Below are 72,089 nucleotides of genomic sequence, written 5' to 3'. Positions count from 1 at the left end.
GAAAAAGAGCTCGTTGTGCGCTAGTGCTTTTCCATCCACATGCAACTCCCTCCGTTCCTAAATATAAGTTTTTTTAAATATTCCAATAAAGGACTACATACAGAACAAAATGAATGAATCTATACTTTGAAATATGTCTATATACATCTGTTTGTGGTTTTCTATTAGATATCTAGACAGATTTATATTAAAAAACAGGAGGGAGTATTATATATTGGTGAGCGGCAGCGTCCTCCTTCTAAGGCAGAGGTGGGACTAAATGAGCTATATCGGGCAGTCGCTCGTTGCTTCACCAGAAAACCCATGAAGTACCAAACCGTATTTAGCGCCACGGCCGCCGGTTAAAGGCAAAATATGCAAACCGACGCCTGTAGCACTCCGCAATAGACCGGCCCACCTAGAAATTTTTCATGAACTTTTTTAGCCCGTGAACTGGTTTTTAGATCGGTGAACTTTTTTAAATATTGTTGAACCTTTTTTAAATTAATAAATATTTTTGAAAAATTATGAACGTAATTTAAAATTTATGAACCTTTTCAAAATCAATGAATTATTTTTAAAAATTGATGAATGTTTTTTCAAAAGCGATGATATTTTTTTCGAATTCTGTGAACTTTTTGAAAATTCATGATCATATTTTCAAAAATAGGTGAAATTTTTCATATCATTGAATTTCTTTCGCAAATCTGAACTTTTTAAAAATCCTGTAAACTTTTTTCGATTTTTTAATAACCAACAAATTTAATATGGATCGGCCCACGAAGAGGGCCGCTGCAGGCGTCCGTTCCCCTAGCGGCGCCTGAAGCGCCACATAGGAGGTCTCCATGAAGTCATCTGAAAAAGACCATAAAGAGTCACGTCCATTGTGAGGGCCATAGGTGGCTCAGCTTTTGTTTTGGGCCTTGCATGCACGTGATGTTTTATATTGGTTGGAGCGTTGTAGGCCTTCCACGCACGTAGCCGCGCACGCGGGCGACGCCTTCTTAACGACACATGCCAGGCTGGAAGGCATACACACAGCAAAGTTCGATTTTCATTCCGGTTAAAGGTAACTAGCAGACGGAAGGTGCTCATGTTTACTTTATGTTGTTCAGTTTTACTAGCAGAAATGTCCGTAATTTGCAACGGAAGAAAAACTATCAGGTTATGCAGGTGTGATAGATATAAAAAAGTATGAATCCAATCAATAATGACATCAGGATTTTTGAAATGTTATTTCACAAAGTATATCTGAGTGATGTCATGATGAGATAAGGCACTTTTAAAATGTAATTTCAAAAACTAAAAATATGATGCTCATCGCGGCTTCATTTGTTAAGGCGTCACAAAAATATATTTTGTGACTGAGCAAACTGCAAAACATGGAAACCTTTTTTTATCCGAAACGAGGGACTAAATAAAATCATAAAACGACCTCTAGAGGTTTCCTAATAAAACCTTTATGTAAGCAACAGTTAGTTGTGTTCATTATTAACAGATGAGCTTTAATTTTTTCAAACATTTTCTAAAAGTTGATAGACATGTTTTCCAAATTCCTGAATATTCTTTGAATATCAGATCATTTTAAAAAATCATGAACATTTTTTATTTCATGACAATTTATTTGAAATCATGATTTGTTCTATAATTTGTGAGCAATTTTTGAACTCATGAACATTTTATGACTTGCCGAATATTTTTTAAATACACAAACAGTTTATCATTTTCCTACTTTTTTCAAATTGGCAACTTTTAAATTTTTTGTTCTTTTGAAATCTGTAATTAATTTAGAGAAGAAAAAACCAAAACAGGAATAAGAAAGTAAAGAAAAAATACTAAACATGTGCCCTGAGCTACACATGGGCCGGCCCATGCATAAAAGTGGTTGAGAAAATGTTGTGAGAACAAGGGTTCGAACCCTGTTCTCTGGCGTGGGGATTGTAGCTCATACCAACGCATTGGTCTTCTGGTACTTCTCTTTTAATATATCAGTACTTTAAGAACATAACACAGGGTCGTGATTTTTGAAATCCGAAAAATAAATCGTTTTTATACTTATGGGTGGCATTGATGGGTAATTTTTATCAACTTTAAGGGTAACTCTAATGACGGACGACAGAAGCAATAAGTGTTTTATTATTAAGAAGAGATTACGTAACGTAAGAAGATTACGAATTATCAAAATAATTATATATTGTTGGTTCGATTATATACTTTGGTGGCATACATAAAAAAGATGAATGGAAGAGTACGACACAAGTGAATATTGGACTAAAAGGTTATACACTTTATAGAGTGAAAATAGTTAGATTTTCTAGCTTGATACTGTTGTGAGTGTATATTATGCTGATGCGATTGCTCCCTTCCACTTGGCCACTTCGCTTATGATATCAAACATCAAAAAGTACCATAGAAGCCAATAAATTGAATGCTATCAATTATGCATTCCCTTTCATAATGCACCTTCAATAACACAATGAACACGTGAATTATGTTGGCTTAATTAGCGCAGTATAGATATATTTAATTTTTGGTTTATTTCACAGAAGCAAATAGAATAACTCAATGTAGTAAAACATGGAAAATGAAGGCTTTCAATATACAAAAGATAATGCAAAACAATTAACTAACCTCAACTAAAGCGACATACCAAATATTTATCATATTTTTACATTCAATAGATGTAGCGATCAGGTAATATTGTAACAATCAGTAGAGCATTATCTGGTCCCCTAGACCATGCATAACAAAGTTACCAAGCATCAAATATGAACTCTTTGTATAGATGAGGACACTATGTTCAAAACATCAGGTCATGTACCTTCCTTTCATTTTAATTTTTTGCATTCAGAAGATGGGATCATGAGCTTTTCATGCATTTGAACTATAACATATGGTCAAGTAGATAGTACATTTACTACACGGTGTATAGCCTCAAATAGTCAAAACTTCTCTGGTTATATAAGGTTTGCTTTGTTTTATGCGGGAACGAAGTGGATCTCGCATACTCATCCTAATCTCACATATTAATCTCAATCCCTATTCAATCTTTATGTCTTACAATAAATCCTGCTATTACGAAAGAAACATATAGATGCAAAGCCCTTGAATAGGGAGAAAAATTAATCAAATATAATCATCACACAATTTGCCAATACCACAAGTAGTATTACCAAGGTTTGCTCATGAACATTCATTGATGCAATATTTGACAACCTTTTTAAGATGATATAACTATTATGTTAGCCAATCAACCTTTTTATGCTAACACTAAATTATTACTACTCATTCCACAAGGGATAAGCATCAAATTCAACATGTCTGCACACCTTCTTTCTTAGGAAAACAGCGTATTGGAATGCATATCCTACAAAATATAAAAAATGCAGCCTATGAAACTGACAAAAAATGATTGCACCAAAACACATAGGACATAGGATTGCTGGTCGCAGCGAGAAAGAGGGTATAATTGAAGATGGGGACGCATCCATCATGATGTAACGGAGGCGGTCGACAAGGTAGAAGCGGTCGAGGCAAGGTGCTAGAATAGGGAAGTCGGGGAGACGGTCGAGGTAAGGTTGGCGAGGTAGCCGAAGTCGGTGGGGATCGATGGAGGGGTGCCAGGTACTGGAGGATTGGGAGGCTACTGAGTTCGTGGTGTTGATATCAGCAGCCAGCGGGGAGAATCATTGACAGAGATTGTGTCATGGTGAGGTCGGTTGTGAGCAACCCATCCTAAGGAAGACATGCGGACGGCCGCACTGGTTCCTATAGCTAGCCAGGGTAGGCGCGGTTGAATGGACGAGGTTGAGGGCATGTAGTGTTCTTCTGCCATGGCGAAAGGCAGGGCGTTGTTCAACTACTACGCGGGGGGGGGGGGGGTGTCAACGCTTCTGATGCATATGCAATGGTGGATTTGAACAGAGAGAAAAAACAAGAGAAGAAGACGTGGTTGCGTTAGACCAGTATGAGAGGATAAAGTGATAGGATGGGACATGCGCAGTTTGCGCCTTTTTTGAAGTTGGTGAGAAACATCTAGTCTAGACTAAATCAATGAACAAATTAGTATGCTATAGCGCTATCTTTAAAATACACTATTAGCAAGAGATTATACACTAATTTATTTAGCAAGGAATTGCTCAGAATGCTATAGCGTGCTAATTTTTCCATTATCAGAATAATGGGGCTGTCGAGTTCGTGGTGTTGATTCCTGCGGCCAGTGGGGAGAATCATTGAGAGAGAGTGTGTTATGGTGAGGTCGGGTGTGAGCAACCCATCCTAAGAAGTCCATGCGGATGTCCGCGGTGGTTCCTATAGCTAGCGTGGGTAGGCGCGGATGAATGGGCGAGGTTAAGGGCATGGAGTGCTCTTCTGCCATGGGGAAAGACGGGGCGTAGCTCAACTAATACGGGGGAGTCGACACTTCTCATGCATATGCAATGGTGAATTTGAACTAGGAGGGAAAAGAAGAGAAGAATACGCGGTTGCATTAGACCGGTATGAGAGGATAAAGTGATAGGGTGGGACATACTAGTTTGCGCAATTTTTGAAGTGCATCTAGTCTAGACTAAATTAGTGGAAAAGTTAGTGTGCTATGGCGCTATCTTCAACATACGCTATTAGCGAGAGATTGGACTAACTTATTTAGCGAGGAATCGCTCAGAACGCTATAGCGTGCTATTGTTTCCTTGGTCTATGCATACTACAAAATCGAGAATAAAAAGTGTTAAAAAAATTAAGAGTAAACCAGAGAAAAATCAGACACACGTGTTGCTCATAAAATACCTCACAACTATGCGTTTTGTGTTTACTAAAATACGATTAAAATATCAACTACATATGCGTGTATATAGATGTATTTTAAAGTGTGAATTAATTTATTTTACTTTATATGTACGCTGTATTAAAATCTCTAAAAATATTTATCTTTAAGAACGTAGGGAGTAGAACGAATGAGGGGAATTGGTGCGGATAGCAATACCCACGTCTATATTTTGATAGCCTCTACTAAAAATTAGCAGATAAAGTTAAAGAAAAAGGAAAATCATCCCAACACGTACCAACCAAGCTTGCAATGGCAAACGCATCGGAGAGCTCCTTGGTTAGCAGCTTTAATATAGTAATAATATATAAAACCGAACCGACATAACCTAATTCGGTTAGTGGGTGTAAAAACCGAATTTTCCTATAGCTTTGATAAAAATTCGGGTTTTTTCGGTTACAGTTTCGGTTCGGTATTTGGTTCATTGGTTTTTATGCCCACCCGTAGTATTAGGTCAGCTATGGATACTGAAAACAACAACTTAGATTGACAAGTGTGGTGCTATTTCTTGGAGAAAGTTTAAGTTACATGAGGGGCAGTTGGTTCCTTTTGAAGCATACATTTCCGACCAATATTTGGTACATCATCGAAAGTGAGATATTGCTAAAGCGCCAGTTGAATCCAGAAAAAGAAAGAACATATACTTGTTGAAAACAAGAACAACAATTTTGTTGCTGAAATTAATGAACAAAAAAATGATTTCTTGATTTCTAATTTTGTTGGGAAGAGTACGGTTGAAAGGGAGGCCATGCTGAGTTGTGAAGTTGTTGGATCATATACATTCTTAATGGTGCAGTGAATCGTATTGGGGATAAGGGATATTGTTGAAATAGTTTTTAGACTCAATGCAAGATCAACAACACCAATTGAAAGATAGTCATCGATGGTGAAAGCTACACTAATGCGATCAGCAAGGACATGGTGGATGCTTTGACGCTACCTACGTGGAAGCACCCACAACCACACTGCATTGAGTGGTTATATCAGTCTGGCAAATTGAAAGTTACTCACAAGGTGTGTGTGTGCATTTCTTAGGGCATCTTCAATAATCGTATGGTCATCATTGATAAAATCGTCACATAAAAGATTTTAATGACATGACACATAATAATAAAAAAAGAATGAAATCGTATGAACTTGAAGCAACGGTTCACACACAAGCTTCGAGGCAAACATGGTCGTTTCTTCAACATTTAGTGGACCCGCTTAGTTATTTTACATACGGTTAACATACACTCCATTAAAGAGTTTGTATGATGTGATGTTGGCTGCTAACGTGGACACTTATACCGACGGTTAAACATACAAACACAATGATTTGTGATGTTTTACCATAAATGCATGCAATTTGTTGTTGGGGAAACCATGGCAAAATGATCACCACGCCACCCATAACGGGGGGTCTAAGAGCAAGTCTAGTAGAGCCCTCAAACCCTCAGGCCCTTAAAAATAACCGCTTTTTTACAAACCCTCAAACCCTTAAATGTTCTTAGAGCATCTCTAGTAGAACCCTCAAACCCTTAAATGTAAAATCAGTTTTAAGGGTTGAGAATTGCCAATTTTTGACACTTTTAAGGGTTGAAAAACAGGGGCAAAGACTAGAACCCTCAAACCCAACCCTTATAACGGAATATTCCGTTATAAGGGTTGGGTTTGAGGGTTCTAGTCTTTGCCCCAACCCCAAACCTTAAAACTGTCATTTCATATATCACACATTTCATCACATTTCATCATATGACATATCACAAATTCAATCACATTTGACATAAAACGAGAATCATTCTAGTTATTATTATAGCACCGAATAAAACAATAATCATTCAAATTATTACAACAATGTTTGAGCAAATTACAACATAAAACAATGTTTGAGCAAATTACAACAATTGTTCGAATCAAATAGGACATAGAAAAGTAAAACAAAGATACATCATGGGCCAATACGCCGCCCATCCAACTGCCAGTGGTGCTCTACTAGATCATCCCGGAGACGACCATGAGTGGTTGCATCCTCAATCTCACGATGTGCTTGAAGAAAGGCGTGTATGCGAGAAGGGTTTCTTTCCGGTTGCACACGGGTACCAACATTGTCATAGAAACAAGGGAGGTTTAACCCTCTCTCATCCTCTAGGATCATGTTGTGTAGAATCACACAACATTTCATGATGTTCACCAAGGTTTTTTTGTCCTAAAACCGAGCTGGACCCCGAACTATGGCAAACCTTGCTTGTAAAACACCAAAAGCTCTCTCAATATCTTTGCGGGCTGCCTCTTGTGCCTTGGTGAAATGAGCTTCTTTTCTTGTTAAGGGCACCCCATTTTTCTCCTTGATGGACTTCACAAGAGTTGCCCATTCGGGATAGATGCCATCGGTGAGATAGTATCCCATTGAATACTCATTGTTCATGATTTTGTAGTTGCAAGCTGGAGCATCCCCAGAAATTAATCTTTTGAACAATGGAGATCTATTGAGGACATTGATATCATTGAGTGTTCCTGGCAACCCAAAGAATGCATGCCAAATCCATGTGTCCTCCGATGCTACGGCCTCAAGCACAATGGTAGCATCACGGCTTTTACCGCAATACATTATGTGCCATGCCTTTGGGCAATTTTTCCACCTCCAATGCATGCAATCAAGACTACCAAGCATCCCCGACCATCCCCTTTTTTTTATTCATTTCCATTAATCTCTTTGCATCTTCCTCGTTTGGTGCCCGAAGATACTTCTCACCATACAACCGGATGACCAACTTGGCAAACCTACGGATGGACTCCGTGGTTGTATCTTCCCCAATGCGAAGACACTCATCGGTATAATCCGCGGGTATGCCATAAGCGAGTAACCGCATTGCCGCCGATATCTTTTGATATGCACTAAACCCCATGATACCGACGGCGGATCTACGACGTTTAAAGTAATAGGAGGCAGCCTCACAATCGTTGAAAATCTTCACAAACAAACTACGACGCATTCCGTACCTTCTGCGAAAGAGACGAGGAGGGTATGTAGGTACCTCCGCGAAGTAGTCTTGCATCAAATGCTCGTGTCCGAGAGCACGGTTCCGGTAGATGGTGAGTCGCCCCATCGTCGACCCTCTCCTCTGATCCATAAGCTTCACGCGGTCTTCAAACGCTTGCACGTCGATGAGGAGGCTCATCATCTCAACGTCGTCGTCTTGCAACAACTCGTCAATGTCCGAATCGTCGGATGACGACCAATCCGACGCATCGGACAACGAGTCCATGTCGTCGTTGTTCACCTCCATCTACAATGTGAGTGGCAACAATTGTGAGTGCCAATGAAGCAAAAAAGCAAAAATGTAAACCCCAATCATCGGTGCTGCGGAGGGCCGGCCGGGGCGGCGGCGCTGGGAGGGGCGGCCGGGACGAGGCGGCGCTGCGGAGGGCCGGCCGGCGGCGGCGGAGGGGAGGCCGGGGCTGCGGAGGGCCGGCCGGGGCGGCGACGCTGCGGAGGGCCGGCAGGGACGGGGTGGCGCTGCGGAGGGCGGCCGGGGCTGCGGCGGGGCGGCGCTGCGGAGGGGCGGCGGGGGCGGGGCGGCGTTGCGGACGGGACGACGCTGTGGACGGGGCGGCAGGGGCGGCGCTGCGGACAGGGCAGCCGGGACGGGGCGGCGGAGGGATGGCCGGGGCGGGACGGCGGCGACGGAGGGCGGTCGGGGCGGGGCGGCGGATGGGCGGCCGGGGCGGCGGCGGATCGAGGGGAGGGAGTTGAAACTTCCCTCCCGCGCTGGAGAGGAAGAGGAGTGCAGGTTGGGGGGAGTTTCTCCCCCCAACCCTCACTTCTACAGGCTGCGATGGCGTTTGAGGGTTGGACCTCTAAATTTTTTTACGGGTTTAAGGGTTCTAGTCTACGCCGTTTTTTCGACGAAAACTGTAAAAAAAAAGGTTATTTTTAAGGGTTTGAGGGTTTGAGGGCTCTACTAAACTTGCTCTAACACATGTTTTTTGGGGGGACGTGGGAAGGTGTCATGTGCTAAAACCGATGCTTGCCGATGCTATCAAACATGATAATATCGGCTCAGTTAAAAGAAAGGTCCACGAAGCTATGACGAAACCGAGGACGACTTCATTTTAAAAGAAAGGGGATGATGTGGCTGCTAGTGCAAAAGAAAATCTAGATAATGTGTTACTACAAAATGATTCTTTTAGCTTTAAGGTTCACCAAGTAAAGCGAAAAAAGATGGGGTGAAACCCAAATTTAGAACGCCTCCTATGTAATGGGGTGAGAGCATATTCTTTTGTTTCGTATATCTATTAATACTAGTCATGTAGTTGTTTGGGTTGTTTCATAGATGATCAAAAAGGCCAAATATTTAAGCGAAATGATTTCCTTCAACCGGCCGACTCTGTGTAATTTTTAATCAATGGTTGGGAGTTAATCCCTCTGTGCCCATGTTCTGCAACTCGTACCAGGGACTAGATCCCGCAGCGTCCGGAAAAAGGGAGGGCAATATTTTTCTCTGCAACATGACTCATGTTACAAAAAAGAAAATCCTGCTATACAACCTATATTGCAAAAGAAAGATCGGCAATACAACCTATGTTATAAAAAAAGTCCCGCAACATGAGCCCTGTTGTAGATGTTTTTGTAACATGACCTTTGTTGCAAAGTAAAAAAGGATGTTTGGTTGATTAAATGTATCAAATCTGACAGCTCACGGTTTAATTAGTGATTATCTTGTTTAGTTGAGATAGAAGGGAGAGAGTCCTTGTTAGTTTGGTTTTCTACCGTAGGTAGTTTGGACGAGTGCCTTGCTCGTACAAAGGGCACAGGCTTCGGCTTTGTACGAGGAGGTGTTTTTCTGTTCTAGATTTGTTTTGATGGAAAGTTGAATAGAAAGTCTGAAAACGTCTCATGTCGAGGGCACCAAATATTGTGTTTATTTTTGGCCATTGCTACAGATCAATCGGTTGATAACAAAGAAAGTTAAGCTGTCGGATTACCCGCTCCGTAGCCGTTAGATGGGGTCAACGCATCGTTGCTTTCTCCTGCTGAATGTAAAAGTCGCACATAGCAGCCCGACGTGCCCCTAGGCCGTTTGTTTGTAGCGGGCATCTCCGTCCCCGCCATGCTTCACCAAGCTGTGTACACCGCCGTCTAACAGCCGTCGTGCTGCAAAGCAATCCTGGGAACCACTTTGTTGTGCCTTCGCCGTCGTCCGAAAACCACCGTTGCAGTACATGTCGCCATGTCGCTACCACCACCGCAACAGCCATTGGGTAGCAGCAGCCCCGACACCAGCAGTAGCAACACCGACCAGTTGCATGCATCACAACATCCGTCGACCGATGACAAGGGCTATAGAGCAGCACCAGCGGGCATCGTCCGTGATGCAGTGCCACCGATAAGGGTTGTGTCGCAACACGGGTGACCTGACGGCGTAGCGCTTCATCCGGGATGCACCACCGGCGAGTGTTGCATTGTAGCTCCGACGGTCGCTGCCGAGTGGTGGTGGAATGGAGCTGCTGCGAAACGGCAACGATGTTGCCTTGTAGCACGCCAGATGGTGCAATGCAGCACGCTCCGCTCCACTGCGTAGACGATGCTCTACAACACTGGTCGGCAACGCCCTCGCTGCATTGAAGCGCCTGGTCCTTTGAGGCACCATGACGGCTCTGCCATGAAGCATCGATGGTTCACCTCTTTGCAACATCGAGCGTCGTCGTTAGCTTGCCACCACCACCAGCAGGCTTGCCGCTGATTGGCTCCGCTTGAAACAGCGGCGAGGTCATTCGACTTGCCGAGTTGCAGCGGTTCCCCGCAAAAAAATGCAGCGGTGGGTCACCTCCTTTTCAACACTTCGTGTAGTCCCATGCTACGTCAAGCACCAGCGAAGAGCGATGGCCAGCCGGGCCGGTGGAGCACCAGCTTGCCGAAGGATTGGCACTTGTGTGGGTGATATAAGAGAGGGAGAGGACCTACCGAAGGGGATTTGTCGCGGGGAGAAGATGCGATGGATTCAGCCGAGAGGATAAGAAATGAAAGGCTAAGCGGTGTGGTCCCACAGGGACACGTGGTGCTAGAGGGAGGCGACTTAAGCGGACAGAAAATCAACCGGTTTAAAAACAACATTTCCCTTTATTTTTTGGGAAACTCTTACCTTTCATCAGATGATCTGATCAAACTATCCACCGCTTCCTCGTCCGTCGGATCTCGCTCCATCTAACCTATCGTGCCTACGCCAAACGATTTTTGAAACAGGGGCACAATTTCTAAAATTGGGCAGTTGTTTCATAAAACTGCCCAGTCCGTGCCTCCGCCTCAGCCTCGGCCCCAACGACCTCGCGCCGTCGGCCTGCTGCGGCTCGCCTCCCCTCCGTCACCGCCCTGCTGCGGCCCTGCCACCCCCTCCGTCGCCGGCCTGCTGCGGCCCCGTTGCCCCTCCGCGCGCCGGCCTGCTCGCCGCCCCTCCGCGCATCGACCTGCTCGCGGCCCACCGCCCCTGCTCGCCCTCCGGCGCCACCTCGCCCACAGCCCCGCCGCCCCTGCTCACGGCCCCGCCGGCCTGCACGCGGCCCTCCGCCGCGGGGCTGCTCCGCAACTCAGCCTTTAACATTTCTGCAACAGGGTTGTTGTTTCTGCAACGCAGCCATTATTTCAGGAGTTGCCTAAATTATTTTCTACAACGCGACCGTTGCTTCAGGATTTTTTTTGCAACATGACTGTTGTTTTCGCAACGCGGCTATTGTTTCTGCAACTTAACCTCTGTTTCAGGAACTACTGGCTGCGGGGGCGTAGATCGGACGTGTGCAGTGATACATCCAACAGCCGTTTAGGTGGCATCCGCCGGTGGACGCATAGCAGCCCCCTTATTTTTGCTGATCTGTGATGAATTTTGTCGCTGGTACGGGTGGAGTTGATTCCGTCTACTCGAGTTATTTCTTTTATATCTTACTAGCAAAAATGCCCGTGCATTGTAACGGAAGAATTTTTTATGTATATAAATATACATTTGTAAGTGATCAACTTTTTTTTGTACAATAGGCTAATACGTTACTCCGACCTGCTATGATCTTTCTTCAGTTCCCGACTGTTGCTTGATTCTTATTTCTTATTTGCAAATGCAGCCATCAATCTTCTATTAATTCTTCTAGCCTCATCCTCCTTTTGTTGTGACCCGAATCAAAGAACCTTAGGTCTGTGTATTTCTTATTTGTAAATGCAGTCACCAATCTTCTAGCCTCAACCTTGTAGATTCTCTGGACAACTTGCAGCATATAGCTACCAATGTGGCTTTCTATAATGAAGCGGGGCGAGCTCCACGGCACCGGCCACGGCCTGCCTCCCGAAACCAGCCGCCATCGTAGTTTCTGTTCATGCATAGTCACATATCAGAGTTCAAAGATGTCCTGAAACAAACATAAGGGCCTGACTGTTAGTCTTGAATTCTATCACTAGGTTACATTACGTAGATAATACAGAATTGGATGTTCAGTCAGATACGAATCATTCATTATTCTTTGCTTAAGAGAGAGAAAAAAGCAAATGAAAATGAAAAGGGGACAGAACGCTTTGATTGCTCCAACCATAATCATCATCAATCAAATGTGTCCCTACTTGCATAGAAAATTGAAATATAAGCATGATCAGGGTTCAGAACACATTGCTACCATTAGAATGAAGGGTGGATTACTGGATTGTTCATAATCTGGGCCTTGTTCCTCACCTTCAGTATGAAGAATTATTCTACAGAATTATAAAATATGTATTGATATGAGAGGCTTTGTGACAGATATTCCGGTGAAATCTTGATCATTGCCACGACAATGTGAAAATAATTCTTGCTCACAGATACAAACGGAAGTAATTAATGAACACACACAAAAAAGAGAGGGGAACCAGCAGCTACCGAAAGAACAATAACAGCAGACACACGAACAACCTATGGCAACTCATCCCAAGCAGAGGTAATGACCCACAAGTATAGGGGATCAATCGTAGTTCTTTCGATAAGTAAGAGTGCCGAACCCAACGAGGAGCAGAAGGCTCTGATAGATGGATTTCAGCAAGGTAATAACTGCAAGCACTGAAAGTAGCGGTAACAAGTGATTGTGTAGCGAGGTGAAACGTAGCAAGCAAAGAGTAACAAGTAATAGCAACGATGCAGCAAGTGGCCCAATCCCTTTTGTAGCAAGGGACAAGCCTGAACAAAGTCTTATAGGAGGAACAACGCTCCCGAGGACACACGGGAATTTCTGTCATGCTAGTTTCATCATGTTCATATGATTCACGTTCGTTACTTTGATAGTTTGATATGTGGGTGGACCGGCGCTTGGGTACTGCCCTTACTTGGACAAGCATCCCACTTATGATTAACCTCTCTCGCAAGCATCCACAACTACAAAAGAAGAATTAAGACAAAGTCTAACCATAGCATTAAACTAGTGGATCCAAATCAGCCCCTCATGAAGCAGCGCATAAACTGGGGTTTAAACTTTTGTCACTCCAGCAACCCATCATCTACTTACCACTTCCCAATGCCTTCCTCTAGGCCCAAATATGGTGAATTGTTATGTAGTCGACGTTCACATAACACCACTAGAGGAAAAACAACATACAACATATCAAAATACCGAACGAATATCAAATTCACATGACTATTATCAGCATGACTTATCCCATGTCCTCAGGAACAAAAGTAACTACTCACAAGACATAATCATAATCATGACCAGAGGTGTAATTAATAGCATCAAGGATCTGAACATAAACTCTTCCACCAAATAATCCAACAAGCATCAACTACAAAGAGTAATCAACACTACTAGCAACCTTACAAGTACCAATCGGAGTTGCGAGACGGAGATTGGTTACAAGAGATGAACTAGGGATTGGAGAGGAGATGGTGTTGATGAAGATGCCTCCCCTCCGACGAGAGGAGTGTTGGTGATGACGATGGCGATGATTCCCCCCTCCGGGAGGGAAATTTCCCCGGCAGGATCGTCCTGCCGGAGCTCTAAATTGGATCTGCTCAAGTTTCGCCCCGTGGCGGCGACGAAACCACGAAAAAGCTCCCGTATGATTTTTTCCAGGTCAGGACGCATCATATAGCAAAAGAGGGGGGCTAGTGGGCCTTCACGCAGCCCACAAGCTTGCCCACCGCCACCAGGGGGTGGTGGCGGAGTGGGGGCTTGTGGGGCCCTTGTTGGAAATATGCCCTAGAGGCAATAATAATTAGTTATTATTATATTTCTTTGTTCATGATAATCGTTTATTATCCATGCTATACTTGTATTGATTGGAAACACAATACTTGTGTGGATACATAGACAAAACACTGTCCCTAGTAAGCCTCTAGTTGACTAGCTCGTTGATCAAAGATGGTCAAGGTTTCCTGGCCATAGGCAAGTGTTGTTACTTGATAACGGGATCACATCATTAGGAGAATCATGTGATGGACTAGACCCAAACTAATAGACGTAGCATGTTGATCGTGTCATTTTGTTGCTATTGTTTTCTGCGTGTCAAGTATTTGTTCCTATGACCATGAGATCATATAACTCACTGACACCGGAGGAATGCTTTGTGTGTATCAAACGTCGCAACGTAACTGGGTGACTATAAAGATGCTCTACAGGTATCTCCGAAGGTGTTCGTTGAGTTGGTATGGATCAAGACTGGGATATGTCACTCCGTATGATGGAGAGGTATCTCGGGGCCCACTCGGTAATACAACATCACACACAAGCCTTGCAAGCAATGTGACTTAGTGTAAGTTGTGGGATCTTGTATTACGGAATGAGTAAAGATACTTGCCGGTAAACGAGATTGAAATAGGTATGCGGATACTGACGATCGAATCTCAGGCAAGTAACATACTGAAGGACAAAGGGAATGACATATGGGATTATATGAATCCTTGGCACTGAGGTTCAAACGATAAGATCTTCGTAGAATATGTAGGATCCAATATGGGCATTCAGGTCCCGCTATTGGATATTGACCGAGGAGTCTCTCGGGTCATGTCTACATAGTTCTCGAACCCGCAGGGTCTGCACACTTAAGGTTCGACGTTGTTTTATGCGTATTTGAGTTATATGGTTGGTTACCGAATGTTGTTCGGAGTCCCGGATGAGATCACGGATGTCACGAGGGTTTCGGGAATGGTCCGGAAATGAAGGTTGATATATAGGATGACCTCATTTGGTTACCGGAAGGTTTTCGTGCATTACCAGAAAAGTTTCAGGCTCATCGGTAGTGTACTGGGAGTGCCGGGAGGGACGTCGGGGACCATCAGGAGGGGTGTCACGCCCCAAGGGGTCTCATGGGCTATGGGAAGAGATAAACCAGCCCCTAGTGGGCTGGAATAAGTTCCCACTAAGGCCCATAAGGTTTGAGAAGGAAAAAACACAAGGTGGAAAGAGTTTCCAAGTGGGAAGGTGGAATCCTACTCCAAGTAGGATTGGAGTAGGACTCCTCCACCTCCAATTTCGCCCAAGCCTTTAGGTTTTGAGGCTGCATCCTCCCCTCCCTCCCTCCTATATATAGTGGGGTTTTAGGGCTGATTTGAGACAATTTTGCCACGGCAGCCTGACCACATACCACCAGGGTTTTACCTCTAGATCGCGTTTCTACGAAGCTCGGGCGGAGCCCTGCTGAGATTAGATCACCACCAACCTCCGGAGCGCCGTCACGCTGCCGGAGAACTCAGCTACCTCTCTGTATCTCTTGCTGGATCAAGAAGGCCGAGATCATCGTCGAGCTGTACGTGTGCTGAACGCGGAGGTGCCGTCCGTTCGGCACTAGATCGGAGCGGATCGTGGGACGGATCGCGGGACGGTTTGTGGGACGGTTCGCTAGGCGGATCGAGGGACGTGAGGACGTTCCACTACATCAACCGCGTTTCTTAACGCTTCTGCTGTGCGATCTACAAGGGTACATAGATCGGAAATCCCGTCTCGTAGATGGACATCACCATGATAGGTCTTCGTGCGCGTAGGAAATTTTTTGTTTCCCATGCGACGTTCCCCAACAGTGGCATCATGAGCTAGGTTCATGCGTAGATGTAATCTCGAGTAGAACACAAAAGTTTTTGTGGGCGGTGATGTGCGTTTTGCTGCCCTCCTTAGTCTTTTCTTGATTCCGCGGTATTGTTGGATCGAAGCGGCTCGGACCGACATTACTCGTACGCTTACGAGAGACTGGTTTCATCGCTACGAGTAACTCCGTTGCTCAAAGATGACCGGCGAGTGTCGGTTTCTCCAACTTTAGTTGAATCGGATTTGACCGAGGAGGTCCTTGGATGAGGTTAAATAGCAATTCATATATCTCCGTTGTGGTGTTTGCGTAAGTAAGATGTGATCCTACTAGATACCCATGGTCACCATGTAAAACATGCAATAACAATTAGAGGACGTCTAACTTGTTTTTGCAGGGTATGCTTGTGAGGTGATATGGCCAACGATGTGATGTGATATATTGGATGTATGAGATGATCATGTTGTAATAGTTAATATCGACTTGCACGTCGATGGTACGGCAACCGGCAGGAGCCATAGGGTTGTCTTTAAACTAACGTTTGTGCTTGTAGATGTGTTTACCATATTGCTAGGACGTAGCTTTAGTAGTAATAGCATGAGTAGCACAACAACCCCGATGGTGACACGTTGATGGAGGCCATGATGATGGCGATAATGGTGTGACGCCGGTGACAAGAAGATCGTGCCGGTGCTTTGGTGATGGAGATCAAGAAGCACATGATGATGGCCATATCATGTCACTTATGAATTGCATGTGATGTTAATACTTTATGCACCTTATCTTGCTTAGAAAGACGGTAGCATTATGAGGTTATCTCTCACTAAAATTCCAAGACGGAATTGTGTTCTCCCCGACTGTGCACCGTTGCGACAGTTCTTCATTTTGAGACACCACGTGATGATCGGGTGTGATAGACTCAACGTTCACATACAACGGGTGCAAAACAGTTGCACACGCGGAACACTCGGGTTAAGCTTGACGAGCCTAGCATGTGCAGACATGGCCTCGGAACACATGAGACCGAAAGGTCGAGCATGAATCGTATAGTTGATATGATTAGCATAGAGATGCTTACCACTGAAACTATTCTCGACTCACGTGATGATCGGACTTGAGATAGTGGATTTGGATCATGTACCACTCAAATGACTAGAGAGATGTACTTTTTGAGTGGGAGTTCTTAAGTAATATGATTAATTGAACTAATTGTCATGAAAATAGTCTAATGATCTTTGCGAATTACGATGTAGCTTGCGCTATAGCTCTACTGTTTTTAATATGTTCCTAGAGAAAATTTAGTTGAAAGTTGATAGTAGCAAACTTTGCGGACTGAGTCTGTAAAACTAAGGATTATCCTCGTTGCTGCGCAGAAGGCTTATGTCCTTAATGCACCACTCAGTGTGCTGCACCTCGAGCGTCGTCTGTGGATGTTGTGAACATCCGACATACACGTTTCTGATGACTACACGATAGTTCGGTGCAAAATACTTAATGGCTTAGAAGCGTGGCGCCGAAGACGTTTTCAAACGTCACGGAACATGAGTGGTGTTCTAAAGAGATGAAATTGTGATTTCATGCTTGTACCCTTGTTAAGAGGTATGAGACCTCCGACAAGATTCTTTGTCCATGAAATAAAGGAGAAAAACTCAATCGTTGAGCGTGTGCTCAGATTGTCTGAGTACGACAATCACTTGAATCAAGTGGGAGTTAATCTTCCAGATGAGATAGTGATGGTTCTCCAAAGTCACTGCCACCAAGCTGTCAGAGCTTTGTGATGAACTATAACATATCAAGGATAGATACAATGATCCTTGAGAGATTCGTGATGTATGACATTGCGAAAGTAGAAATCAAGAAGGAGCATCAATGGTTGATGGTTAGTAAAACCACTAAGTTTCATGAAAGGCATGGGCTAGAAGGGATACTTCGTGAAACAGCAAAACAGTTGCTGCACTAATGAAGAGACCCAAGTCTAAACCCAAACCCGAGACTAAGTGCTTCTGTTATGAGGGGAACGGTCACTGAGGCGGAGCTACCCTAGATGCTTGGTAGATAAGTAGGCTGGCAAAGTCGAAAGTAGTATATTTGATATACATGATGTTGATGTGTGCTTTACTAGTACTCCTAGTAGCGCGAGGGTATTGGATACCGGTTCAGTTGCTAAGTGATTGGTAACACGAAATGAAAGCTACGGAATAAACGGAGACTAGCTAAAGGCGAGGTGACGATACATGTTGGAAGTGTTTCCAAGGTTGATATGATCAAACGTCGCCACGCTCCCTCTATCATCGGGATTGGTGGTGAAACCCAAATAATTGTTATTTGGTGTTTGCGTTGAGCATGAACATGATTGGATCGTGTTTGTTGCAATACGATTATTCATTTCAAAGAATAATAGTTATTCTATTTGCTTGAATAATTACCCTCAATGGTTTATTGAATCTCGATCGTAGTGTTACACATGTTCATAATATTAGTGCCAAAAGATAAAAAGTAATAATGATAGTACCACTTAGTTGTGGCACTGCCACTTGAGTCATGTTGGTGTAAAATGCATGAAGAAGCTCCATGCTGATGGATAGTTTGGACTCACTTGATTTTGAATCACTTGAGACATGCAAAACATGCCACATGAAACAAGTAGAGTAACTTGTTGGGAGTAATGCATTTTTGATGTGTGCAGTCCAATAAGTGCTAAGGCACGCAGTGGATATCATTATGTCCTTACTTCACTCACGATTTGAGTAGATACACGAGTATTTACTTGATGAATCACAAGTCTGAAATGTTGAAAAGTTCAATGCTATTTTAGAGTGAAGATCGTCATGACAAGGGGATAAACAGTCTGCAATATGATCATAGAGATGAATATCTGAGTTACGAGTTTTGGTACGCAGTTAAGACAATGTGGAAATTGTTTCGCAGTTCATGCCACCTGGAACACCATAGTGTGATGATGTGTCTGAACGTCTTAGCCACGCCCTATTTGATATGGTGCATACTATGATGTCTCTTATCGAATTACCACTATCGTTTATGGGTTATGCATTAGAGACAACCGCATTCACTTTAAATAGGGCACCGCGTATTTCCATTGAGATGACACAGTATAGACTAAGGTTTAGAGAAATCTAAGCTGTCGTTTCTTGAAAGTTTGGAGCTGCGATGCTTATGTGAAAAAGTTTCAGTCTGATAAGCTCGAACCCAAAGCGGATAAATGCATCTTCATAAGATATCCAAAAAAGTTGGATACATCTCCTATCTCAGATCCGGAAGCAAAGTGTTTGTTTCTAGAAACGGGTTCTTTCTTGAGGAAAGGTTTCTCTCGAAAGAATTGAGTGGGAGGGTGATAGAACTTGATGAGGTTATTGAACCATCACTTCGACTAGTGTGTAGCAGGGCACAAGAAGTTGTTCTTGTGGCGCCGACACCAATTGAAGTGGAAGCTGATGATGGTGATCATTGAGCTTCGGATCAAGTTACTACAAACCTCGTAGGTCGACAAGGTCGCGTACTACTACAGAGTGGTATGGTAACCCTGTCTTGGAGGTCATGTTGTTGAACAATAATGAACCTACAAGCTGTGGAGAAGCGATGGTGGGCCCGGATTCCGACAAATGGCTGGAGGCCATGAAATCCGAGAGAGGATCCATGTATGAAAACAAAGTGTAGACTTTGGAATAACTACTTGATGGTCGTAGGACTATTGAGTAAAGATGGATCTTTAAAAGGAAGACAGACGACGATGGTGATAAGTCACTATTAAGAAAAGCTCGACTTGTCGCAAAGATGTTTCCGACATGATCAAACAGTTGACTATGGTGAGACTTTCTCACTCGTAGCGATGCTAAAAGTCTGTTAGAATTATGTTAGTAGTTGTTGCATTATTTTTGAAATATTGCACATAGGATGTCAAAACATTGTTTCCTCGACGGTTTCCTTGAGCAAACATTGTATGTGATACAACCAGAAGGTTTTGTCGATCCTAAAGATACTAACAAGTATGCAAGCTCCAGCGATCCTTCAATGGACTGGTGCAAGCATCTCGGAGTTGGAATATATACTTTGATGAGATGATCAAAGATTTTGGGTTTGTACAAGGTTTATGAGAAACTTGTATTTCCAAAGAAGTGAGTGGGAGCACTATAGAATTTCTGATAAGTATATGTGGTTGACATATTGTTGATCAGAAGTAATGTAGAATTTCTGTGAAGCATAAAAGGATGTTTGAAAGGAGTTTTTCAAAGGAATACCTGGATTGAGCTACTTGAACGTTGAGCATCAAGATCTATGGAGATAGATCAAAATGCTTAATAGAAGTTTCAACAAGATGCATGCCTTGACAAGTTTTTGAAGGAATTCGAAATAGATCAGCAAAGAAGGAGTTCTTGACTGTGTTGTAAGGTGTGAATTTGAGTAAGACTCAAAACCCGACCACGACAGAATAAAGAGAATAGACGAAGGTCGTCTTCTATGCCTTAGTTGTAGACTCTAAAGTATGCCATGCTGAGTACCGCACTGATGTGTGCCTTGCAGCAAGTCTGTTAAGAGGTACACAGAGTGATCCAGGATTGAATCACTGAACAACGGTCAAAGTTATCCTTAGTAACTAAATAGACTAAGGAATTTTTCCCGATTATGGAGGTGGTTAAAGAGTTCGTCGTAAAGGGTTACGTCGATGCAAGCTTTGACACTAATCCGAATAACTATGAGTAGTGAAACGGATTCGTATAGTAGAGTAGATATTTGGAGCATTTCCTAATAGCACGTAGTAGCAGCATCTATAAGATGACATAAAGATTTATAAAGAATGCACAGATCTTAAAGTTTTAGAACCGTTGACTAAAACCTCTCTCACGAGCAAGACGTGATCAGACCCCAGAACTATATGGGTGTTGGATTCGTTGAAATCACATGGTGATGTGAACTAGATTATTGACTCTAGTGCAAGCGGGAGACTGTTGGAAATATGCCCTAAAGGCAATAATAATTAGTTATTATTATATTTCTTTGTTCATGATAATCGTTTATTATCCATGCTATAATTGTATTGATTGGAAACACAATACTTGCGTGGATACATAGACAAAACACTGTCCCTAGTAAGCCTCTAGTTGACTAGCTCGTTGATCAAAGATGGTCAAGGTTTCCTGGCCATAGGCAAGTGTTGTTACTTGATAACGGGATCACATCATTAGGAGAATCATGTGATAGACTAGACCCAAACTAATAGACATAGCATGTTGATCGTGTCATTTTGTTGCTACTGTTTTCTGCGTGTCAAGTATTTGTTCCTATGGCCATGAGATCATATAACTCACTGACACCGGAGGAATGCTTTTTGTGTATCAAACGTCGCAACGTAACTGGGTGACTATAAAGATGCTCTACAGGTATCTCCGAAGGTGTTCGTTGAGTTGGTATGGATCAAGACTGGGATTTGTCACTCCGTATGATGGAGAGGTATCTCGGGGCCCACTCGGTAATACAACATCACACACAAGCCTTGCAAGCAATGTGACTTAGTGTAAGTTGCGGGATCTTGTATTACGGAATGAGTAAAGATACTTGCCGGTAAACGAGATTGAAATAGGTATGCGGATACTGACGATCGAATCTCAGGCAAGTAACATACTGAAGGACAAAGGGAATGACATATGGGATTATATGAATCCTTGGCACTGAGGTTCAAACGATAAGATCTTCGTAGAATATGTAGGATCCAATATGGGCATTCAGGTCCCGCTATTGGATATTGACCGAGGAGTCTCTCGGGTCATGTCTACATAGTTCTCGAACCCGCAGGGTCTGCACACTTAAGGTTCGACGTTGTTTTATGCGTATTTGAGTTATATGGTTGGTTACCGAATGTTGTTCGGTGTCCCGGATGAGATCATGGACGTCACGAGGGTTTCCGGAATGGTCCGGAAACGAAGATTGATATATAGGATGACCTCATTTGGTTACCGGAAGGTTTTCGTGCATTACCCGAAAAGTTTCGGGCTCATCGGTAGTGTACTGGGAGTGCCGGGAGGGGTGCCGGGGGACCATCAGGAGGGGTGTCACGCCCCAAGGGGTCTCATGGGCTATGGGAAGAGATAAACCAGCCCCTAGTGTGCTGGAATAAGTTCCCACTAAGGCCCATAAGGTTTGAGAAGGAAAAAACACAAGGTGAAAAGAGTTTCCAAGTGGGAAGGTGGAATCCTACTCCAAGTAGGATTGGAGTAGGACTCCTCCACCTCCAATTTCACCCAAACCTTTAGGTTTTGAGGCTGCCTCCTCCCCTCCCTCCCTCCTATATATAGTGGGGTTTTAGGGCTGATTTGAGACAACTTTTGCCACGGCAGCCCGACCACATACCTCCACGGTTTTACCTCTAGATCGCGTTTCTGCGGAGCTCGGGCAGAGCCCTGCTGAGATTAGATCACCACCAACCTCCGGAGCGCCGTGATGCTGCCGGAGAACTCATCTGCCTCTCCGTCTCTCTTGCTAGATCAAGAAGGCCGAGATCATCGTCGAGCTGTATGTGTGTTGAACGCGGAGGTGCCGTCCGTTCGGCACTAGATCGGAGCGGATCGTGGGACGGTTCGTGGGACGGTTTGCGGGGTGGATCGAGGGACGTGAGGATGTTCCACTACATCAACCGCGTTTCTTAACGCTTCTGCTGTGCGATCTACAAGGGTACGTAGATCGGAAATCCCCTCTCTTAGATGGACATCACCATGATAGGTCTTCGTGCGCGTAGGAAATTTTTTGTTTCCCATGCGACGTTTCCCAACATCCCTGGTGGCCCCCCTCTGGTAGTTCTTTCGCCCAGTATTTTAAATATTTCCATAAAAAATCCCCGTAAATTTTCAGGGCATTTGGAGATGTGCAGAATAGTGGACTAGGATTTGCTCCTTTTCCAGTCCAGAATTCCAGCTGCTTGAATTCTCCATCTTCAAATAATCCTTGCAAAATAAGAGAGAAAAGGCATAAATATGGTACCACAAGTAATATAACAACCAAAAAGCAATAAATATCAACATGAAAGCATGATGCAAAATGGACGTATCAACTCCCCCAAGCTTAGACCTCGCTTGTCCTCAAGCAAAAACCAAGTTCCATAAACATGCCCACATGTTTGGGGACGAAGGTGTCGACAAAACATAATACGGACATGAGGGCATCATGATCACACATAAAACAGCAATATATCATAAAGATTCTTATGGGAAAGTAACAATTCCTTCACAAATCAAAGCATGAAGCAAAAAACCTTACGGAGAAGTAACCAACAATAGTCCATAGTCATTGAAGCAATTGCAATTTATCACAACATCGGAAAGAGTCAAATAAGAGCTTGTAAGGCAAACCCACACACTCAATCATCTCTTTTGTTTTCCACAATTGTTACAACTCACGTGGTATTCATGATGTCAAAGTTTCAGCTGGACACAAAGGAAGATAGGGGCTTATAGTTTTGCCTCCCAACGGTTTACCTCAAGGGTAAAGTCAACAATAATAAAGCATGAGTACTCAACTCCGAGTTGATATATGAATATAGATCTTTCCCAAACATGTGACGGTAGCCAAGACAAAGGCAAAAAGGGAATTGGTGATGATCACCATGACTCTTACAAGGGTAAAAAGTAAAGGTACAAGATAGGCCCTTCGTAGAGGGAAGCAAAGGTTGTCATGCGCTTTTGAGGTTTGAATGCGTGCCCTCTTAGTGCGGAGGAACGTCACTTTATATTGTCTCCTGTGATAAAGAACTTTATTATGCAGTCTGTCGCTTTTATGTCTTCCTCATCACAGGTTCGTACAAAGCTTATTTTCCACACACTAATAGATCATACATATTAGAGAGCAATTTTTATTGCTTGCACCGATGACAACTTACTTGAAGGATCTTATTCAATCCATAGGTAGGTATGGTGGACTCTCATGGAAAAACTGGTTGGAGGTTTATGGATGCACAAGTAGTATCTCTACTTGGTGCGGGAGTTTTGGCTAATATGAGGTGGAAGCAATCGTCACATGCTAAGGGATCTCTAATCATATAACATTGTTTGGAACCAAGCAAACACAATTCATTATGTTGTCTTCCTTGTCCAACATCTACTCCTGGGCATGTAATAGTTTGGTGAGTGCTCACAATTATAAAAAGTGTCTAAGATGATATATTTATATGTGAACCTCTCTTTCCTTATTACTTCTTATTAATTGCAACAATGACTGGGTCTATGTTGATTTATTCTCAACAAGTTTCAATCATCATACTTGTCATAAGTGAAGTTATCACTTTCCATAAGATCGTGTCGTGATCTTTCAGGCTATCGTTCTTTTCATACTTTTGATCATGGCACAAAGCAAAGCCCTTGACTAAGACACTCTTTATTATATAGCTCGTAAGCTCGAATACAACGGGGGAGAGACAAAAGCAAAAGACTCAAACTAAAAACTAAAGACTTATTCCTCTAAAAGAAGAAATAAAAACTGAAAAGGAAAGAACTAAAACAAAGGTAAAAGCAAAAGATATAAAGGTGATACGATACCAGGGCAACTCCCCCAAGCTTGGCAGAAGCCAAGGGGATTGCCCATACCAATGCTTAGTTGTCTTCCTTTGCTGGTGATGGTGTTGTTGTCGCCTTTGATTCCAAGAGAGCTATCAACCTTTGATTTATACCTCTGAGATCTGTGACATGGTTTTCCAGCAAAACAACTTCACGAGTAAGAGAAATATTGCGAGCACGAGTAGTTTTGCAAAACCTCAAGACTTCAATCAAGGATGGGGACAGCATGTGGAGGAAGGGTTGGAGAAAGTATATTCCTTCAACGTCTTCAATGTTGAACATAGGTTGAACTTCCTCCTTAGCTTGGGTTTTCTCCTTAGCTTGGTCCCTGGCTTCCGTAACTTCTACTCTTTTCAGATCAGCATCTACTTCCTCATGAACTTGGTGAAGATCATTCTCCCCAACAGATTCCTGAGACATCTTTGCTCTAAATCTGCGGCAGACAACAAACTCGAAACAAAAACAGAGGAAAACTACGCGATACGGAGATCAAAACTTTCGGGCGACTATATATTGATTTTTCTGGGCCAGAAGGAGTCCTCCGCAAGAAAACGGAGTCCGGGAGGCACACGAGGTGCCCACAAGCTTGCCCACCGCTACCAGGGGTGGCGGAGTGGGCCCTTGTGGCTTCCTCGTTTTCTCTCCGGACTGCTTTTTATTTTTCTAATTTTCCAAAAATTCCAAAACTGAGGAAATTACCTATTGGAAAAGTATTGGAGTCCAATTTCTTGCCGAAACAGATACATCTTTGTTTTCAAGGTCTGAAATAGGCTGATAAACATCCCTTATGTACTCCTCTGGAGTTATGACATTGATGATATTGGTCTCAACATTTATGGGATTACCAGAGATGTAATGCTTGACTCTTTGCCCATTTACCACTCTAGGAAAATTTCCTTCCGTGTTATTGATTTTGATGGCACCGGAACGATATACTTCCTCGACAACATAGGGACCTTCCCAATTAGAGAGAAGCTTGCCTGCAAAGAATCTCAAACGAGAATTGTATAGCAAGACATAATCACCTACATTGAACTCCCGTTTCTGTATTCGTTCGTCGTGCCATCTCTTAACCTTTTCCTTGAACAACTTGGCATTCTCATATGCCTGGGCTCTCCATTCATCCAACGAACTGATATCAAACAACTGCTTCTCACCGGCAAGTTTGAAATCAAAGTTGAGCTCTTTGATTGCCCAATAAGTTTTGTGTTCCATCTCAAGAGGTAAATGACAGGCCTTACCGTAGACCATTTTATACGGTGACATGCCCATGGGATTCTTACAAGCTGTCCTATAAGCCCATAGTGCATCGTCAAGTTTGCTAGACCAGTTCTTTCGAGATCTATTGACGGTCTTTTGTAGGATCAACTTGTTCTCCCTATTACTCAACTCCACTTGACCACTAGACTGAGGATGATAAGGAGATGCAACTCTATGGTTGACATCATACTTAGCTAGCATCTTGCGGAAAACACCATGAATGAAGTGTGAACCGCCATCAGTCATCAAGTATCTAGGGACTCCAAATCTTGGGAATATGACTTCTTTAAGCATCTTAATAGAGGTGTGGTGATCAGCATTTTTAGTGGGGATAGCTTCTACCCACTTAGTGACGTAATCCATAGCAACTAAGATGTGAGTGTACCCATTGGAACTTGGGAAGGGTCCCATATAATCAAAGCCCCAGACATCAAATGGTTCAATGACAAGTGAATAGTTCATAGGCATCTCTTGACGCTTACTGATGTTCCCTATCCTTTGGCATTCGTCACAAGACAAGACAAACTTACGGGCATCCTTGAAGAGAGTGGGCCAATAGAAACCTGATTGCAATACCTTATGGGCAGTTCTATCTCCAGCATGGTGTCCTCAGTAGGCTTCGGAATGACACTTCTGCAGGATCTATCCCTGTTCATGTTCAGGCATACAACGTCTAATAACACCATCTACTCCTTCCTTATAAAGGTGAGGATGATCCCAAAAGTAGTGTCTCAAATCAAAGAAGAATTTCTTCTTTTGTTGATAGGTGAAACTTGGTGGTATGTATTTGGCTACGATATAGTTTGCATAATCGGTTGTGACAGCCCGAGAGCGACGCCCAGAAGATTCCCCCTTTTATTTCCGTTTCCGTCGTGTGATTAGTTTTATTTGTTGCATCGTCATTTAGTTTGCATCGTCGCATCATGCATGGCATCTTGCATCGTCTGTCACGTGTGGTTTTGAGTGTTGTGCTTCGAGTGATCACCGAGTCGTACTGCGATAGTAGCTCCCCCTCTCCCCTCTTATTTTGTTTTTGCGGTTTGCTAAAGTTTCCCGTTTTAAAACCCCTATTTAAAAAGGGTTCGTCTTCTTCTTTTCATTAAAAGATCCTTTTATTAAATGTGGGGGCAACCCTTGGGTTTTTATTTTTATTTCTCCTTTTGTTTTATTTTAAAACAGAGTCTCATTTTATTTTCTCCTTTAAAAGAGCTTTTATTTTTATTCTTTGTAAAAGAAAGGGTATTATTTTATTCTTTAAAAAAGGTTTCATTTTATTTGTTTTAAAATGCCCAAGCTATCCTTATAGTTGGGGTATATTTTATTTTCAAGAAGTCAAAAGGCATTTTTTTTATTTTTGTTAAAACCTTTTTTTTCCTTTTCTTTTGTTTGGGTTTTCCGTTTTTAAAAGTATAGAAAAAACAGCAAAGGGAGAGAGGGAGTTCCTAGGCCCAATGCCCAACCGGCCAGGCCCAGTAGTCCCCTATCCCTAGCGACACGGAGGGATCCTCCCGATCCCATCTCCCTCGTCCGCCGTCGTCCTCCCCCAGCCTCGGTTCCTCCTCCCGCTCCTCCCGCAACGCCGCCTCCAGCCCCTACCCCGCTTCTTCCCCCTTGAGCTCCTCGTCCCTCCCCGTGCGCCTCCTTCCTCCCCATGCCGCCCACGCCCTGGCCTCCGCTTCCCCGTGCGCCTCCTTCCTCCCCATGCCGCCTATGCCCTGCCCGAGGTGCCCAGGCTGAGCAGCCCCGCGCCAGTAGCTCCCCCCCTTGCGCGCCGCCATGGCCTCGAGCTACCCGCCACCTTGGCCCCGTGCCTCGTCCCGGGCCCGACGGTCGTTCTCCGCGCCTCCGCCAAGCCCTCCAAGGCCCCGACCTCCTCCTCCTCGCAGCTCGCCCCGCCACAGCTCGTCGCCCTCAGCCTCCTGCCGGCTGCGCCGCCTTGGCCTTGCCCTGCCGGAGCCGTGCGCGCCGCCTCCAGCAGCCCTCTAGGCCTCGCATCCTCCTGCCGCTGGCGACAGCTGCCATGTGCTGTTGCCGCTGGATGCTCGCCGTAGCACTAGATGCTGCTCGCTGTTGTATGTCGTCGTGTTGCTGTGGCCTGCTAGCCGCTGCCGATTGCTTGCGTGGCTTGCTTGCGGCTTGCTGTTGTCGGTGCTTGTTGCTGCTTCTTGCTGCCGCTGATGCTAGTTGCTATTGCTAGCTTGCTGCCGCCGCCGATGCTTGCTGCTGTGCCGGCTGCTTGCTGTAGTTGCTGCTAGGCTATTTGTGCCATAGCTTAGTGCTGTAGCTGCTGTTGTGTCGCTGGTTACCGACGTCGAAGGCCGTGTGCACCTTCCCCGCCTGTCGTGGTTCGTCAACAAGTTCGCCGGGAGCCACGACATCCTCGACGATCCCCGGACATCGACGAAGACGTGATCGACTTCCGACGCGAAGACCCGAGAATCACGACGTCGAGCGAACGACTACCGTCGACGAGACCGGTACCACGACGACAACTACTTCCCCGACTTCCACGACGACCGTTGTTCCCCTTCACCGAACCGATCCGCTCCGATATGCACGCGTCGAAGGTATACCGATGAGACATGGCCGAGAACCATATTCATGTGATGTATGAGATGATTATGTTTGCGCCTTATGTTGCCGTTGCACGTGTTCCTCTCGTTGAGCCCCGACACATGGGAACCCGGTAACCGGGATCACCCCATCTTTATTTACCGTTCCCGCATGCGCTCCCTATTTGTTGGCACGATATCTCGACGAGTTGTCGTGATAGGAACGTTGCCGTGGCATCGTTTCCGTTTTGCCGCCATGGTTCGTTTTCGCTCGTCGTCGCGACACCTTGTTTCTTTTCCTTCTTGCTTGTGTTGTTTGAACTCGCATGCATGATGCATTCATGGCATGATATATTGTGTTGCATGTTTCTTGTGACGTAGCTCTGATCTATGCTCCGCGTGTTAACCGACTAGGATGAATTGTAGGATCACCGCTTCACCCCTTTCCATGTTAACCACACTTAATATTGCGTGTAAATTAACGGGAGTGAACTAATAATTAAATGTGGAGTTCCGTCGATATGTAACTCGTTGCATATCGAGCTTCACTTAATGTGTAGTGTTTGCGTGAGGTGAATTGCCATGCCATGCCGTGCATCGATGAACTGATCATGCATCATATTAGGGTATGCATCATGTTGTGCATCGTGAGGTGAATATCTGTGTTGATGTTCGTTTCCGGTTTGCTCCGTCTCGATAGAGTTCCGCAAGCGTGTCGGAATGTCAGGACCCGTTCGACCACGTTGGTTCGCCGACTTCTCGGAGTCATTCTTCTTCCAAGCGGGATCTCAGGCAAGATGACCATTTCCCCAGATACCATTACTATCATTGCCATGCTAGTTTTATCGTTTATGTCTCGATGCCTACCACATGTTAAATATCAGCCTCTCAACAATGCCATGATTACCTTCAACCTGTTCGACCTAGCAAACCACTGATTGGCTATGTTACTGCTTGCTTAACCCTGTTGTTAGCGTTGCTAGTTGCAGGAGTAGTTGCTTCCATGTGATAACATGGGTTCCTTGTCATATCACCATATATTAATGCTATTTAATTTAATGGACCTATATACTTGGTAAAAGGTGGAAGGCTCGGCCTTTCTAGCCTGGTGTTTTGTTCCAGCTTTGCCCCCTTAGTTTTCGGCTACCAGTGTTATGTTCCATAAATGAGCGCTCCTAACATGATCGGGGTTGTTATGGGGACCCCTTGATAATTCGTTTTAGATTAAAGCTGGTCTGGCAAGGCCCAACTTTGGTACTACATTTGCCTAATAACTAATGAACTGCATAGGGAGTAATTAACCCGAGGAAATTTAATCAACCCCCGGGCCAGTGCTCCTCATGAGTGTTGGCCCACCTGAGCGAAGTCCGGCGCCCCTCTGGTCACCCGAAGGTTTAGCGATCCCGACGTCTAGCTCATCCGTCGTGTCCTGAGAACGAGGTACGCGACTCCTATCGGGATCGTCGACATGTCGGGCGGCCTTGCTGGATTAGTTTTACCTTTGACGGAATATCTTGTGCATCGGGATTCCGGTGATGCTTTGGGTAATCTCAGAGTTGAGGTTTTCCACTAGGGAATCCGACGAGATCGTGAGCTTCGTGATTGAGGATTTCTATGCGGCTTGTGGTAATTTGTGATGGACTAGTTGGAGCACCCCTGCAGGGTTAAATCTTTCGGAAAGCCGTGCCCGCGGTTATGTGGCAACGTGGAAACTTTGTTTAACACTGGTTCTAGATAACTTGAAGTTAACTTAACTAAAATATGCCAACTGTGTGCTTAACCGTGACTGTCTCTTTCGTGAGTTCTTACTCCGATTGAGGACACGGTGGGGTTATGTCTGACGTAGGTAGGTGTTCAGGATCATTCATTTGATCATCAGTAGTTCACGTCCAAATATATGCTAGTCGCTGCTGCAACCTCACCACTTAACCATACCTCACCCATTAAGCTTTGCTAGTCTTGATACCTTTGGAAATGAGATTGTTGAGTCCCCTGTGGCTCACAGATTACTACAACACCAGTTGCAGGTACATGTAAAGGTTACTCGACGCGAGTGTGTTGTTTGTTCATTTGGAGTTGCTTCTCCTTCTTCTTCTTCATCGATCTAGGATGGGTTCCAGGCCGGCAGCCTGGGATAGCAAGGATGGACGTCGTTCTTTCTTTTCTCGTTTGTTTTCGTCCGTAGTCAGACCCTGCTCTTACTCTTGATGAATATGTAATGTACTGATGTGACCCTGATGTAGCTTGTGGCGAGTGTAAGCTAACTCTCTATGTATATCTCTTCTTTTCAGTACATGTACTTGTAACGATATCCATTCTTGCGACACGACGAGATGCACTTCTATCCCTGATGAGGCCTTCGTGCCAAATTGAGGATAGGGTCGCATCTTGGGCGTGACATCGGCATACCACGATGCACTAAGTGAAGTGCGGATGACATTTAATTGCTCATCAGGAAAGCTGTCATCAATTGGTAGTGGGTCATCAAGGACATTCTCTAGCCTAGACAAGTTATCTCCTACAGGGTTATCAGCACCCTTTCGGTCAACGACGTGCAAATCAAATTCCTGTAGCAGGAGAACCCATCTGATCAGCCTAGGCTTAGCGTCCTTCTTTTGCATAAGGTACTTAATAGCAGCATGATCAGAGTGAATAGTGACTTTAGAGTCAACTATGTAAGATCTGAACTTTTCACATGCAAACACGACTGCTAAAAATTCATTTTCCGTAGTGGCATAGTTTCTTTGGGCACTGTCTAGAGTTTTACTAGCGTAGTGAATTACATTCAACTTCTTGTCAACTCTTTGTCCTAGAACAGCACCAACAGCATAATCACTAGCGTCACACATGATTTCAAAGGGCAAGTTCCAGTCAGGTGGTTGAACAATACGTGCGGTCATCAAAGCCTTCTTAAGTATTTCGAAAGCTTCCTCACAATCCTCATCAAAAACAAAAGGAACATCCTTCTGGAAGAGGTTGGTAAGAGGCCTAGAAATCTTAGAGAAGTCTTTAATGAACCTTCTGTAGAAACCAGCATGACCTAGGAAACTTCGTATACCTCTGATATCTGTGGGGCAAGGCATTTTCTCAATTGCATCAACCTTAACCTTATCAACTTCAATGCCTCTCTCAGAAATTTTGTGTCCTAAGACGATACCTTCATTAACCATAAAGTGGCACTTCTCCCAATTCAAGACGAGGTTGGTTTCTTCGCATCTCTGTAAGACTCGATCAAGGTTGTTGAGACAATCATCAAAGGAATACCCATAAACGGAGAAGTCATCCATGAAAACCTCGACAATCTTTTCACAAAAGTCAGAGAATATAGCCATCATACATCTTTGGAAGGTGGCAGGTGCATTACATAAGCCAAAAGGCATACGTCTATAGGCAAAGGTATCGAAAGGGCAGGTGAAAGTGGTTTTCTCTTGATCAGATTGTGCAACAGGTATTTGCGAGAAACCTGAATAACCGTCTAGAAAGAAGAAGTGAGTGTGCTTTGATAGCCTTTCTAGCATTTGGTCGATGAACGACAAAGGATAATGATCTTTCCTGGTTGCCTTGTTCAGTTTTCGGAAGTCTATCACCATTCTATAGCCGGTAATAATCCTTTGTGGGATTAGTTCATCCTTATCATTAGGAACGACGGTGATACCTCCCTTCTTAGGTACGCAATGTACTCGAGTTACCCAATCACTATGAGCAACATGATAAATGATTCCTGCTTCCAGAAGCTTTAATATTTCTTTTCTAACAACCTCTTTCATCTTAGGATTTAATCTCCTTTGATGATCAGCAACTTGTTTTAAGTCGGGATCGGTTTTAATCTTGTGCTGACATAGAGTAGGACTAATACCCTTAAGGTCATCAAGAGTATATCCAATAGCCGCGCGGTGCTTCCTCAGAGTTTTTAGTAACTTCTTCTCTTCGCGCTCTAAGAGGAGAGCACTAATAATGACATGATATATCTCCTTCTCATCAAGATAGGCATACTTAAGAGTATCAGGCAACTGTTTAAGCTCGAACACACGATCACCCTTTGGTGGGGGAGGATCCCCAAGCAGTTAAATGGGCAGATTATTCTTGAGAATAGGATGGTGTTCTAAGACAATTCTATCTATCTCATCTCTCTCCTCCATATGCATATCATTTTCATGCTCAAGCAGATATTGCTCTAAAGGATCCGTAGGAGGTACGGCAATAGAGGCAAGAGCAATGATTTCATCTCTACCAGACGACTCTCTTTCATGGGGTTGTCTTCCAAACTTGGAGAAGTTAAATTCATGAGACACACCCTCGAAACTTACTGTGACAGTCTGCTTAATGCAAGCAATGTGAGCATTGAGAGTGTTGAGAAAGGGTCTACCAAATATGATGGGACAAAAGCTATCTTGTGCAGTACCAAGGACGAGGAAATTAGTAGGATACTTCATCTTACCACACAGGACTTCTACGTCTCTCACAATTCCCAAAGGGCAGATAGTGTCTCTATTAGCTAGCGTGATAGTGACATCAATGGGTTCTATCTCAGCAGGTGCAATCTCATCTTTGATTTCATCATAGAGAGAACGGGGTATTGCACTAACACTAGCTCCCATATCACGTAAACCATGGTAGCAGTGATCTCCTATCTTAACAGAAACAACGGGCAGGCCAACTACAGGTCCATGCTTGTCTTTCGCGTGAGGTTTAGCAATTCTAGCACAGTCCTCACATAATTTAATAACATGCTCGTCTATGTCTTCGGCTAAGAGATCTTTGATAATAGCAACACTAGGTTCAAATCTAATCTCCTCAGGGGGTGCAAGTGGTCTAATGTAACCCCTACGTATCACAGTTGGAGCTTTAGAATAATCCTTCATTCTAGCAGGGTATGGTGGTTTCTCAGTGTAAGCACAAGGAACAACAGGATCACTAAAAGCTATGATTTTCTCCTCAACTAGATTGGTTTTGGCTATGTTGCTTTCTACAGGAGGATGATATTTAAACCACTTCTCTTTGGGAAGATCAACATGAGCAGCAAAAGATTCACATAGAGAAGCTACTATCCCAGAGTGAAGTCCATACTTAGCGCTAAAATCTCTAGAAGTGTTTTTCTCAACAAAAGATTTAACGCAATCAAACTGGAAATTCATACCCGAGTCCTTACGTTCCTCCAGCTCCCAATCTTCAGAGTTGCATTTGATTCTCTCCAATAAATTCCACTTGTGATCAATATCCTTCTTCATAAAAGAACCGGCACAAGAAGTGTCAAGCATGGTACGATCTTCATGAGAAAGCCAAGCATAAAAGTTTTGAGTGATGATTTCTCTTGAGAGCTCATGATTGGGGCATGAATATAGCATTGATTTAAGCCTCCCCAAGCTTTAGCTATGCTTTCCCTGTCACGAGGCCAAAAGTCATAAATAAAGTTCTGATCACGATGTACTAAATGCATAGGATAGAACTTTTGATGAAATTCCAATTTCAGCCGATTGTAGCCCCATGATCGAGCATCATCACATAGCCTATACCATGTCAACGCCTTATCCTTGAAAGATAAAGGAAGTACTTTCTTCTTTACTTCATCCTCGGGCAAACCTGCAAGCTTAAATAAACCACAAACTTCATCTACATAGATTAGATGAAAGTCTGGATGTGAAGATCCATCTCCTGTAAAAGGATTAGCCAGCAGTTTCTCAAGCATACCCAAAGGAATTTCATAAAAGATATTTTCAGTAGGTACCTCAGGTTGAGGAGCAACTCCTCGTGCTTCCGTTCGTGGTGAAGATACCCCGAACAAACTCCTCAAAGGAAGAGTTTCCATAGTGACAAGTGACAATAAATTTCAGCACAGTATAAAAATGTTTCCTTACCAATTTCCACTTACCAAAGGCGCTTCACTCCCCGGCAACGGCGCCAGAAAAGAGTCTTGATGACCCACAAGTATAGGGGATCAATGGTAGTCCTTTCGATAAGTAAGAGTGTCGAACCCAACGAGGAGCAGAAGGCTCTGATAGATGGATTTCAGCAAGGTAATAACTGCAAGCACTGAAAGTAGCGGTAACAAGTGATTGTGTAGAGAGGTGAAACGTAGCAAGCAAAGAGTAACAAGTAACAAGTAGTAGCAACGGTGCAGCAAGTGGCCCAATCCCTTTTGTAGCAAGGGACAAGCCGGAACAAAGTCTTATAGGAGGAAAAACGCTCCCGAGGACACACGGGAATTTCTGTCATGCTAGTTTCATCATGTTCATATGATTCGCGTTCGTTACTTTGATAGTTTGTGTGGGTGGACCGGCGCTTGGGTACTGCCCTTACTTGTACAAGCATACCACTTATGATTAACCTCTCTCGCAAGCATCCGCAACTACAAAAGAAGAATTAAGACAAAGTCTAACCATAGCATTAAACTAGTGGATCCAAATCAGCCCCTCACGAAGCAGCACATAAACTGGGGTTTAAGCTTCTGTCACTCCAGCAACCCATCATCTACTTACTACTTCCCAATGCCTTCCTCTAGGCCCAAATATGGTGAAGTGTTATGTAGTCGACGTTCACATAACACCACTAGAGGAAAAACAACATACAACATATCAAAATACCGAACGAATATCAAATTCACATGACTATTATCAGCATGACTTATCTCATGTCCTCAGGAAAAAAGTAACTACTCACAAGACATAATCATAATCATGACCAGAGGTGTAATGAATAGCATCAAGGATCTGAACATAAACTCTTCCACCAAATAATCCAACAAGCATCAACTACAAAGAGTAATCAACACTACTAGCAACCTTACAAGTACCAATCGGAGTTGCGAGACGGAGATTGGTTACAAGAGATGAACTAGGGATTGGAGAGGAGATGGTGCTGATGAAGATGTTGATGAAGATGCCTCCCCTCCGACGAGAGGAGTGTTGGTGATGACGATGGCGACGATTCCCCCCTCCGGGAGGGAAATTTCCACGGCAGGATCGTCCTGCCGGAGCTCTCGATTGGATCTGCTCAAGTTCCGCCCCGTGGCGGCGATGAAACCATGAAAAAGCTCCCGTGTGATTTTTTCCAGGTCAGGACGCATCATATAGCAAAAGAGGGGGGCTAGTGGGCCTTCAGGCAGCCCACAAGCTTGCCCACCGCCACCAGGAGGGTGGTGGCGGAGTGGGGGCTTGTGGGGCCCTGGTGGTGCCCCGCTGGTAGTTCTTTCCCCCAGTATTTTTAATATATTCCAGAAAAAATCCACGTAAATTTTCAGGGCATTTGGAGATGTGCAGACTAGTGGACTAGGACTTGCTCCTTTTCTAGTCGAGAATTCCAGCTGCCTGAATTCTCCCTCTTCAAATAATCCTTATAAAATAAGAGAGAAAAGGCATAAATATGGTACCACAAGTAATATAACAGCCCAAAAAGCAATAAATATCAACATGAAAGCATGATACAAAATGAACGTATCAAGAGGCTAACGCCGCACACGAACTCTAGATAGATGTAAATGAATTTTATCTCGGTCTGGGCGAGCTCAGGCCTTGGAGGTCTCCTTCTTGACGACCGACAGCGCCTCCTACGACGGCTCGGCCTTGGCGGCGGCAGAGCGGGACTTGACAAAGTCGAGGAGGCGGCGGCTGACATCCTTGGAGTAGAGCTGCAGCGCCTCGATGCCCTCCTCGACGGATGCGGCGGCCCCGCCGCCAACGACGGCGGCGTCAAAGGCCTCGGCCTCGATGGCGCGGACGGCGGGCTCGGCGTCGGCGGTCGGCACGGCGCCGTAGCGCTTGCAAAGGAGGGTGTCGCCGGCCAGGGTGTCCACCAGGCGCCGCACCATGGCGTCCCGCGTTCGTTGCGTTGACGGCCAGATGCTGAAGGAGGCGTGTGCTCACGGCCGGCGAACGCCGGTGGCGGCAGACGTGCCTGCCTCCCGCGAGCGGAGCGCCAGCCCGCAGCCAGCCCTGCGAGCCTCCCGTGAGCGCAGCACCGGCCGGCGAACGCGGCCGGTAGCGAGCAGCTGACGGTGGTGTGTGGTGCGTGCCGTGGACTTCGTTGCTCTGGCCGCCCCAGCGCCACTCCGCCCCGCGCGGTCCCGGTTGTCCGCACCACCCCCGCCCGCTGGCCTCCCGCGTCGGCCCGCTTCGGCCCGGCCGTCCGCGTCGCCACGCCTGGCCCTCTCCACATCCGCGCGCTCGCGTGGTCCTGGCCGTCTGCACCGCCCTTGCCCACTGCCCTCCCGCGTCGCCCCACTTCGACCTCGTTTCACCGGCGAGAAGGCCCCTCCGGAGGCTCCCCGAGCTCCATTGCCTCCTTGCCCGTCGGCCCGGCGGTGGAGGACGGGAATGGATAAGCCATGACACGTGGTGATTGCCAGGGAGGTTTACGTAAAAACAAAACGTTTTTTAACTTACAAAAGGACCATGGGTTGATTTCCAGAAAATTGATGGGCTTTTCTGCAGAACTGACAGGACGAACGACAGAAGTCATCGATGCTTTATTATTACTAGCACAAGAGCACGTGCGTTGCAACGGGAGCAAACCGTACAAACATGTCATAACCTAATAATCATGATTTAAGACTTTTATTTAAACTTACTGCATAAATAGAATTTAAAAATGTTAAATAAGTAAAATAACATCATATTTAGATTGTACGCATCACTATAGATTCAAATTACATTATAAATAGAAATTTAAAAATTAAATAGGTAAGAAATATTATATTTCGATTCAACACATTTTTTGAATGAAAGTTCATATGTAATAATTTAAAATTAAAGTTACAGTTTAAAAGATATAATTTTCTAAAGTATTTGTTAATTATAATTGAACCACGGATTAATTAACAACATGGACCGGCCTCGTTATGAAAAGATAGATTGTACGCTATTGGTTAAAACTATAGCATAAATATAATTTTAAAATTGTTAAATAGATAAAATAACATTATATTTAGATTGTGCGCATCACTATTGATTAAAATTATATTATAAACACAATTTTAAAAAATTAAATAGATAAACTAACATTATATTCAGATTCTACGTATTTTTCTAATAAAATTTCATATATAATAATGTAAAATTGGAGTTAGCGTTTAAAAGATATGATTTTTTAAAGTATTTTGCACTTATAATTAAACTACAGATTAATTAATTAAAAACTGTAGGGGTGTTTTCAAAAACATATGGAAAACGATTGTTTTTTTACTCGAGTATGTATTGCGGGTTTATTTTGTAAAAACTAAAGGAGCTTTTTACAAAAACTCCAAAAAAAGTTTCGTTTTCTCAGCTAGTTACATACTACGGGTTGATTTCGGAAACTCACAGAGGTTATCTGTAAATAATACAAAAACGATTGGTTATTCACTTAAATCTTGACTACGGATTGATTTCGAAAAACATCAGGGGATTTTGTGCAAAACAACCACGACGGTCGACAGAAGCACACAGTGCTTTATTATTAAGGAGAGATTAGGGAGAGATACGTTCTTGTACTATTGCTAGATCGGAAGATTTTGTTGTTGCTGCTAGTATCGTATCGTGACGGACCGACGAACGACTCGTCATTCAGCCGAGTGTTTATCATGTCCGGTCTAACAGAGTTTAAATCACAGTACTTGGATTTTTTGATATATTTTAGACTTTCCAACGATGCATTTCAGTATAAGAAAACATTTTCGTCGTCTATTAGACGCCTGTGATTATTTTAAAAAAGAAAAAGACGCCTGGAATGAATGTATACACGTATAGTAGTGAAAAAGCACAGGCCCGAGTAGCATACTGCCTCGTGCAGCTGCGTGCAACGTGCACCAGCGGCACATACACGAAGGGGATAAATCACGGCGGACCACAAGCTAGCCGGTCGATCACGATACCTCTGCACACCAGCACGAGCACGCACCTGCGCCACAGCAGTGCAGCCACGCACCACCCAAACCCTGCCACGAGCGCACGCGGCGGCACATGCGCCCCTTCGAAATCATAGCCAGAGCCAACAGCGCCGTCACCGGCGCGGCGCGCGCGGCCGCAGCCCTTTCTCTTTCCGGTTTTCCACGCCGCATCGTCCCATGTTTCATGGTGGCCTAGTGGCAGCGGGCGCGAACGAAGGAGCAGACACCGCGTGCGGTGCGCGCCGTGCAAGATACCGATGAGATCACGGGTGCCCGCACGGAGGCGCTCGGGTTTTGCCGGGTAGACGGGAACCGTCGCTGGGAGGACGGCGTGGGTGCACGGCCGTCGCTGTGCTTTTGCCGTTGGATGTTCTCCCCTGGATTCATATCTGCCAACGTGCCCTCCGATTCCATGGATTGCCATGCACGTGCGGGTCGTACGTGCTCTCTGTAGTACCAGCGCTTACTAAATTCCTTGACACCGCTGTCAGTGTGGAGCAGAGAGACCTACTCCACCGTTTTGTACCTAGATTAGTGGGTTCGCGCAACTCTTTTTCCTTGCCTTGCTCTGGGAGTCCACAACTCTTTCTGCATTCTAGTATATAAGCCATGGCTTGGGAGATTCAGGCAATATGGACGATTCAGGAAATATGGACTGAGCTTACGGCTCGAGGAACAAACGGAAACGCGAGGCCTGGGCAAGAGGAGTTGGCGGCAATTTGGACCTGCGCAGCAAGTGTTTCATGGCACGGCCAGATGAGTGAAATAGGTGTGTGGCGAGGTGCGTTCCAGCTGCCTCCTACCGTGTTTCTTTACGCTTTAGCACGAATCACGAAAACAGACACATCGTCGCCGCATGCCTTCATCCCAAGCAAAGTTGCCGGGGCTTCTGCGAAGAATCCAAGAGCGGCAAAATTCACAGTTTTGAGTTAAGTCGAATCTGATTCCGGTGAAAAAAAAAATCGGATCTACCGCTGGACCATTAAGGTCCTGACGATAGGGTTGCACATCTATCATAAAAATATATTAAATTACAGACACAGTGCACGTGCGTGTCTTTCGTCGGACCCCTTAGCGGTAGGTTTACACCTGCTATCGTCAGCCCCTGCAACGGTAGAACATTTTCCTACCGTCACGGACCTTAGCTGTAGGTTGTCATACCCTACCGTGAAAAGGTCCAACGGTAGCAAAAGGGTTAGATCTATTTTTTTTTCTCCATCGAGGTTAAATCCGGCCTAACTATACGAAAATGGTTAAAACAGTGAATTTGGCCTCCAAGAGCATCTACAACCATACTTCCCAAACCTTCTTTATACGTTCAAACCTTCCTTCTCTATGCGACGGTGTGATCACTGTTCGATAAAAACACTGAATCTACACGACACTCATACCGGCCCGAAACGTTTGATGTGGCTGACACCTCTCATATCGAGCTCATATATGAAGCAGATATGGAAGGTGTCGTGGGTATAAGTCTGACAGTAGATGTATAGGGTACGAAAGGATGGGCAGAGCCTTAGCTACGACGAGGTTGTATGAGTTCAGGCCCCTCTACGGTGGAGGTAAAAGCCCTACGTCTCAGTGCTCTTGGGAGCTTGATGTCGAGTGGAATATGGATTACAGTGAATTGCCAACCCCCTGCACCAGTACGGAAGGGCGACTTATATAGAGTGCGCTGCCCTTCATAACGGTTCGATGCACAAGGGTGGAGTAGTGGCGAATAAATGCATACGTTACAGGTAACGTATGCCCTAAATGCTAATAAAGGTACATGAAAACGTATGACCGTTGTCCTCCAGGGGGGTTACGATATACAGAGTGGAATCCAGTCGGTAAGTTTGATACTCTCCGAATGCACATCTCCGACTGGATGATGGAGGGATCGTCACCGACTGGATGATGGGAAGTCCTTAATTCAGTCGGAACTGACTAAGGGCCTTGTCCCTTATGAAGGGTAGTCCTGGGGTAGGACCTATAGGGCAGGCCTATGACCCTACCCTGGGACTATAACCCCATCATTAGTCCCCGAATGGATCGGGGTTGGAACGACGAGGCGATGCTTGGGGTACGGATCCGACTGGTATGGATGCGGCTTTGGCGTTGCTTGCCTCGATCCATTTTATCCTCTTGACCAGTGATCCGAGTGGATCTGTCTGTGAAACGAACCGTCAGAGACCGAGTGCTTCCGCGGAATCTTCGGACGTGACCGGTCAACTGACAGCGGCGGATTTTCTGGGATCCTCAAATTTCGGTTGCCGCACGCTCAGCGGGGATGACGACATCGTCATCGAGTAGTTTCTGCCGCCTCGATTACCGCGCCTTCATCTCCTCCACTAATATTGCAGCAACAAGTCGGGGGATAAGATTTTGGGGCTACCTGCTAGTGACCCAGTCGGTACCTTATTTAAACCTTCCCAGTGAGGGTTTCTCGTTGCGCTCGCCTGATAACTCGCACTCGCCCCGCTTCTCCCGTTGCTCCCTGCGCACTCCATGCCTCCTCCTTCCTCCCCTCCCCTGCGGATCTGCAGCCTCCACCATGACGAAGGGGCAGACGAGCAAGCTTGAGTCGCAGAAGAAGAAGAAGAAGGTGGCGGCTCCTACTCAGCGGCGACAGCGTGCTCTGCCGGCGGGTTGGATCCAGGGGGATTTTCTCCCCTCCACGGTGACGAAGGATGACCTGCTGGAGCTGGTGGAGCAAGGTTTGATCGAAAACAAGTCGTGGAGGCTGTCGGCGGAGGGCGAGACGGAGACGGTGCCCTAGGAGGGGGAGCGCGTCTTGCTGCTCAGTCACGTGTACCGAGGCTTCTCTCTGCCTCCTCACCCCTTCTTCAGAGGTATCATGAACCACTTCGGGGCACAGCTCCACCATTTTCCTCCCAACGCAATAGCTCATCTTTCTGCCTTCGTCGTGCTTTGCGAGTGCTTTATCGGTTGTCCTCCCCATTGGGGGCTCTTAAAGTACATCTTCTCCGCTAGATCCCAAACTGTCAAAAGACTTAGCAAGTCGGATGATAAAACCCATCTCCTCCAGCTCTGCGGGGGCTTAGGCTTCCAAAAGAAAACGAAGAGTAGCTATCCCGCTCTCCAATTGTCTGAGTCCGTTAGGAACTGGCAGTCGACTTGGTTCTATTGCCAGGACGTTGCTTGCCCGAATGCCGCGACTGGGCTGCCAGCTTTTAGCCTAGACCGACTGGCTCCACCCAGGCAGCTTGCGCTCACGAAGATGGAGAAGATTCAGATTCAGCCTCTGGTCGAAGCGCTGATAGATGCCGTCCGCAAGGGAGTCACCGGCACGGATCTGCTGGAGATTTTTCTGGGTCGGCGCATCCAGCCTTTGCAAGCTCGACACCACGCCATGTGGCACTACACGGGGCCTGCGGACTCCACCCGGACTAACCCCGAATGCGTGATCGGGGAGGTCGTGACGGCGTGGGTCCGCAACATCACAGGCGCCTGTGATAACCCCAGAGGAGCCCGGCGAGCGAAGCCCTTCCGCGCTGACAACCCTCCTCCGAATGAGGTGAGCATATCTTGCCGAGTGCTTACAATTCCCTTAGATTTGCTGCTTTTTCTTGCATCACTGTCTGGCGTCTGATGTTGTCAACTGTATCTTGTGCAGGCGTGGACCAACTGGTATTCTCCCGTCTCGAACGGGAATCCGGCTGAGGAAGAGGAAGGCAGCCAGGAGGACAGCGTGGAGAGCGCCGAGTACGTCTCCGACAGTGGGGAGACGGAGGAGGAGTCCGAAGAGGAGAAGGGGGAAGATGGGGAGCAGAGCTCGCCGCCCCCACCACCAGAGCCTCGAACCACGCGTCGTCACGAACCCGTGACTCCGTCGGCTCCTCCAGCGGCCCCGAGTGCCCCGCCAGCTCCCGTGACTCCATCGGCTCCTCCAGCGGCCGCGAGCGCCCCGCAAGCTCCTCCCGTGGTTCCGAGCGCCTTGGCAGCAACTCCCGTGGTTCCGAGTGCTCGGAGCACGAAGAGGACCAGGGACGTTGCAGCTGAGTCCGCGGGCCAACCTTCCAAGGTGGCCAAACCGAGTGGATCCAAGCCTCGGAAGGCTTTGCCTCGGATGAGGATCGCCGTTCCCGTTGCCTCAGCGTAAGTGTCTTGTTCTCCTATCTTCTTTCAGTATTTGATTGAACTCATGTTTATTGGTCGAGTGGATTTTACTCGACAGAGTTGCTACCTCCGCCACTTCTCCGCCACGCTAGGAAGACGATCCCATGGATACGGACAACGTTGCCACATCCCAGCAAGGTACATCGTGACGACTCCGAGAGCTTAAATTATTGTTTCGTGAATTCTGTCTTTGATCTTGCCCTTTTTTCTGTGGTCTCACGTCGTTCAATCGGGCTCCCTTCAGAGGTGATTCATCTGGAGGAAGACGACCAGAAGGAGTCCGGGCAAGCTTTGGTGCCTGTCCTTGAGGTCGTTCCGTCTGCTACCGCTCCTGCCATGGACGCGCCGCCAACCGAGACGATGCCGTCGACAAAAACGGTGCTCATCGCGGCTGAACCGACTGGAGCAGGACTTGGGATGCCCAAGGAGTCTCCCGTGGTGCCGGGCCCGTCGACTGTCCAGTACGACGCTCGACATCTCCCGGAAGATCAAGTGGGAGCCGCCAAGGAGGCTATGGTGCGGGTGGAGTTGATGGCGGGTGATGCTGTTGGAAATATGCCCTAGAGGCAATAATAAATTAGTTATTATTATATTTCTTTGTTCATGATAATCGTTTATTATCCATGATATAATTGTATTGATTGGAAACACAGTGCATGTGTGGATACATAGACAAAACACTGTCCCTAGTAAGCCTCTAGTTGACTAGCTCGTTGATCAAACATGGTCAAGGTTTCCTGACCATAGGCAAGTGTTGTCACTTGATAACGGGATCACATCATTAGGAGAATCATGTGATGGACTAGACCCAAACTAATAGACGTAGCATGTTGATCGTGTCATTTTGTTGCTGCTGTTTTCTGCGTGTCAAGTATTTGTTCCTATGACCATGAGATCATATAACTCACTGACACCGGAGGAATGCTTTTTGTGTATCAAACGTCGCAACGTAACTGGGTGACTATAAAGATGCTCTACAGATATCTCCGAAGGTGTTCGTTGAGTTAGTATGGATCGAGACTGGGATTTGTCACTCCGTGTGACGGAGAGGTATCTTGGGGCCCACTCGGTAATACAACATCACGCACAAGCCTTGCAAGCATTGTGACTTAGTGTAAGTTGCGGGATCTTGTATTACGGAACGAGTAAAGAGACTTGCCGGTAAACGAGATTGAAATAGGTATGCGGATACTGACGATCGAATCTCGGGCAAGTAACATACCGAAGGACAAAGGGAATGACATACGGGATTATATGAATCCTTGGCACTGAGGTTCAAACGATAAGATCTTCGTAGAATATGTAGGATCCAATATGGGCATCCAGGTCCCGCTATTGGATATTGACCGAGGAGTCACTCAGGTCATGTCTACATAGTTCTCGAACCCGCAGGGTCTGCACACTTAAGGTTCGACGTTGTTTTATGCGTATTTGAGTTATATGGTTGGTTACCGAATGTTGTTCGGAGTCCCGGATGAGATCCAGGACGTCACGAGGAGCTCCGGAATGGTTCGGAGGTAAAGATTGATATATAGGAAGTCCTGTTTTGGTCACCGGAAAAGTTTCGGGCTCATCGGTAGTGTACCGGGAGTGCCGGGAGGGGTGCCGGGGACCATCGGGAGGGGTGTCACGCCCCAAGGGGTCTCATGGGCTATGGGAAGAGATAAACCAGCCCCTAGTGGGCTGGAATAAGTTCCCACTAAGTCCCATAAGGTTTGAGAAGGAAAAAACACAAGGTGGAAAGAGTTTCCAAGTGGGAAGGTGGAATCCTACTCCAAGTAGGATTGGAGTAGGACTCCTCCACCTCCAATTTCGGCCAAACCTTGAGGGTTTGAGGCTGCCTCTTCGCTCCCCCTCCCTCCTATATATACTGAGGTATTAGGGCTGATTTGAGACGACTTTTGCCATGGCAGCCCGACCACATACCTCCATGGTTTTTCCTCTACATCGCGTTTCTGCGGAGCTCGGGCGGAGCCCTGCTGAGATTAGATCACCACCAACCTCCGGACCGCCGTCACACTGCCGGAAAACTCATCTACCTCTCCGTCTCTCTTGCTGGATCAAGAAGGCTGAGATCATCGTCGAGCTGTACGTGTGCGGAACGCGGAGGTGCCGTCCGTTCGACACTAGATCGTGGGACGGATCGCGGGACGGTTCGTGGGACGGTTCGCGGGGAGGATCGAGGGACGTGAGGACGTTCCACTACATCAACCGCGTTTCTTAACGCTTCTGCTGTGCGATCTACAAGGGTACGTAGATCGGAAATCCCCTCTCGTAGATGGACATCACCATGATAGGACTTCGTGCGCGTAGGAAATTTTTTGTTTCCCATGCGATGTTCCCCAAAAGTGGCATCATGAGCTAGGTTCATGCGTAGATGTCTTCTCGAGTAGAACACAAAAATTTTTGTGGGCGGTGATGTGCGTTTTGTTGCCCTCCTTAGTCTTTTCTTGATTCCGCGGTATTGTTGGATCGAAGCGGCTCGGACCGACATTACTCGTACGCTTACGAGAGACTGGTTTCATCGCTATGAGTAACTCCGTTGCTCAAAGATGACCGGCGAGTGTCGGTTTCTCCAACTTTAGTTGAATCGGATTTGACCGAGGAGGTCCTTGGATGAGGTTAAATAGCAATTCATATATCTCCGTTGTGGTGTTTGCGTAAGTAAGATGCGATCCTACTAGATACCCATGGTCACCACGTAAAACATGCAACAACAATTAGAGGACGTCTAACTTGTTTTTGCAGGGTATGCTTGTGATGTGATATGGCCAATGATGTGATGTGATATATTGGATGTATGAGATGATCATGTTGTAATAGTTAATATCGACTTGCACGTCGATGGTACGGCAACCGGCAGGAGCCATAGGGTTGTCTTTAAACTAACGTTTGTGCTTGCAGATGTGTTTACTTATTGCTAGGACGTAGCTTTAGTAGTAATAGCATGAGTAGCACGACAACCCCGATGGCGACACGTTGATGGAGATCATGAAGATGGAGATCATGGTGTGACGCCGGTGACAAGAAGATCGTGCCGGTGCTTTGGTGATGGAGATCAAGAAGCACATGATGATGGCCATATCATGTCACTTATGAATTGCATGTGATGTTAATCCTTTATGCACCTTATCTTGCTTAGAACGAAGGTAGCATTATGAGGTGATCTCTCACTAAAATTTCAAGACGAAATTGTGTTCTCCCCGACTGTGCACCGTTGCGACAGTTCTTTGTTTCGAGACACCACGTGATGATCGGGTGTGATAGACTCAACGTTCACATACAACGGGTGCAAAACAGATGCACGCGCGGAACACTCGGGTTAAGCTTGACGAGCCTAGCATGTGCAGACATGGCCTCGGAACACATGAGACCGAAAGGTCGAGCATGAATCGTATAGTTGATATGATTAGCATAGAGATGCTTACCACTGAAACTATTCTCGACTCACGTGATGATCGGACTTGAGATAGTGGATTTGGATCATGTACCACTCAAATGACTAGAGAGATGTACTTTTTGAGTGGGAGTTCTGAAGTAATATGATTAATTGAACTAATTGTCATGAACATAGTCTAATGGTCTTTGCGAATTACGATGTAGCTTGCGCTATAACTCTACTGTTTTTATATGTTCCTAGAGAAAATTTAGTTGAAAGTTGATGGTAGCAAACTTTGCAGACTGAGTCTGTAAAGCCGAGGATTGTCCTCGTTGCTGCGCAGAAGGCTTATGTCCTTAATGCACCACTCGGTGTGCTGCACCTCGAGCGTCGTCTGTGGATGCTGTGAACATCCGACATACACGTTTCTGATGACTACACGATAGTTCAGTGCAAAATACTTAATGGCTTAGAAGCAAGGCGCCGGAGACGTTTTGAAACGTCACGGAACATAAGTGATGTTCTAAAGAGATGAAATTGTGATTTCATGCTTGTGCCCTTGTTAAGAGGTACGAGACCTCCGACAAGATTCTTTGTCCACAAAGTAAAGGAGAAAAGCTCAATCGTTGAGCGTGTGCTCAGATTGTCTGAGTACGACAATCGCTTGAATCAAGTGGGAGTTAATCTTCCAGATGAGATATTGATGGTTCTCCAAAGTCACTGCCACCAAGCTGTGAGAGCTTCGTGATGAACTGTAACATATCAAGGATAGATACAATGATCCTTGAGCGATTCGCGATGTTTGACACTGCGAAAGTAGAAATCAAGAAGGAGCATCAATAGTTGATGGTTAGTAAAACCACTAAGTTTCAAGAAAGGCAAGGGTTAGAAGGGATACTTCGTGAAACGGGAAAACAGTTGTTGCACTAATGAAGAGACCCTAGATTAAACCCAAAGCCCGGGACTAAGTGCTTCTGTTATGAGGGGAACGGTCACTGAGGCGGAGCAACTCTAGATACTTGGTAGATAAGAAGGCTGGCAAAAGTCGAAAGAAGTATATTTGATATACATGATGTTGATGTGTACTTTACTAGTACTCCTAGTAGCACGAGGGTATTGGATACCGGTTCGGTTGCTAAGTGATTAGTAACACGAAATGAAAGCTACGGCATAAACAGAGACTAGCTAAAGGCGAGGTGACGATACATGTTGGAAGTGTTTCCAAGGTTGATATGATCAAACGTCGCACACTCCCTCTACCATCGGGATTGGTGTTAAACCTAAATAATTGTTATTTGGTGCTTGCGTTAAGCATGAACATGATTGGATCGTGTTTATTGCAATACGATTATTCATTTAAAGAGAATAATGGTTACTCTATTTGCTTGAATAATCACCTTCAATGATTTATTGAATCTCGATCGTAGTGGTACACATGTTCATGATATTGGTGCCAAAAGATACGAGGTAATGATGATAGTACCACTTACTTGTGGCACTGCCGCTTGAGTCATGTTGGTATAAATTGCATGAAGAGGCTCCATGCTGATGGATCTTTATACTCACTTAATTTTGAATCACTAGTGACATGCAAATCATACCACATGAGCAAGGCCTTGTTTTCATTGAGATGAAACAAGATAGTAACTTGTTGGAAGTGATACATTTTGATGTATGCAGTCCAATGGTTGCTGAGGCACGCAGTGGATATCATTATGTTCTTACTTCAATGACGATTTGAGTAGATACAAGAGTATTTACTTAATGAATCACAAGTCTGAAATATTGAAAAGTTCAATTCTGTTTCAGGAGTGAAGTTCGTCGTAACAAGAGGATAAAATGTCTACAATATGATCATTGAAATGAATATCTGAGTTACGAGTTTTGGTACGTAGTTAAGACAATGTGGAAATTGTTTCGCAGTTCATGCCACCTGGAACATCATAGTGTGATGATGTGTCTGAACATCATAGCCACACACTATTTGGTATGGTGCATGCTATGATGTCTCTTATCGAATTACCACTATCGTTTATGGGTTATGCATTAGAGACAACCGCATTCACTTTAAATAGGGCACCGCGTATTTCCGTTGAGATGACACAGTATAGACTGAGGTTTGGAGAAATCTAAACTGTCGTTTCTTGAAAGTTTGGGGCTTCGACACTTGTGTGAAAAGGTTTCAGTCGAATAAGCTCAAACCCAAAGCGGATAAATGCATCTTCATAGGATATCCAAAACTGTTGGGTACATCTCCTATCTCAGATCCGAAAGCAAAGTGTTTGTTTCTAGAAACGGATCCTTTCTCGAGGAAAGGTTTCTCTTGAAATAATTGAGTGGGAGGGTGGTAGAACTTAATAAGGTTATTGAACCATCACTTCAACCAGTGTGTAGCAGGGCGCAGGAAGTTGTTCCTGTGGCGCCTACACCAACTCAAGTGAAAGTTGATGATGGTGATCATCGAGCATCGGATCAAGTTACTACAAGCCTCGTAGGTTGACAAGGTCGTGTACTACTACAGAGTGGTACGGTAACCCTGTCTTGGAGGTCATGTTGTTGAGCAACAATGAACCTACGAGTTATGGAGAAAGCAATGGTGGGCCCGGATTCCAACAAATGGCTGGAAGCCATGAAATCCGAGAGAGGATCCATGTATGAAAACAAAGTGTAGACTTTGGAAGAACTACTTGATGGTCATAGGACTATTGAGTAAAGATGGAACTTTAAAAGGAAGACATGCGATGATGGTGATAAGTCACTATTAAGAAAAGCTCGACTTGTCGCAAAGATGTTTCCGACAAGATCAAACAGTTGACTATGATGAGACTTTCTCACTCGTAGCGATGCTAAAAGTCTGTTAGAATTATGTTAGTAGTTGTTGCATTATTTATGAAATATTGCACATAGGATGTCAAAACATTGTTTCCTCGACGGCCTCCTTGAGCAAACATTGTATGTGATACAACCAGGAGGTTTTGTCGATCCTAAAGATACTAGCAAGTATGCAAGCTCCAGCGATCCTTCAATGGACTGGTGCAAGCATCTCGGAGTTGGAATATACACTTTGATGAGATGATCAAAGATTTTGAGTTTGTACAAGGTTTATGAGAAACTTGTATTTCCAAAGAAGTGAGTGGGAGCACTATAGAATTTCTGATAAGTATATGTGGTTGACATATTGTGGATCAGAAGTAATGCAGAATTTCTGTAAAGCATACAAGGTTGTTTGAAAGGAGTTTTTCAAAGGAATACCTAGATTGCGCTACTTGAACGTTGAGCATCAAAGATCTATGGAGATAGATCGAAAGCGCTTAATAGAAGTTTCAACAAGATGCATGCCTTGACAAGTTTTTGAAGGAGTTCAAAATAGATCAGCAAAGAAGGAGTTCTTGGTTGCGTTGTGAGGTGAGAATTTGAGTAAGACTCAAAACCTGACCCCGCAGAATAAAGAGAATAGACGAAGGTCGTCTTCTATGCCTTGGCCGTAGAATCTGAAGTATGCCATGCTGGGTACCGCACCTGATGTGTGCCTTAACTCAAAGTCTGTTGAGAGGTACACAGAGTGATCCATGATTGAATCACTAGCAGTGGTCAAAATTTATCCTTAGTAATTGATGACTAAGGAATTTTTCTCGATTATGGAGGTGGTTAAAAAGTTCGTCGTAAAGGGTTACGTCGACACAAGCTTTGACACTAATCCGAATAACTATGAGTAGTGAAACAGATTCGTATAGTAGAGTAGATATTTGGAGTATTTCCAAATAGCACATAGTAGCAGCATCTATAAGATGACATAAAGATTTGTAAAGAACACACGGATCTGAAAGTTTCAGAACCGTTGACTAAAACCTCTCTCACGAGCAAGACGTGATCAGACCCCATAACTATATGGGTGTTGGATTCGTTGGAATCACATGGTGATGTGAACTAGATTATTGACTCTAGTGCAAGTGGGAGACTGTTGGAAATATGCCCTAGAGGCAATAATAAATTAGTTATTATTATATTTCTTTGTTCATGATAATCGTTTATTATCCATGCTATAATTGTATTGATTGGAAACACAGTGCATGTGTGGATACATAGACAAAACACTGTCCCTAGTAAGCCTCTAGTTGACTAGCTCGTTGATCAAAAATGGTCAAGGTTTCCTGACCATAGGCAAGTGTTGTCACTTGATAACGGGATCACATCATTAGGAGAATCATGTGATGGACTAGACCCAAACTAATAGACATAGCATGTTGATCGTGTCATTTTGTTGCTACTGTTTTCTGTGTGTCAAGTATTTGTTCCTATGACCATGAGATCATATAACTCACTGACACCGGAGGAATGCTTTGTGTGTATCAAACGTTGCAACGTAACTGGGTGACTATAGAGATGCTCTACAGGTATCTCCGAAGGTGTTCGTTGAGTTAGTATGGATCGAGACTGGGATTTGTCACTCCGTGTGACGGAGAGGTATCTTGGGGCCCACTCGGTAATACAACATCACACACAAGCCTTGCAAGCATTGTGACTTAGTGTAAGTTGCGGGATCTTGTATTACGGAACGAGTAAAGAGATTTGCCGGTAAACGAGATTGAAATAGGTATGTGGATACTGACGATCGAATCTCGGGCAAGTAACATACCGAAGGACAAAGGGAATGACATACGGGGTTATATGAATCCTTGGCACTGAGGTTCAAACGATAAGATCTTCGTAGAATATGTAGGATCCAATATGGGCATCCAGGTCCCGCTATTGGATATTGACCGAGGAGTCACTCGGGTCATGTCTACATAGTTCTCGAACCCGCAGGGTCTGCACACTTAAGGTTCGACGTTGTTTTATGCGTATTTGAGTTATATGGTTGGTTACCAAATGTTGTTCGGAGTCCCAGATGAGATCCAGGATGTCACGAGGAGCTCCGGAATGGTCCGGAGGTAAAGATTGATATATAGGAACTCCTGTTTTGGTCACCGGAAAAGTTTCGAGCTCATCGGTAGTGTACCGGGAGTGCCGGGAGGGGTGCCGGGGACCATCGGGAGGGGTGTCACGCCCCAAGGGGTCTCATGGGCTATGGGAAGAGATAAACCAGCCCCTAGTGGGCTGGAATAAGTTCCCACTAAGGCCCATAAGGTTTGAGAAGGAAAAAACACAAGGTGGAAAGAGTTTCCAAGTGGGAAGGTGGAATCCTACTCCAAGTAGGATTGGAGTAGGACTCCTCCACCTCCAATTTCGGCCAAACCTTGAGGGTTTGAGGCTGCCTCTTCCCTCCCCCTCCCTCCTATATATACTGAGGTATTAGGGCTGATTTGAGACGACTTTTGCCACGGCAGCCCGACCACATACCTCCATGGTTTTTCCTCTAGATCGCGTTTCTGCGGAGCTCGGGCGGAGCCGTGCTGAGATTAGATCACCACCAACCTCCAGAGCGCCGTCACACTGCCGGAGAACTCATCTACCTCTCTGTCTCTCTTGTTGGATCAAGAAGGCCGAGATCATCGTCGAGCTGTACGTGTGCTGAACGCGGAGGTGCCGTCCGTTCGGCACTAGATCGTGGGACGGTTCGCGGGGCGGATCGAGGGACGTGAGGACGTTCCACTACATCAACCACATTTCTTAACGCTTCTGCTGTGCGATCTACAAGGGTACGTAGATCGGAAATCCCCTCTCGTAGATGGACATCACCATGATAGGACTTCGTGCGCGTAGGAAAATTTTTGTTTCCCATGCGACGTTCCCCAACAGATGCGAAGGGGGCATACGACTCCATCGCATCTTTGTACAAGAGAAGCTTGGAGCTCCGTGACGATATCCGAGTAAGTGCGCTAGTAAGTATTTGCTTTTCTCTTGTAACCCACTGGGGGTTAAGCAATATACTCGGAGATAGTAGATTATTTCGCAGTGGGTTCACTCTGAGTGAACCCAGTGGGTGTAGTCCCCGAGACTTCTGTCGAGTGCTTGCACCGGCAGTTGTCTTTATATACATTGTCTTTGACTTGATATGATGAAGACTAATATGTCCGAATGGTGCCAGTGGGCGCACTCTGAGTGCACGTACAGGAAGTAGTCCCCGAGAGTAAGTTTACTCAGGTCGGGTAGTAGTAGCCTCATAGGCTTGTTTTTTGTTATGTAGCTCAATAGGGTGGACCTGTTTGAGCTTCATGCCAGTGGGGTCAGTCTTAGTGAACCCACTAGGTGTAGTCCCCGAGACCTCTGTCGACTGCTTGCGTCGGCAGGGGTCTGAAGAACTTTGAGGTTTTATTCTTTTCCTTGTTGAATTTGTCTGATCTTATCTTCACGCTTATTTGCAGAAGACTTGCGAGATGGGATCAACGTACAACGCTCTGAATTTTGAAAAGACTCAGGTTGCTGCGCAACTAGAGGCAACTGTGCATGACTTAGCTGGCGTGAAGGGTGCTCTTGCTGAAGGAGAGAAGTCCTTGGAGGAGTCCCGTGAGGCAAATAAGGCATTGGTGGCCGAAATTGAGAGAATGGGCAAACAAAGAACCGAGCTGATGGGACAGTTGAAGGTGATGAACGGTCGGTGCATATCACAGAAGAAGTACGTCAGTGACTGGGCAAGGAAGATGATTGCTCTTCTCGGTGGTAAGTTTTGCTTTTTTACTTAGGCGATTCTGGATCGCAGCTAAGTCTCCGAGTGTGGCATCTCGTGCGCACTCGGAGCGAGTTGGTACTCATGTAGTTGTCAGTTGTCTTGACATCCACATGAGTGTCTGCTAAGCCTCCGAGTGGATCTCGAGGATACACTCGAAGGAAGCTTTTTTACTTAGGCGATTCTGGATCGCAGCTAAGTCCCCGAGTGCGGCATCTCATGCACACTCGGAGCGAGTTGGTACTCATGTAATTGTCAGTTGTCTTGACATCCACATGAGCTTCGATGAGGGTTTGCTAAACCTCCGAGTGGATATCGAGGATACACTCGAAGGAAGACTTTTTACTTAGGCGTTTCTGGATCGCAGCTAAGTCCCCGAGTGTGGCATCTCGTGCGCACTCGGAGCGAGTTGATACTCGTGTAGTTGTCAGTTGTCTTGACATCCACATGAGCCTCAATGAGGGTCTGCTAAGCCTCCGAGTGGATCTCTAGGATACACTCGAAGGAAGCTTTTTTACTTAGGCGATTCTGGATCGCAGCTAAGTCCCCGAGTGCGGCATTTAGTGCACACTCGGAGAAAGTTAGTACTTAGGCGATTCTGGATCGCAGCTAAGTCCCCGAGTGTGACGTTTAGTGCACACTCGGAGAAAGTTTGTACTTAGGCGATTCTGGATCGCAGCTAAGTCCCCGAGTGCGGCATTTAGTGCACACTCGGAGAAAGTTTGTACTTAGGCGATTCTGGATCGCAGCTAAGTGTCCGAGTGCGAGGTTTAGTGCACACTCGAAGAAAGTTAGTACTTAGGCGATTCTGGATCGCAGCTAAGTCCCCGAGTGTGACGTTTAGTGCACACTCGGAGAAAGTTTGTACTTAGGCGGTTCTGGATCGCAGCTAAGTCTCTGAGTGCGACGTTTAGTGCATACTCGAAGAAAGTTAGTACTTAGGCGATTCTGGATCGCAGCTAAGTCCCCGAGTGTGACGTTTAGTGCACACTCGGAGAAAGTTTGTACTTAGGCGATTCCGGATCACGGCTAAGTCCCCGAGTGCGACGTTTAGTGCACACTCGGAGAAAGTTTGTACTTAGGCGATTCTGGATCGCAGCTAAGTCTCCGAGTGCGACGTTTAGTGCACACTCGGAGAATTTTTTTTTGTTTTTGAGACCGGAGTCTGCCAACGCGGAAGAACTTTGAATCTGCAAAAATTCAATCTTCTTTGTATTACTTCAGCGATACTTGTTCTTTACATTGCTTCAGTCGACGGTCACGTGTAGAAGCGCTTCAGGAGATCTCCGTTCCATGCTCGTGGCTCGTTCGTTTCCCTGTCGAGGTTGTAGAGTCGATATGCACCGTTGTTCAGCACCATGGAGATGATGAAGAGTCCTTCCCACGCGGGAGCCAGCTTGTGAGGTCTCTGCTAATCCACTCGGAGCACCAGGTCGCCTGCTTGGAATGTACGACTCCTGACGTGTCGCGCGTGAAAACGCCGCAGATCTTGTTGATAAATGGTTGAGCGAGTCAGTGCCATCTCGCGCTCCTCTTCTAGAAGATCCACTCCGTCTTGCCTGGCTTGCTCTACTTCGGCTTCGGAGAAGAGTTCGACTCGTGGAGCGTTGTGAAGCATGTCACTCGGAAGGACTGCCTCTGCTCCATAAACGAGGAAGAACGGGGATCGCCCTGTAGATCTATTTGGGGTTGTGCGGAGACCCCACAACACCGAAGGCAGCTCGGTGACCCATGCGCCGACAGCATGTCCCACTTCTTGCAGGAGTCGAGGCTTCAACCCTTGAAGAATAAGTCCATTCGCTCGCTCTGCTTGCCCGTTTGTTTGGGGATGCGCCACAGATGCAAAATCCACTCGGATACCTTGGCCTGTACAGAAACCTTTGAATCTGCCCGAGTCAAATTTTGTGCCATTATCAGTGATTATGTTGTGCGGTACCCCAAATCTAGAGATGATGTCCCTGACAAACTTGATGGCCGTAAGGGCGTCGAGCTTCTTGATGGGTTTGGCTTCAATCCACTTGGTGAACTTGTCGACTGCCACCAACAGGTGAGTGAAACCTCCTTGGCCTGTCCTAAATGGACCGACTGTATCTAAACCCCACACTGCAAACGGCCAAACAAGAGGGATTGTCTTCAACGCAGATGTTGGCTTGTGGGACTTGTTCGAGTAGAACTGACAACCTTCTCATCGGTCGACCATATCCTTCGCCATTTCGTTCGCCTACAACCAGAAGAAGCAAGCCCTGAATGCTTTGGCGACGATTGCCCTTGAGGAGGCATGATGACCGTAGGTTCCTGAGTGAATTTCTTCCAGGATTAACTGTCCCTCCTCAGGGGAGATGCATCATTGAAGGACGCTAGAAACACTTTCTTTGTACAGCTGGCCATCAATGACGGTGAACGACTTCGACCTGCGGACGATCTATCTGGCTTGGATTTCGTCTTCTGGTAATTCTTACCTCAGGATGTACGCAATGAACGGCACAGTCCAATCGGGGATGATAGCAAGAATCTCCATGATCAAATCAACCATAGCAGGGACTTCAACTTCAGTCGGATCTGTCGAGCTCTTTGGTTGTACTGGTTCCTCTGTGAAAGGATCTTCTTTAACTCAGGGAAGGTGAAGGTGCTCGAGGCAGACGTCACTCGGGACTGGCCTCCGAGTGGATCCAAGTTTCGCCAATTCGTCAGATGTTTGGTTTTTCAGTCGCGGAACATGGTGGAGTTCCAGACCTTCAAACTTTTTCTCGAGCTTCCTCACCGCGTTGCAGTATGTGGTCATGGTGGGGTTCGTTACATCCCACTCCTTCATCACTTGATTAACCACCAAATCTGAATTGCCATAGACCATGAGGCGACGGACGCCAAGTGCGATGGCCATGCGCAATCCATAAAGGAGGGCTTCATATTCTGCCTCGTTGTTGGAGGAATCGAAGTGTATCTGCAATACATACTTGAGTTTGTCTCCTTTTGGCGATATGATCACAACGCCAGCGCCGGAGCCATTTAACATCTTGGACGCATCGAAGAACATTATCCAATGAGCCGAGTAGATGTGAGTCGGTTGCTGTTGTTCTACCCATTCTGCTATGAAGTCAGCCATAGCTTGAGACTTTATAGCTTTCTTGGCCTCTAACTTGATGTCGCAGTACAACATCTCCATTGCCCACTTCGCCACTCGGCCCGATGCGTCCCGATTGTGGAGGATTTCCGACAACGGAGCATCAGAAATGACAGACACCGAGTGGTCTTGGAAATAATGAGCCACCTTCTTCGCAGTCATGTAAATCCCGTAAATGAGTTTTTGATAATGGGGATACCTATGCTTGGAAGGAGTCAGGACTTCGGAGACATAGTACACTGGTCGTTGAACCTTGTATGCTTTGCCTTCTTCTTCGCGTTCGGCTGTGAGAACAGTGCTGCCGACTTGATTTGTAGCCGCGATGTACAGAAGAAGGGGTTCTTTACTGAGCGGAGCAGTAAGAACCGGCTGGGTGGAAAGTAGGACTTTGAGGTCGTCGAATGCGATCTGAGCTTCGTCTGTCCACTCGAAAGTATCTGATTTATTCATGAGTCGGTACAGAGGTAGCGCCTTCTCGTCGAGTCGACTGATAAACCTGCTCAAAGCCGCTAGGCAACCTGTGAGCCTTTGAACATCGTGTATTCTGACCGGCCGCTCCATTCGGACGATGGTCCCAATCTTTTCGGGGTTGACATCAATCACTCGTTCGGAAACGAAGAAACCGAGTAACTTTCCGCTGGGAAAACCGAATGAACACTTGGCCGGGTTGAGCTTGATATCGTACCTACGAAGGTTGGCGAATGTTTCTTCCAAGTCAGTCAGCAGGTCGGAACCTTTGCGTGACTTGACTACGATATCATCCATATACGCTTCCACATTTCGACCGATCTGGTCAAGGAGGCATTTTTCGATCATGCGCATAAAGGTTGCTCCTGCATTCTTCAAACCGAATGGCATAGTGATGTAGCAGAAGCACCCGAATGGGGTGATGAAGGCTGTTTTTAATTCATCGGGGCCATACAGACGGATCTGATGATAGCCCGAGTAGGCATCAAGAAATGACAAACGCTCGCAACCCGCAGTCGAATCGACAATTTGATCGATGCGGGGGAGCGAGAAATGGTCTTTCGGGCAGACCTTATTGAGATGCTTGAAGTCAATGCACATTCGGAGAGACTTGTCCTTCTTGGGCACCATGACAACATTGGCGAGCCACTCGGAGTGGTGTACCTCGCGAATGAAGTTGGCTGCCAAAAGCTTAGCCACCTCCTCTCCAATGGCCTTCCTCTTATGCGCGGCGGACCGATGCAGGTGTTCTCGGACAGGCCGAGCAGCAGGGTCCACGTGCAGTCGGTGCTCAGCCAACTCCCTGGGTACACCTGGCATGTCAGCGGGCTTCCATGCAAAAATGTCCCAGTTCTCACAGAGGAATTGGATGAGCTCGGCTTCCTATTTTGGATCGAGGGTGGTGGAGATGTTCGTCGGGGCAGCGGCATCGTCCGTCGGGTGGATGCTGACCTTCTTCGTTTCTCCTGCCGACTCGAATGCGGACTCCGAAGCTGGCTTCTTCGAACGCATCAAGTCAGCGGGGTCGACTGTCTTCTTGTACTCGTCAAGCTCGAGGACAGCCATCTGCTGATCGGCGATCCTCGATCCCTGCTGCAGACACTCCTCGGCCCGCTGCCGATTGCATGTGATAGTGATCACACCTTTTGGGCGTGGCATCTTCAGCTTCAGGTACACGTAACATGGACGGGCCATGAAACACGCATACGCCGGGCGGCCCAGAATCGCGTGGTATGCACTCTGGAAGTCCACCACCTCGAATGTCAGCTTTTCCTTGCGGAAGTTCTTGTCGGAGCCGAAGACGACGTCCAACGCGATCTGACCGAGTGACTTGGCCTTTCGTCCAGGGACGACTCCATGGAACTGCATGCTGCTCTCGCTAAGTTTGGACATCGGAATGCCCATCCCCTTGAGAGTGTCGGCGTACATGATGTTCAAGCCGCTGTCACCGTCCATGAGGACTTTGCGCAGTCGGACTCCTTCCACCACCGGGTCAACGACCAGGGCCTGCCTCCATGGGGTGGGTACGTGCGCTGGATGATCCGACTGGTCAAAGGTGATCGTAGTCTGAGACCATTTGAGGAACGTGGGGTTGGTTGGGGTGGCCATGTTCACCTCCCTGTTCACTAGCTTCAGTCGACTCTTGCTTTCCACGTCAGCAAAAATCATCAGTGTTGCATGGACTTGGGGGAACGGATCCTCCTTGTCCTCCTCATCTTCTCATTGTCCTTTTCACTCGGCTGCCCTTCGCCGAACCCCTGGATCAGGAGGCGACATTGCCGAGTGGTATGCTTCAGAAATATGGCGTTGCCTTCTTCATCCATCTTCGTGTGGATTGGACATGGCTGGTCCAGGATGTGGTTTCCGAACTGCTTCTTCTTGGGGGTGAACTGAGCCTTCCCCTTGCCCTTGAACTTGGAATTGGTTACGGCTGCTCCTCTGCCTGCGGAGTGGACGGAGCTTTCTGCTTCTACTTCCGAGTGCTGTTCCCATCTCCGTCGGCGACTGTCTTGTGCTTGCCGCTGCGAATGCGGTCCTCTTCTTCGCCATTTTCATAGCGTGCCGCTATCTCCATCATCTTGCTCATGGAGATGTCGCCTGTCCGACCAAACTTCAGGTACATATCTCTGTACCGCACGCCTGCCTTGAAGGCGCAGACTGCTTGGTGCTCTGTGACGTTCTCCACCGTGTGGTAGAGGGTTGTCCAACGCTGGATGAAATCGTACAGGGGCTCATTCTGCTTCTGGACACAGTGCTGGAGCTCCACGAGACCAGCAGGGCGTTTGCACGTCTCCTCGAAGGTCCTGCTGAAGACTCGGGCCGGATCTGCCCAGTTGTAGATGCTTAAAGGAGCCAACTGGTTCAGCCAGGCTCGTGCCGAGACATCGAGCATTAGGGGGAGATGTTTCATGGCGACATGGTTGTCTCCACCTCTGATCTGGACTGCCACTCGGTAGTCATCCAGCCACGTTTTTGGCTTGGATTCTCCTGTAAACTTGTTGATCCCCGTCGCCAATCGGAAGTTGGGAGGGATGTCAGCTGAACGGATGGCCCGACTGAAACACTCGGGGCCAGAGACGATGGTCCTGCTTCCACTCGGACGGTCTCCATCGTGACCATCACGGTGGGCTCGGCCCGTGTCGACCCTCCTCTGGGCGATGTATCCTTTTGCGTCGGGCCTTGGATCATAAGTGTCACCGACCGAACGCCGATCATCATGATGTCGGGGCCCGTAGGGCCCACCCCGTGGAGGGGTGCGTGAACGGCGACGATCTTCGGGATTCATGGAACAACTGCCTCCCCTGTGTCGCTGATGAGAACCGGGGCTGAATACTGACGGATGCGTGTTCGCGTGAACAGAACTGTTGTGGATCCTGTTGTGCGACTGGGAGACCGCCGAATTCTGCTGCTGCGCCATGTGCAACATGGCACGGATCTGCTCGATCCCTCTGCCAGCCTCTGAATCAGTCGGCTAGAGGGAATCGGCTATCTTTGCGGCGGCAGCCAGGTTAAGGACGGCTGTGCGGAACACCTCCACGTTGCTTTGACGAGTGCGCCGACTGGCAGAACGGCGGGGCTGACGGCGAGCGCCAGATGATTCGCCGACCTCGTGCTCGTTCCGGCCGGTTTGGCGGGGACTTTCATGGGAGTTGGCCATGTGCACTTCGGCTGCAGGCCCGCGACCCAAGTACTCGGAAGGCAACTCAGTCGGAACTGACTCCGAGCGCTGGGACGGCGGCGCAACTACAACCGATTCGAGGACCTCCACGTGTGTAGACGCATACTTGCGCGCCTGGGCGTGTTGCACCCAACGCTGGAGCCGCGGACGGCGAGACCGCTTGTTGCGGCGCGTGACGGGGGCGAAGATCGACACTGGAGCCGACTGCTGGAGAAGAAGGATGCCGCGGGCGCCGGCACGGAAGTGCGTAGCCCCGCGACTGGGGAGCGCCTCGACGTCGAGAGGTGCATCCCGAAGCCATGCCGAATCATCGACAATGAAGGAGAGTGCGCCGAACAGGATCTCACGACCCATGCACGAATCTCCACCGGACGACATGACGAAACGATGTAGTCGCAAACTCGCCGGAAGTCGCTTAGACGCCTGCCCCATGGTGGGCGCCAACTGTCGTGGGTATAAGTCTGACAGTAGATGTATAGGGTACGAAAGGATGGGCAGAGCCTTAGCTACGACGAGGTTGTATGAGTTCAGGCCCCTCTACGGTGGAGGTAAAAGCCCTACGTCTCAGTGCTCTTGGGAGCTTGATGTCGAGTGGAATATGGATTACAGTGAATTGCCAACCCGTGCACCAGTAAGGAAGGGCGACTTATATAGAGTGCGCTACCCTCCATAACGGTTCGATGCACAGGGGTGGAGTAGTGGCGAATAAATGCCTACGTTACAGGTAACGTATGCCCTAAATGCTACTAAAGGTACATGAAAACGTATGACCGTTGTCCTCCAGGGGGGTTACGATATACAGAGTGGAATCCAATCGGTAAGTTTGATACTCTCCGAATGCACGTCTCCGACTGGATGATGGAGGGATCATCACCGACTGGATGATGGGAAGTCCTTAATTCAGTCGGAACTGACTAAGGGCCTTGTCCCTTATGAAGGGTAGTCCTGGGGTAGGACCTATAGGGCAGGCCTATGACCCTACCCTGGGACTATAACCCCATCAGAAGGCTTGGATGTGTCTTCCACGTCGGACCAGACACGCCGGACCTACCTCAGATCACATCAAAATCCCCGTCTGACCTTGCCGGTTCGTCCTTCCTCTACTCTTTTCTTCCTCGTCTGTGTCATCCCGCACGTAGCTCCATCGCCGCAGTGAGCACTTAACACCCATAGCATCGTCAAAATACTACTCCCCTCTGTTACCGCCCGCATGCATACGGTCGTCGGCCCGAATGTCACACAGTATTCTATGGCTACTCTCGGACTGCACCTTGCCCTTCATGCACTCGATAGAATGCTTGACCTGTTGTTTATGATTGTTTTCTAGGAAAAACGGTTGATTCATATGGTTCGTCAGACGAGGAGAATGGACACGCAGAGCTTGATGAATAGAGTCGAATTGAGTTCTTTAATTCTTTGAATTCAAACGAAGAAGCTGAGATGATGATGATCATGATCACCCAATATAAAATGGAGTGGAAAGTGGAGCACATCTATTTTGATAGAACCAAAGAGGCCGGCCAGGTAGGAGGGGGCTCGTCTCACACCTAGTGGATGGGGTGTGTCCATACTACAATATGTTGATGATATTGCTATTTTCATGAAACATGGCATGATGAAAAATAAATATGAAGTTGGTTTTATGTCTCTTCGAACAATAGTTCGGGCTGAAAATATATTTTCATAAAAGTGACATGTCCTGCTTTGGACGCGCTAAGGAGGAACAAAAAAAGTACAAACATTTGTTTGGTTGTTGATGTGGATTCCTACCTTCTAGTTATCTAGGGATCTCAATTGATCACCAAAAGTTGATAAACAATGAACGGAAGTGTATTGAAGATCGATTTGAGAAAAAACTAAGTTGTTGGAAGGGCATGCTTATGTCTTATGGGGTCGGCTTATTCTAGTTAATTTTGTCCTCACAAGCATGTCCATGTTCATGTTATCCTTCTTTGAGGTACTCGTGTGGATACCAAAAGGGTTGGACTTCTACAGACCGAGTCTTTTTGGGTAAAGTGATGAGAATAAAACAAGTATAAACCTGCAATGAGGAACACTTTGATCAAGAGGGATTGAGTATTGAGAATCTTGAAGTGAAGAACATGTGTCTTCTTAGTAAATTGTTACATTGACTTTTGGTAGAGGAGCATGTGATGTGGATACAATTATTGCACATATCTACATTCCAAAACCCTAACACAAGTTACGATGCAGCTAGATGATTCTTTTTCGGGAAGGGATTGGTGAAAAAAAATGCCGTTATGGAGTAAATTTATCATTGGAGATGGACGCATTACGAGATTTTGGAAGGATACTTAGCTAGAGTGACACCTCTAGCCTTGCAATATCCAATGCTTTATAACAATGTACAACGTAAAAAAGACTTTGTAAGTACAATATTGGATTATGTTTCCTTGAACATTTAGCTCAGGAGGGTACTGGTGGGGAACGATGGGATAGATGGCTACATTTAAAGCATAGGTTGATGGAGGTCAAGCTCTCTAAGGCCTCTTTCAATGCATCGGTATTTAGATGAGATGCTAAGTGTATTAAAAAACCTTAGCAACTAGTCTTCCCAATGCATAGATGTTTAGCATTTGTTGCTAAGCTTCCCTTATGGAATTGTTTTATAATTAAACTTCTTCATGCATTGGTTGGTAGTCATTTTACATGGGTTCACGTGCTTAGCATCATTTCTTTCTAGGGTCACCATAATGTCCTCTCTCCTCTTTAATTGCTTTGCCACATCACTTTCTTGCCTATGTGACAACCTTAGCACCGGTGCACTGGAAAGGGCCTAATGTGCGAGATACATTTCGATGGAAACTTTTAATGTCTCGCGTATTCTCAGTCAAATCTATGTATGTAGACTTGATTAATATTAGACCAATCCCTAGGTCGGTTCATATTTGGGAAACTATGATGCCTTTTAAAAATCAAGGTATTTAAGTGATTTTGCACAAGAGAGAGTGATTTTAACTAAGGACAACTTAATGAAACATAGGGGGAGAGTTGTAAAGGTTGTTGTTTTTGTTATCGGATGGAAATATTCAACATCATTTTCTCAAATTCCCCGTAGTGCAATTATTCTGGTGAATAATACATATGTATTTTAATGTTTTTCCATCTGGTAGCATCTCTAATTTATTTGGTAACTAGATAAACATGGTGCATCCTAATACATTTCCACCTAGTAACACCTCCAATTTGTTCGGTAACAGGATAAACATGGTGCAGCCTAATACATTGACACGAATTTGTGTGAGAGTTTGTGTATTACTTTGGGTTATTTGAAAGTACCGGAGTGACGTTGTTTTTAACTGAATCATATCACAAACCTTTGAAAGTTATCTTCCGAGCGTCTAGATGGATCTGTACCTGGTCACTACTTAGCCGTGTGAAAGTCAAGGAGGTTATGACCTTTGGATGCAACCGCTCGGAGACGTTAGTATGGGCTACATACATTTAATTTAGATGACGGTCCAATAATATGGTAGTTGTTTAGACATCGTACCCTTTTTTGTCGGCCCATTTTGTCTTATATTTTGCTTTTGCTTGCTGAGATGAATTTCTTATTTTGTCATTATATTATTTAATAAAATGATGGTATGCACCGCTTCATGAGATATCAAGGTGATCATCCTTTTTGAAAAAACCTTGTCTGCTTGGTCGGGGTTATTCTGATCATGAGCTCATGTGAGCTCGGCTGAATAGTAAAATATAAAAAAAAGTAAAAAACACTATTTTTTTGTGTGTCAAACAATGACAGATGTTTTGATTGATTGTAAAATTTTATGACATTCATGAAAAACATGATTGAAAAACAAAATGGATGCTACAAAATGTTGATTTTTAAAACATTTTGAAGCATCGGTTTTGCTTTCTCTGTCGTATCTTCCAAGAGTTTCATTTAGTGATGAAACTTTGTAAAACTGAAATGTCAATATTTATTTTACTGTTCATCTGAGCTCACATGAGCTCAGGATGAGAACAACACTTTCGTTGTCTACTTAAACATTGTCTCTTACACTTACTAGTACTCCATTATCTAACATCACATTATTAATTTATTAGGCCTGCCGCGTTTCCATGGGAGCGGAAGTCGCATCAAGTCACTTTCATGGGACTTCATTTGTTTACCTATGAGGCGATGAGCCTTTGGGTCTGGCTGTGGCTGGCTTTGGAGCTCACTCACATGAGCCCGTTCTCCGAATCCGTAATGGCCATACTCCGTATTTTATACGGCAATCAGTTGCCATAGTTGACCTCGATTTGTGCTTAACCCCAGATGGAGCAGTTGGGTGCAGATATATATTTCATCGCCTCGTGTGTGTACCAGGACACAGGGTAACATGGGTTTAAGGGCACGTTGATCGGATCACCTGGCTGTACTACCACACTGGATATCATATCATGGGCCACTGGACTTCAAACTTGATTACTGTTTATGGAGAGCAACATTATACTCCTGTCTAAAATGACTGATTAACTGCTCCCACTTCGGCGATCTAGAAAATGCCCTTCGATAGAGACAACAATCACTTCTGTCTAAAGTACACGTGTTCAAAGTAGCGCCGAGCTTTCATAACTTTTTATCTTGATTTTAATCTGTCTGCCAGACCCTCTTTCGGCGTTCCCAGTCATAACTAGACATTAAGGAGAGAATGTCGCTTGACTTTACAACTAAATTTTTTGGTCACCCGTTTTCAAAAAATAATAATACGACGAGCATGCTTGGTTTATTGCCTAAATTTATGTTGAGTTTGATTGAACTGCAGATTCTAAAAATGTTGCTGTGAAAAAGCTGATGTAGAAAAGCTAGTGTGGAAAAAACTCGAAGTTAGAATACCCAGCTTTAAAGTTTACACTAAGAAGAAACTACAGGTTCTTAAAAGTTACTTTAAACATTTACTTCTTTGATTAGTTTTTAGCTTTTTAAAACAGAAGTTAGTAAAAAAAAAGTTGAATCAAACACAACCTTAGGTAGTCAAAGTGTATACTTTTAATTTAAGGGCAGTTTCAGTATGAGGGAAGTTACCGAGGACTTCAAATGACTCAAAAATTATATTTTGGAGATACAAAAAAATCAAAAAAGTAAACCATGAGAACTTATAAATATTCACGACAAATCTGTAAAATAATATGATTTGCAAGCTCCACACAAAAAATCCCAGTCCAGCAACAAAAATGGTCCATTTTCATGTATGCATCCGTTTTCATGTTTACGCTACGCATGAAACTATATTATTATGAAAAAATTTCATGAAAGTGTTATAATGCATTTGTGTGTGTACAATCTTTTCAACGTTTTGCAATGTGAAAATATGTTCTTTAATGAGCCAGTCCTCATTTTGCACCTTTTGCATTTTGGGTGCACTATATCTTAAACTATATTTAATGATATTAGATACAAGTTTGAATATAGCAGTCCAGTGCACTATATCTTAGTGTTGTAGTCCCTTCACAAATATGTAGGGCCTAATATGTTTTTTGGTGGTCCGTGAGCATTGATAAGATTGATAATACATAGGACGATGTCTTGTTTCCTCCTCTAGCCCTAGGTGGATAGAACAAACTCTTCCCTCCAAGCTTCACCATTGAGCGTGTGGATTCGCTTCCCCTTTGTGTGCCGCTCCGGCAACTGGTGACAGAGAGGGAAATCTTGGTACCTCTGTTCTGGTTAGTAGTTTCGGTTAGATTTTTTTTAGTCCTTGTAGGCGTGACGCTCAGCCAAATGGCGGCACTTCTACTTCGAGTTACCCTTCTAGGCTCCGACCCTCCTCGAGTTCATCGGTATAGATATACTCGACAGGGCTCTGACGTAGATTTTTGCCATCTCCATTAGGTGATGAGGTTAGACTTTTTCGTCATGCGGTGAGATTTGGTGTCAGGTGTTTCAGATCTATGCAAGAGTTCAATGACGCCAACCGCGGCTCTAGGCCACTGGTCCGTAAGGGCACGTGCACGAAGACTTCATGTCCGTCATCAACAAGTTCAAGACGAATCTGGTAGGGGAGCGGTGAAAGTGATGTGTTGTCGGCTCATTTTAGGGGCAATAGTGGTTGTTTGCTGGTCTCGAAATCTCGATGTGAATTTTATTATGTTTGAGATGTTTTGTACTTTCAGCGAACTCCTATAGTAGATTTGATCATTTTCACAATAAATAAATAATATATGAGAAATATCTATAAGAATTATGTATTACAAACCATGAGTTTGAAAGATAACATTAGAAATGTGCTAAGGCTGGTCGTAATGGGAGTATCATAAACGATATCATGCATGCCATCTAGACTTTGTTGATGATGTGGCACACAAATAAATGATAAAAGAGAGAATGTGGTATCATGACAATTAATAAAGCAACATAAGATACTAACTTATGATATTATGTATTACGAAAATAGTATCATATGCATGATACTAGTATATGATACTCCACATTACGGACAACCTAAGGTGTGAGGAGCCTCCTGGAATTTATTAAGTTAGAAATAACCACAAGAAACAAGAATTTAATCCTCGTAGGGATTGAATCTTGACCGTCACACCACAAGTCTTCAGCACAACTCAACTCTTTACTGATGTTTTAAGGGCATCTCCAACGTCGAACCTTAAAATGGACATAGTATCCATCCACGAAAGTGGATACATGTGTTGGCCATCCAATGGTTACCTCAAGTGTTTGAATACATTTTAACTAAATTTGAACAAATTGGACACTTTGATGCAAATTGGATGCTTTTCATTTAAAAGGAATCACATTCATGTCATTTTTAACACATCCCATCAAGCAAAAGCGTCTCGAGGTTAAACTAGTCTAAATCTTCATCAATATATGTGCTTCGAGTCTTATTGTTCCTCATGAAGTGAACTTGTGGGTCGTCCGTGAGGAAGAGTAAAACATGTGACACAATATGTGCTCACATGGGACACACGCGCTTGTCTCCTCATGTCCTATTCTTCCTCTTCAGAGCCCATGGCCTGGACATCGCATATCGATGTGAGATCCACCACAAATGTGGACGAACCAAACTCGTGGTCGTTGAGGCCCGACACAAACCGCGTGTGCGGCTCAAACAACGCGAAGCTACTCACGTGCCATCCGTGATGGCATGTGCCGCCTCCACGATCGCTTTGCAGTCGACGATGAAGTTTGGGCCCTCTAGTTCCATGGCCTCCACGGTCTCCGCGCTCGCGAAGTCATGGTAGATTTGTCCTCCGTCAGCCTCTGATGTGCGTGGAGGGAGAGGTTGTAGTGCTATTCGTCCCGTGATAGCTGCTCCTTTGTCTTGATGATGTTGAAGTGTGCCTTCATCTACTTTATGGCGAAGCCAGCATGGACCCGACGCGTGGAGGCGCCAGCTGCTGGCGAGTTCGTTAACAAGCCGACCTCTATTCGTCGCGCACAGCGGGCTTGCCAGTCGACCAACTCATGCTTCTTCTCTCTTGAGAGACTCTCCCACTTTGCTTTAGAACTCGTGGTCATGACGAAGGTGGAGCATGGGGAAGGAACAAAAGATGACATGGTGTGGTGTGAATCATGCCTACTGTTGCCACGTATAAGAGCAAGTACAATAAGGTACAGTCAGCAAGCTGTAATGATTAAAATACTATATTTCTGTTGAGTTGGATGAGAGAGAAGAGGAGAGAGAAGGGAAGAGGGATCTTCGTGAAGAGCTAGCTCTAGCACGTGCTCCTAGGTGCTTTGTGAGAATGAAAGGTGAACCATATATAATAAAAGTAGTACTCTTTTCTAGCTAACTATTATACAAGCTAGCTATAAGATGGGCTATAAGATGGCTTATAGCCAGCAGTTGGCTATACTATTAACCATGCTCTAAAGAGTGGGCACCAGCTAGGCCAAGCGATAGGTAGTTCAATCCACGCACTAGAGTGGTTTCTCGGCAGTCGTGTGTTGTTTAATGCCGGTAGACGGACCTACATGCAGAAAGTTTGAATTCGATAGATAGTTGTCCAATCCCATCGAGTCACGTCCCTCCGACAATGGATTGAGCGAACACCGGGACGCTGCGTGGGTCTTTGGGTCGACATAAATGCGACACGGGGAGCTGGCGTGTGGGAGAGTGTTGATACGTCTCAAATGTATCTATACTTTTTTTTATTGTTCTATGCTGATATGTTATCATTCTTGGATGTTTATAATCATTTTATAACAATTTTACATCATTTTTTGGGACTAACCTACTAACATAGCGCCTAGTGTCAGTTGTTGTTTTTTCCTTCGCACAAAATCCATATCAGATGAGGTCCAATTGCCACGAAACTTTACGGAGTTTTTTTCCAACCAGAAGGAAACTTTGGGCCAAGAATGAGTAGCAGCCAAGGCCCAGGGGGCCACTAGACACCATGATTAGGGAGAGGCCCGTGGCGCGGCCTGGTGTCTAGTGGGGCCCTATGCTAGCTTCTCCACTTCCTCTAAGCTCTATAAATATCCCAATATTTAGAAAACCCTAGAGGAGTTGACCAAAAATCATTTCAGCCGCCGCAAGTTTGAGAGCCACGAAAACCAATCTAGAGCCCGTTCTAGAGAGGAACACGATCACACAGGGGTTCAACATCCTCATTGGTGCTCCTCCGATGATGCGTGAGTAGTTCATATCAGACCTACGGGTCCGTGGGCAGTAGCTAGATGGATTTCTTTCTTGTTTTCTTTCTCAATACAATGGACTCTTGGAGATCCATATGATGTAACTCTTTCTTTTATGGTGTGTTTGTTGGGATCCGATGAATTGTGAGTTTATGATTAGATCTATGAAAACATATTCATGCTTGATTATTATAGCCTCGTATTTCTTCTTTGATATTTGGTTTTTTTGTCTGGACAACTTGGTCTTTTATCTTGCAATGGGAAGAGGTGCTCTGTGATGGGTTCGATCTTGCGGTGCTCAATTCAGTGATAGAAAGAGACATGACACGCATGTATCATTGCTATCAAGGATAAAATGATTGGGTCTATTCCTACATGAATAGGTCTTGTCTACATCATGTCATCGTTCTTAAGGCATTACTCTGTTTCTTCATGAACTCAATACACTAGATGCATGTTGGATAGCGGTCGGTGTGTGGAGTAATAGAAGTAGATGCAGGGAGAAGTCGGCCTAATTATCTTGGACGTGATGCCTATATACATGATCATTGCCTTGAATATCGTCATAATTATCATCTTTTCTATGAGTTGCCTAACGGTAATTTGTCTATCCACCGCTTGCTATTTTCTTGAGAGAAGCCACTAGTGAAACCTGTTGGAAATATGCCCTAGAGGCAATAATAAATTGGTTATTATTATATTTCCTTGTTCATGATAATCGTTTGTTATCCATGCTAGAATTGTATTGATTGGAAACTCAAATACATGTGTGGATACATGGACAACGCACTGTCCCTAGTGAGCCTTTAGTTGACTAGCTCATTGATCAAAGATGGTCAAGGTTTCCTGGCCATAGGCAAGTGTTGTCACTTGATAACGGGATCACATCATTAGAAGAATGATGTGATGGACAAGACCCAAACTATAAACGTAGCATATGATCGTGTCAGTTTATTGCTATGTTTTTCTGCATGTCAATGTATCTGTTCCTATGACCATGAGATCATGCAACTCTCGGACACCGAGGAATACCTTGTGTGTATCAAACGTCGCAACGTTACTAGGTGACTATAAAGGTGCGCTACAGGTATCTCCAAAGGTGTCTGTTGGGTTGGCATGGATCAAGACTGGGATTTGTCACTCCGTGTGATGGAGAGGTATCTCGGGGCCCACTCGGTAATACAACATCACAACAAGCCTTGCAAGCAATGTGACTAAGGAGTTAGTTACGGGATCTTGTATTACAGAATGAGTAAAGAGACTTGCCGATAACGAGATTGAACGAGGTATGGAGATACCGACGACGAATCTCGGGCAAGTAACATACCGAAGGACAAAGGGAACAACATACGGGATTAACTGAATCCTTGACATAGGGGTCCAATCGATAGAGGTCTTCGTAGAATATGTAGGAGTAAATATGGACATCCAGGTCCCGCTATTGGTTATTGACCGGAGAATGTCTCAGGTCATGTCTGCATAGTTCTCGAACCCGCAGGGTCTGCACACTTAAGGTTCGGTGACGCTTCGATATAGTTGAGTTATAGGTGTTGGTAACTAAAAGTTGTTCCTAGTCCCTAATGAGATCCCGGACGTCACGAGGATCTCCGGAATGGTCCACAGGTAAAGATTGATATATAGGAAGTCATGTTTTGGTCACCGGAAAAGTTTCGGGTTCATCATAGTGTACCGGGAGTGCTGGAAGGGTACCGGGGATCATCGGGAGGGGTGTCACGCCCCGAGGGGTCTTATGGGCTGTTGGAGGATACAAACCAGCCCCTAGTGGGCTGACATAAGCTCCTACTAAGGCCCATTAGGTTTGAGAGGCAAAAACCCAAAGGTGGAAAAGGTGGAAAGGAGGAATCCTACTCCTAGTAGGATTGGAGTAGGACTCCTCCACCTCCAATTTCGGCCAAACCTTGAGGGTTTGAGGCTGCCTCCTCCCCTCCCTCCCTCCTATACGTACTAGAGGTATTGAGGGTTTTTGAGACACAGAAAAACAGCCACGCGCTACCCTCTCCTCTAGTTTGTAGTTCTTCCTCTAGATCGGATTTCTGCGGTGCTTAGGTGAAGCCCTACACGAATAGATCAACACCATCACCGGCCCGCCGTCACGCTGCCGGAGAACTCATCTACTTCCCCATCTCTCTTGCTGGATCGAGAAGGCGGGGTTCGTCATCGAGCTGTACGTGTGTTGAACGCGGATGTGCTGTCCGTTCAGCACTAGATCGGGATGAATCGTGATGAGATCGCGGGACGGATCGTGATGAGATCGCGGGACGGGCTGCGATTTGAATTGCGAAGATGTTCCACTACATCAACCGCGTTATACGCGCTTCCGCTTAGCGATCTACAAGGGTATGTAGATTCACTTTCCCCTCTCGTAGATGATCATCACCATGGATAGGTATTGCGTGTGCGTATGAATTTTTTTGTTTCCCATGCAACGTTCCCCAACAAAACCTACGGCCCCCGGGTCTACTTCACATCATTTATTTGCAATATCTACTTTGATATTTTCTTTTCTACTTTATTTGCTCTTTTGTTTTCAGAACTATATTGTCAAAAAACCCAAAAATACATTGGTGCATTCTATTTGCTATCACACTTATTTGCATCTATCAATCTATCCTTACTTTACCCACGAGGGATTGACAACCCCTCTACGCGTTGGGTTGCGAGGATTTGCTATTTGTGTGCAGGTGCTGCTTACATAGCCTTGTCGATCTTCCTACTAGATTGATACCTTGGTGTCTTAAATGAGGAAAATACTTGTCGTCGCTATGCTACATCACCCTTTAAGCTTGGAGGGAAACCAACGCACACGCGAGGAACATCAAGTGCACATGTGCATGAGGGGTTTCGGTGTGGGATCGAGGTGTTAGACGTGTACGTCACGACGGGGTCCGGACATCCGCACAGCTCCCCCGGACAGAGGGATACCGCTGGCAAAGTGCTGGCGGACTTTTTAAGGATGTCCGTTAACATCATCTACAATCGGACCCCTCAAACCCCCGGGCAGGCCGCCCGGTCACTGCCCGGTCATGAAAATGTGACCTAGACGGACCTCTCAAAACGGCCTCCAACTCCCGGGTAGACCGGCAACCCCCATTTCCAGCCCAGATATGGGGCGGATATGGGAGAGCCCGGGCGCGCCATGGCACGCCTGCCACGTCGGACTCGACAGCCGGACCCAATCACAAATTGCACCAAATCCACCCCGCATAACTGCCAGATCCATTTCACGTTTTCCTCTCTTCTTCCTCCACACGCCATGTGTCTCACACCTCCGTCGCCTAGTAGGCTCTGCCACCCCGGCCGCTCGGTCAAAGGGATCATCTCTCCCGTCCTCTTTGCGTAGGACGTCGTCGCCGGCCCGGAAGACACCGTGGTACGTCCGACAACTCTCTGGCTGTGCCTTGCGCCAGATGTGTTTGACGGAATGTGTGACCGGATTGGTTGGTCAAATTTTTAGAGAAAACGATGGATTCCGATGCTTCGTCCGGCGAGGAGTATGGACCGGCGGATCTTGATCAACTGACTCAAGATGATTTCTTCGATTCATCAGATTCAGATGAAGAAGTGGACATGATGATGCTCATGAGCATGCAAGATGAAATGGACCAGGAAGTAGAGCACATTCTCAATTTCAAGGGCTCAATCAAAGGGAGAAGAGTCATCAATCGGGATAAGGTATCCGGAGCAAAGTTACTGCAGAAGGATTAATTTGATCCGGACCCAACTTTCCGGATGGTACATTTTCTCATCGTCGTTTTCACATGCGATCACCATTGTGGAGAGGGCTTTTGAAGTGCTGCAAGCGTGTCGGGGAATTGTTCGCGAGGCTGCAATAATGTGGGAACAAGAAACTTTATGGCAGCTGATGACATGTTGTGTTATTTTACACAATATGATCGTCGAGGGTGAGGGTGATGATGTAGCCCAAAACAATGATTTTGAAGCACCTGAAAACAAGTTAAAATTTTTAAAGATCAAGATGCAATGCAGCTTATGAATCCCTGAAGATCATGTGCACACACAACCACTCAATAATCTGATGGACCATATGTAAACCCCACAATGGAAATCAAAGAGCAGATGATTGATCGTGCACTTCAAATAAAATTAATGTAAACACTTTATATATTCGATACCAGCATCTGTTTTACGTACGATGTTTAGTATCAAATGATCCATGTGCATGCCTTTACATGGATTTTAGAATTCGAATATGAGATACCCAGATGACCGAAACAAAATATGAGAGCCATTCGGATATGTCCGTGGATGTATTCGACGCGTTCGCGGACATAAGCGGGCGGATTCGCTCCGTCCGGTTATAGATGATCTAACGAGCTAATATTTGGCAAACCTTGTCAAAATGAACCAATTTTGCGAAAGATTGGCATCACAAACTTGACAGTCAACCAATCAATAGCCAACTTCTGGCCTCGCTAAACATTGGCATGCCAGCATCAAGCTACATTTTCTAAGAATATTTTTTAAGAAAAACTCTTACTCACTCCGTTCCTAAATATAAGTTTTTTTAAATTTTTCATTAAAGAATTACA

At 45.6% G+C, this 72,089-nt stretch overlaps 1 protein-coding gene and 1 pseudogene across 1 annotated transcript; both read right to left on the bottom strand.

The window, feature by feature from the left end:
* Positions 1-35,716: 35,716 nt before the first annotated feature.
* LOC123408321 (MFP1 attachment factor 1-like) lies at positions 35,717-36,025 on the bottom strand (the record flags this gene model as incomplete). The annotated part of the gene is made up of 1 exon (XM_045101448.1): positions 35,717-36,025. A coding segment is annotated over one exon (309 nt), but the record flags the coding sequence as incomplete, so codon positions are not given.
* A 3-nt stretch (positions 36,026-36,028) lies between these two features.
* LOC123413546 lies at positions 36,029-36,495 on the bottom strand (annotated as a pseudogene).
* Between the last annotated feature and the right edge of the window lie 35,594 nt (positions 36,496-72,089).

This window comes from Hordeum vulgare, chromosome 7H, assembly GCF_904849725.1.
Source record: "Hordeum vulgare subsp. vulgare chromosome 7H, MorexV3_pseudomolecules_assembly, whole genome shotgun sequence".
In the NCBI taxonomy this organism is placed as follows: domain Eukaryota; kingdom Viridiplantae; phylum Streptophyta; class Magnoliopsida; order Poales; family Poaceae; genus Hordeum; species Hordeum vulgare.
This window is presented reverse-complemented; position numbering and strand designations above follow the sequence as displayed.